Raw genomic sequence first — 71,470 nt, forward strand, 5'->3', positions numbered from 1 at the left:
GCAGATTGGAGGTGTTGCGGGGGGGGGAGGGGGGGAGCTGGCTGTCGGTGGGTGCTAAGCACCCACTAATTTTTTCTGTGGGTGCTCCAGGCCTGGAGCACCCACAGATTCCGCATGTATGCACAGTGGAACAGCTCTGACAGGGGAGATTGAAGGAACCCCACATCAGAGTATCCCAGAGGTGAGGGCACTCACCCAAAAGAGGGGAGACCCCTGTTCAAACCTTTTCTGCCCCTCAGGCAGAGGGGGGAATTAAACCTGGATCACCCATTTCCCAGGTGAGTGCTCTACCCCTGGGCTAGAGGCTTCTGTCAATTCCAGGGCCAGAAGGGACGACTGTGATCATCTAGTCTGACCTCCTGTACAGCACAGGCCAGAGAACTGCCCCAAAACACTCCCTAAAGCAGAGCTTTAAGAGCAACGTCCCACCTGGATTTAAAACTTGCCAGTGATGGAGAATCCACCACAACCCTCGCTAAGCTGTTCCAGTTGTTAACTACTCCCACTGTTAAAATTTTATGTCCGGTCTGAATTTGTCTAGCTTCAACTTCCAGCCATTGGATTGCGTTAGATCTTTCTCTGCTAGATTGAGGAGCCCGTTACTAAATATTTGTAGGTACTTATCGACTGTAATCAAGTCAACCCTTAATCTTCTCTTTCTTAAAATAAGTAGATTGAGCTCCTTGAATTCGTCACTGTGAGGCAAGTTTTCTAATCCTTTGTTCATTCTCTTGGCATTTATCTGTAAATTTTCTGCCAGGTGAAGCCAGCAGCAACCAGTGCTGGGTTAAATATTTAGGGGTTCCTTTTCAACAATACAACACAGAACCGGCTCGAGTCCCCACCCTGTAAGCTGGGAACATTACACACTACCCCCAGGCACCTCTGAGACTCAATATTTCCCCACTTGCAAGCACAGAGTCTAAGTGTAGAAAAGAAACTTTGAATGAAAGGAGGGGAGTCACCCGACATTAATTAGAGAAAATGCCACAAGCAGGATTCATAATCATAAAACTGTGAGCAGGATGCCCACCCTGGAGTCCGTGGGGCAGACTCTTCTGCCTCAAGTTCTTAAGTTCTACAACCAACAGTTCCTTTTCTGGGCCCCTCTCTGCTCCCTCACCATACCCCACTCACACTGGATTGTCCTTGGTCAGTGAGGATCCAGGGTTCAGAGGTGCACCTGTGTGAGTTCACCTCCCACCTGGAGAGAAGGCACCTTGCTTGTTCTGCCATCTGAGCACTTGCTTTGGCTGGGCACCCCACCAGCTACAGTTCCTTGCCACTCGCCGCCTCACCAGCTGCTCATTCACTAGCTGTCAGTCACCTTCTGCTGCCACCTGCCTCTCTGCTGTGACCTCTGCACATCAGTCTCAGTGATTTTCAGCTCTTTGCAGACTGGGCAAAAACACTGCCCCACCACAAGTCCTTTCAGCTCTCATTTGAGCACTTTAACGTAACAAAAGGCTCCTAATGAAGCCTATTTAGCTCTGTCTTTGAACAGTGGGGAGAAACAGGTTAAACCAGACCAGGAACCCTTGGGGAGAGTCCACACCTCCTGGCTGAGATACCTATCCCTACCCCTCTTACTTTCTCAGGGGTCTGGCATTTGAGCCCCTGGCTTAGCGAGTTCCTTTCAGCTGAGGGTGACCCCCTCAATCGGGACAAGCTCAGCACAGTTCTGGTCCCCTTTAGTCATACAATGAAGATAACAACACTTCACTACCCCTGCATTCAAAAATTTTATTAAAGGTAATGTTAAAAAATTATATAATACACAGGTTAAGAAAAGAGTGTCTGTATATCTGGGTATAGTGGTTAGATTATCCACAAATACAAAGTTTGTTTTAAAAGTCATAAGATACAGATAGTACATAATCAGCAATAACCCAAATTTAGGTGAATAAATTTAACAACACAGTTGAGATATTAGCATCCAAGTATTTGGGTACATCACTCACGAAAAGCTGTACAGAGAGTTGGTTGTGGAAAGCAAAATATATCAATGAGTTAAGTCTGTCCCTCAATAATTGAGAATTTAGGGTAGGTTGTCCATTTAGAAAATACAATCCATCAGAGAATTAGTTCAGTTACTTTCCCGACTGCACTTCTCATTGGCTCTCCAGCTCATCTCTCCTGGGATTGACGATGTCTGGTGATGTGTTCTAGATAGACCACCTGATGGCATCCGACATCATGAGTTGCTGCATCAGCCAAGCATAGCATTGACCGATTCTGCATTCCCGCAACACTCTCTCATTACTGGGGTCCCATGTGCCCAGTGCTCTGACAATCAGTGCGTGTGTCTGAACCTGGTAACCCTTAGCTCTCAAGGTTTCAGCCAGAGGGGCGTATTTCTCTACCTTTCGAGCTCGGGCATTCTGAAAGGCTGGGGTCCTGTTCTCAAAGGGCACTGTGACGTTCACCATCATGATCTTCTTCTGATCCTCGTTGGTGATGACGATCTCCGGTCGCAGTTGGCTGTCGGTTCCGGGGATGGCAGAGCTGGGATCTGGATACATGGCAAAGGTTCCTGCTCGGGGATGGAGCAGCAGCCCCAGGGATTCATTCCTAGAGACTTTTTGCCTGCACCTGAGTCCTCAATGACCCCAGTTTCCCTGCTGAGCCACTTTTCTTGAACTCAATGCTTAGCCACTTCCCCAGTGGCTGCTTGGGAGGGGATGACCCAGGCCCACCCACTACTCTGGGTCCCAATCCAGTGACCCTTTAATTAGCAGCCGTGTGCCACATCCATTTAACTAACTGCATCCCTGGGCCACTTCCCTGCAGCCCCAGTCTTACTTGAGTCCCAGCAGCAAGCCAGGAGCACCTTCCTTGCTCCACCAGTCCCTGTCAGCAGACCGAACTCTCTCGCCCTGCAGTTCCTTTCATACGACCAGGGCCTGATTAACTTTTTCTGGGCCTGGCGCCAAACATATTTGTGGACCCCCATTGGGGAAATAGGGCATGTGATCTAATTGCCTTCTATGACAAGATAACTGGCTCTGTGGATATGGGGAAAGCAGTGGATGTGTTATTCCTTGACTTTAGCAAAGCTTTTGACACGGTCTCCCACAGTATTCTTGCCAGCAAGTTAAAGAAGTATGGGCTGGATGAATGGACTATAAGGTGGTGTGACAAAGCAGGACCAACCCCAACTAAATCATCCCAGCCAGGGCTTTGTCAAGCCTGACCTTTAAAACTTCAGAGGAAGTAGATTCCACCTCCTCCCTAGGTAACCCATTCCAGTGCTTCACCACCCTCCTTGTGGTAGGGTTCATTTGGGTGGAGGTCCAGGTGTAGGTGGTTGGGTGGTTGGGGATCAGTGGGGAGGGTGTCTGGGGGGGCTCATCGGGGTGGTACAGATGCAGGGGAGGTGGGGCTTGTCAGGGTGAGGGTTTGATGGGCCTGCTTAACAGGGGAGCCTCAGCTGCTGCTGCCAAGGGGATCCGCATGCTGGGCCCCTGTTCCCCCATCCTCTTCTCTTTCCCATCCCATGCCCCTTCCCCACCACTCCATCTCCTCCCCATCCCACCCACTTCCTTCCCCACCTCCTCTTTCCCCTGCCCCCACTTCCCGCATCCCCTTCTCTTCCTCCACCTTGAGAGTGAGGCTGCACGTATCTGCTCTAGCACCCCCAAATACCCTCAACATTGCCCCTCAAATATCCCCTCCCAGTACACACACACCTTCCAGCACCCCCCAATACCACCTCCCACACACCCCAAATACCTCCTGCCAGTACACACACCCCTCCTGTACCCCAAATACCACCTCACACAAATGGTCTCTTAATACACACCAGAATATAAGCCTTTTTCGCAACTACATCACACTGTTGACTCCTATTCAATGTATGGTCCATTATAACCCCCAATCAGAAGAAAATGATCTTCAGTGTTTATCGATCAATGTTTTAAGACAGGGGTAGTCAATAGGCAGATTGCAGGCCAAATCCTTTGGGTGAGGATGAGGAGTTTGGGGTGCAGGCAGGCTGCCCCAGGACTGGGGCCAGAGGACTCCCCCCAGCCCTCTCCCTGCCAGCAGCAGCTAGCTCCCAGTACTCACACAGCCTCTCATGCCCCCAAATACCACCACCAGCACCCCAAATATCTCCTCCAGCACCCCCCAAATACCACCTCCCACACACCCCAAATGCCCCCTTCTGCACCCCTAAATACCTCTCCCAGTACTCACACACCCCTCCTGCATCCCCAAATATCCCCCCAGACCCCCGACTGGAGCTGTGTGGTGGCAATCGGGGGTTGGGGGAGGGGAGCTGAGAGGGGGACAGTTGGGGGTTAGGGGAGGGCAGCTGACTGGGGACAATCGGGGATTAGGGGAGGGGAGCTGGGTGGGGACAATTGGGGGGGTTAGGGAGGGGAGCTGGGGATAATTGGAGGGGTTGGGGGGTCAGGGAAGGGGAGCTGGGTTGGGGCAATCAGGGGGTTAGGAGAGCGGAGCCGTGGGAAGGGTGACCAGATGTCCCGATTTTACAGGGACAGTCCCGATATTTGGGGCTTTGTGTTATATAGGGGCCTATTACCCCCCACCCCGATCACGATTTTTAAAACTTGCTGTCTGGTCACCCTAGCTGTGGGGCAATTGGGGGTATTGAGGGTTAGGGAAGGGGAGCTGGGTTGGGGCAATCAGGGTATTAGGGGAGGGAAGCTGGGGGGCAATTGGGGGGCTGGGGAGCTTAGGGAAGGGGAACTGGGTTGGGGCAATTGGGGGGTTATACGCTTACAATAATTTTTTTTGACAAAACCAAAGCTCATACTCTTTGTTAACTCAAAACAAATGTAAAAGTTAAAACAGTTGTCTGAAAGTGTCTTAATGCTAATATTTGCATGTATTTAACATTTATCTATGTACTTTCTCAAAGTCTCAAATACAGTTTATTACATTTTTCTTGGAGGTTATTTTTAGGTTATACAGTGGTTTGGTTTCACGTTTCATTCAATTCACTAAAAATAAAAGCAATAGGCCAGTGTTCCTCATTGCAAGACCCGTGAGCCAATGGCGCCTCCCATCGACCCTATGTGCGTCTCCCTAAGTTCCCGCTAAGCAGTGTGGCCGTGCAGCAGGCTATAAATAGCCGTGCAGCAGCTCTAAAGGGCCACGCAGCAGGGACCTGGAGAGGAGAGAGGTACGGGATGGGTGGGAACTGGGGAAGGGAGCAAGTTGGGGCTTGCAGGGCTGCTGTGGGCCTCTCCCCCGGCCCCCGGAGCTCCCTGCTGCCAGGAGGGGGGAGAGCGGGCCCCTTCCCCTGGCTCCGTGCTGCCTGCCGGCAGGAGGGATAAAGGCCCCTTCTCTGGAGCTAGCTGCTGCTGGCAGGGAGAGGGCTGGGGGGAGTCCTCTGGCCCCAGTCCTGGGGCAGCCTGCCTGCACCCCAAACTCCTCATCCTCACCCAAAGGATTTGGCCTGCAATCTGCCTATTGACTACCCCTGTCTTAAAACATTGATCGATAAACACTGAAGATCATTTTCTTCTGATTGGGGGTTATAATGGACCATACATTGAATAGGAGTCAACAGTGTGATGTAGTTGCGAAAAAGGCTTATATTCTGGTGTGTATTAAGAGGACTGACATATGTAAAACACCAGAGGTAATTGTCCCACTCTACTCAACGCTTGTGAGGTCTCAGCTGGAGTACTGAGTCCAGTTCTGGATGCCAGACTTCAGGAACTATGTGGTTAAATTGGAAAGAGTCCAGAGGAGAGCAATAAAAATCATAAGTTTAGAAAACGTGACCTCTGAGGAAATGTTAAAAAAACTGGGCATGTTTAGTCTGGAGAAAAGAAGATCGAGGGGGGACCTGAGAACAGTCTTCAAACGTGATAAGGACTGTTACAAGCAGGACGGGATCAATGGTTCTCCATGTTCACTGAAGGGAGGACAAGAAGTAATGGGTTTAATCTAGAGCAAGGATAGTTAAAGTCTGGAGCAGGCTTCCAAGGGAAATTGTGGAATTCTCGTTATTAGAAGTTTTTAAGGACAGGTTGGGCAAACACCCATCAGGGATGGTCTAGGTTTACTTGGTCCTGCCTAAGCACAGGGGGCTGGACTTGATGACATCTTGAGGTCCCTTCCAGCCCTACATTTCTGTGATTCTGTGTAACACAGCACGCCAACCGTATATGTCACCTCCCACATAACCTGATATACCACTCATCACCTAACACCGTGTAGCAACCCTATGTAACACGGCATGGTGCTCCATATAACAGCATGGCACCCTCAAGCAAAACGGTATGGCAACCCCATGTAACATAGTGCCACCCCCATATATTACAGCATGGCACCCCCATGTAACACAGCATGGCACCCACATATGTCACAGAATGGCACCCCCATGTAACACAGCATGGCACCCACATATGTCACAGAATGGCACCCCCATGTAACACAGCATGGCACCCCTATGTAACACAGCGTGGCATCCCTCCACGTATTTGAGTAGATCATACTCCCGTATAACACCTCTTGGCACCCCGCTACGTACCACACAGCATGGGACCTCCCGACCTGCATCCCCATAGCATGGTGTGGCACCCTTGAGAACCATCCCCACTCTGCGCACTTTGGTGCCTGCTGACCTATGCCTCATCACAATGAGCTCGACACTCCCCAGAATCCCCTCACTGACACGATGCTGCATGGGACCCCCCTTCCAGGGAGCCCCAAGGAGCAGAGGATCCCATGGCATCCCTTTCCCTGCCAGCCTGGCCTGGACTCTGCCAGCCTGCCTTGCCCAGGATGCCATGGAACAGCATGGCACACTCTGCCAAGGCTCTGCCTTCCCCATCCAGTCCTGGGAGCCCCTATCCCCCTCAAAACACTGCAGTGGGGCCGAGGAAAACCCCTTCCCCATCTGTGGCCCCTGCACCCCCTGTCTGTCCTTTCCCAGGTGCTCTCCATTCTGCACCAGGCTCCGTTCGAGGGAGCAATTGGCCTTTCGCTCCGCTTTGGCGAGAGTGCTACCATCTGTGTTTGCGGGAAGGTCGGCTCGGGGTCCTGATTGGCTGCTTTGAATGTGACATGAGCTGAATGGTGTCAGGACAGGAGTGTCCCACAGTCCCGGGAGGGGGAGGGGGCCACGCAGGGCGGTTGGCAGATGGGTCTGCTCTGTGCAGCGTGCCAGAGGAATACAATGTACAGCAGTGAATCCAATCAGGGACGATGTGCACTGAAAGGAGAGACTCTCTGGCAGGGGAGCTACTGGGAGCTCGGGGGCATCTGGCTCAGAGTCACCAAACCGGAGCCGAAGGCAGGGTCATCCATGCAGCCTGGGAGAGCAGAATCCCGTGTGTGCGGTGCTGGCATGTGCCCGTGCACCAGACCCTGCCTGACGGCCCCTGTGCTCCGGCCTCTCAAGCAGCTGAGGCAGCAGCAAGATTCCAGGGGCCTGGCACGAAAGCTGGGGGTGGAAGATGTATCCCCCACCCCACGCCCCGGGTAGCGTCTGTGCAGAAGGATGCAGCTCTGCGCAAGTGTGTACACATGGACAATCAGCCTGCAACAGTGTGTCCGGTGGGCAGGGTGAGACAGAGAGCCACGACACCTGGGTTCTATGTCCAGCTCTGCGAAGGACTCCCTCTGTGTCCTGCAGCCAGTCCTGTCCCCTCTTCACGCCTCAGTTTCCCCCGTAGGTGGAGATGAGGGCCATAAGTGCTCAGTATTAATGTTCTTTGCACTCACCCAGCACTCTTGGTCTGTGGGTTCCAAAAGTGCTTGGCAAAACATAATGCCTTACGCTCCAGACCGTCTCTGCGAGGTAGATCAGAATTACTATTCCAAGGCACAGAGAGGGGAGAGCGACTTGCCTGATGTCCTGCAGACTGTTGGGAATAAAACCCAGGAAACCTGGCCCGCAATGCTCTAAGCACTTGACTCTGTTACCCCCGTCGTTTGTGTGGGGATGAGCATGCAGGTGGGCTCAGTGTATGCGTTTTTTCAGAGAAAATCTTGCTGCTCTTGCCTAGACAAATAGAGGCACTGTCTTTCCATGTGTGTTCTAGCGCCAGTGAGCCAAGAGATGTGCAGTGTTCTAGCGCCAGTGAGCTAAGAGATGTGCAGTGTTCTAGCGCCAGTGAGCCAAGAGATGTGCAGTGTTCTAGCGCCAGTGAGCCAAGAGATGTGCACTGTGTTCTAGCACCAGTGAGCCAAGAGATGTGCAGTGTTCTAGCGCCAGTGAGCCAAGAGATGTGCAGTGTTCTAGCGCCAGTGAGCCAAGAGATGTGCACTGTGTTCTAGCGCCAGTGAGCCAAGAGATGTGCTCTGTGTTCTAGCGCCAGTGAGCCAAGAGATGGGCAGTGTTCTAGCGCCAGTGAGCCAAGAGATGTGCAGTGTTCTAGCGCCAGTGAGCCAAGAGATGTGCACTGTGTTCTAGCGCCAGTGAGCCAAGAGATGTGCAGTGTGTTCTAGCGCCAGTGAACCAAGAGATGTGCAGTGTTCTAGCACCAGTGAGCCAAGAGATGTGCACTGTGTTCTAATGCCAGTGAGCCAAGAGATGTGCAGTGTGTTCTAGCGCCAGTGAACCAAGAGATGTGCAGTGTGTTCTAGCGCCAGTGAACCGAGATGTGCACTGTGTTCTAGCGCCAGTGAACCGAGATGTGCAGTGTGTTCTAGCGCCAGTGAACCAAGAGATGTGCAGTGTTCTAGCACCAGTGAGCCAAGAGATGTGCAGTGTGTTCTAGTGCCAGAGAGCCAAGAGATGTGCAGTGTGTTCTAGCGCCAGTGAACCGAGATGTGCACTGTGTTCTAGCGCCAGTGAGCCAAGAGGTGTGCAGTGTTCTAGCGCCAGTGAGCCAAGAGATGTGCAGTGTGTTCTAGCGCCAGTGAGCCAAGAGATGTGCAGTGTGTTCTAGCGCCAGTGAGCCAAGAGATGTGCAGTGTTCTAGTGCCAGTGAGCCAAGAAATGTGCAGTGTTCTAGCGCCAGTGAGCCAAGAGATGTGCAGTGTTCTAGTGCCAGTGAGCCAAGAAATGTGCAGTGTTCTAGCACCAGTGAGCCAAGAGATGTGCAGTGTTCTAGCACCAGTGAGCCAAGAGATGTGCAGTGTTCTAGCGCCAGTGAGCCAAGAGATGTGCGCTGGCAAACCCTGGGAGAGCCAGGAGAAGCCAGAAAGGAGAGTGAAGTAATACAGAAAGCAGGAGTCCAAGGGTATGTCTACACAGGAAAGAAAAACTCGTGGCTGGCCTGTGCCAGCTGACTCAGGCTAGCTGGCTATGGGGCTATTTCTTGTGTAGACTTTTGGATTTGGGCTGGAGTCAGAGCTCTGGGACCCTCCGATCCCACAGGTTCATAGAGCCCAGGCTTCAGCCCATGCCCGGAAGTACACAGCAATGAAACAGCCCCTAAGCCCAAGCCCCACGAGCCCGAGTCGGCGGCCACAGGCCAGTAGATATACCCAGAGATACTGCACTGATTCTGGTTGTGGGGCTTGCTAAACACATGGATTAAATTGGCCATTATTTGTAATTGTTTTTCTACAGCACCCCAGTATGCTGGGCAGCTCACACCCAGGGAATAAGATCCAGCCCATGTCATGAAGAGCTGACAACCGCCACAGTCAAAAACAGATGGCGGATGGGGGAGAGCAGAATAACAATCAATAAATATTATCATCTTTTTGCTGAGGGCCGTCTCCAGTAGTGGTGTATATTGGTAGAGAGAGGGCAACTGAGTCACAGAAGGGTAATTGCCTCACCCAACATCACAATGAATCAACAGCACAGTCAGGATTCAAACCCAGCTCTCCAGACCCTCAGGCACTAACCATGCCTAGAAAAGAGGCTGCAAAATAAACTGCCCTTGTTCTCCACCGACTTTGGAACAAACTTGCTGGAATGGCTCCCCATGCTGATAGGGCTTCATGCGGCTGCAGCTGATAACAATGAAACTAGACAACCAGGCAGACACCATTGAGAGGGGCGGCATGTGCAGCTCTGGCTCGGGAGTCCACGTACCTGCGCTCTGGTCCTGATTCTGCATTGACCTGCTGTGTGACTGTGGGTAAATAGCTGGCTTCTGTTTCCCCTTCTCAATCTGTCTTGTCTATTTAGGATGTGGGGCAGGAACTGTCTCTCACTCTGTGTGTGTACAGCACCCAGGACAATGGGGCCTGGCCTGAGCGGGGTCTGTGCAGCGCCCAGCATGATGGTGCCATGAGCTCAGTAATGCCTGGCACCACGGTGGCCTGATCTCACTTGGGGCCTCCAGGCTCCACTGTAATAGAAATGCTAATAACACGTGCTCTGCAATTCAATGGCAGAATACAACTGAAATTTGTTTTCGGCCAATAATTGATCTTAAACTGCGCTTTCCTCCAGGCAGAGGCGGATTACGGTTTTGTGGGGCCCTGGGACAGAACAAGTGGGGACCCCTCCCCACTCCTCCCACCTGCAGTTCCCCTCCCCACTCCCCCCAGCACTCCTGCTGGAGATTGGAGTTGGGGCGTGGGGGCTTCCCCCATTACCTGACAGGAACACCAGGTGGGCGGGCAGAGCGGAGCAAGCCCCCGTGCCCTGACCCCACTCCCCGGCAGGAGTGCCGGGTGGGCAGAGCAAGTCAGGGTCTGGGGGCACCCATTTTTCCAGAGCCCCCCGTTGACCCAGTGGCTAACCCACCACTGCCCCCAGGCTCCCAACCAGAACAGTACAAGAGCCTGAACACCTGTGGAAAGCGAATACCAATGGGCCACAGATGCAGCCGCTGCAGGGTTTGAACCAATATCTACAGAAAAATATGCTCTGCTCCAGTCAGCACTGTTGTCCTCAGCCCTCCGGCAGCTCCCTGGATCCCTAGGGTGCAGCTGATGCAGCAGCCGAGGAAAACATTCTCAAAAGCAGCAGTGTCACTTCGGAGCCTGAGTCCCATTTACTTTCAAAGAAATTTAGGCTCTTGAGTGCCTGAGTCACTTTTGAAATGGACCTTAGGGCCCTTTGTCACTGGGGCCCGTAGTTTTAAAGCTCTGTAGGCATTGCTGACACTCAGCTTGACCGAGGTAGGAGCCTAAGGCCGCCGTGCTCCCCGTAGACATTACCTGTGCCGACAGCAGGGGTTCTCCCATCTCTCATCCACCTCCCTGAGAAGCAGCAGCTAGGCTGACAGGAGAATATTCTTCCAGAGACATAGTGCTGCCTATGCCGGGGGCTAGGTCGGCTTCACTCCGTTGCTCAGTGGGGTGGATTTTTCACACAGCTGGCTCACTGTAACTTTTTAGTGTAGACCTGGCCTAAGTCTCATTTTCAGATGGGATTTAGGCCCAGACACACAAAGGCACTCAGGCACTGGGATGCTTAGCGCTGCAGCTCTCACTTTTAGACACCTGGAAAATCACAGAACAACAATGGGACCCACAGAGCTGAGTTAGGCCCCCAGGCTACTGTGCAACGATTGGGGAGAAAAGGGTACCTCAGAATGCGACCCCCCAAAGTCAGCACACCTGGCAAGGAGTCGCCTAAGCCAGCCCATGGGAGATGCTGAAGGAGGGGTGTGTCCTAAGCTCCAGCCCCCACAGACCTAGACACTTAAATCAGGGCTGTCTCTGCTAGCCATTCACAACCAGGAAGCCCTCTTCCAGAGGCCAGTGGCTTAAGCCCCTAAGCTCTTTCTCTGAGCAAGACACGTGCTTTGCTCCACACAAAACAGCCACGAGGAGGTGCTTTTTGGCTGGTTTTAGCCCCGTGGTTAACACGCTAGCGCGGGATGTGGGAGGCCCCGGTACAAGACCCCGGGCTCTGGCAGAGATTTGAGCAGGGATCTGTCTCAGGTAAGTGCTCTAGCCACCGGGGTAGGCAATATTCTGATGTGGGGCTCCCTCAGTCTCTCCTGCTGAGGGTGTTCCACTTTGTACAAGTGATTAACCCTTGGAGTCAGGATCCCAAGTCTCCCAGCTGGCAGGCATGTAGCCTGACTGCCCGGCTAGCATAAGCCCCCTCTCCTTGGCCCCGTGACTTTCATTATTTATCCACAGTGGAACAGCTTGGACAGGAGAGATTGAAGGAGCCCCACATCAGAGTATCCCAGGCGTGAGGGCCCTCTCCCAAGAGAGGGGAGACCTCCGTTCAAAGCTTGTCTGCCACTGAGTTAATTTTCTGCCCAGTTGTTAGTTACTCTCACTGTTAAAAATGTATGCCTTATTTCCAGCCTGAATTTGTCGAGCTTCAGCTTCCAGCCATTGGATCAGGTTATACATTTCTCTGCTAGATTGACGAGCCCATTATCAAATATGTGTTCCTTATGTAAATATTTATAGACTGTAATCAAGTCATGTCTTAACTCTTATAAGGTGGGCACCCACCTCCTCCTCCTCTGGCTGGATTTTGAATGGGGCCTTATCCAGTAGGTAGCTTCTGACCACACCCGCTGGATCAGGGCCCATGGGTGATATAGGTACACTTCTGCCTATTTTCCTCTGGTTTGTGGAACTCCCTGGGGCTGCCCAGCAATATAGGTGCCTAGGGAACTTTTCCCCTGATGACGTAGGCACTGAGTGAGTTTAGGCACCTGTGGGGTTAGGCAGTTGCAGTGAAGCCTAAAACTGGCCTTAGGCACCATGGTCCCTTTGTGGATCCTGGAACTTAGCCACTTAGGAGCACCCAACCCCCACTTTGAAAATGAGAGCTAGGCTCCTAAACTGCAATGCTGAACTCAGCAAGGCCTAAATTGCTTTCAAAATCTGGGCCTGAGGCATTTTTGAAATTGTTCCGTGTTCCCTTTAATTTCCCAGACACTCCTTCACCTCATCTGTGTTGTCCCATTATCGTACGTCTACACAGCAAAAAAAGACCCACTGCAGCAAATCTGAGAGCCCAGGTCAACTGACTCGGGTTTCTATGCGGGACTTGTGCTGTTGGGCTAAAAATAGCGACGTAGGTGTTCAGGGCTGGAGCCCGGGCTGTGAAACCCAGAGAGGGGGGAGGGTCTCAGAGTTCAGCCTCCAGCCTGAGCCTGAACATCAAATTTCAGCCCCAGAGCACGAGCCCAAGTCAGTTGACTCAGGCTCAGAGACTCCCAACCTGGATTTGTGCTGGAAATGGCCCACCTTGATTATCATACACATTGTAAGGAGAGGGATCACTTTAGATAAGCTATTACCAGTAGGAGAGTGGGTTTCGGGGAGAGAAAACCTTTTGTAGTGATAAACACCCATTGTTTCATGTTCTCTACGTATATAAATCTCCCCACTGTATTTTCCACAGTATGCATCCGATGAAGTGAGCTCTAGCTCACAAAAGCTTATGCTCAAATAAATTGGTTAGTCTCTAAGGTGCCACAAGTCCTCCTTCTCCTTAAAATCCCTACTGTGGGTCTGTTTTTGCTGTGTAGATATCAAGGGTTGCCAAGTCCCAGCCCCTACTTTGAAAAACTTCCCTTGAGTAAAAGCTGGCCCAGGACCTTGCCCCCACATTGTCCCCACAGCAAGGTCCAGACTTCCCTTTGGAGAGTAACTGAGCCCCAAAACTGATCTCCCCTGAGCTATGGGGAAATCCGTGTTCATGTACCAACTCTGGCCCTATAACAAACTTTGGAGAGGTTTGCATGTGGATCTGATTCTCTACTCTGGAGGGTGGAGGCAGCACTAGGACATGCCGAGCCCTACCAAAGACTTGCTGGAGTGTGTCTATTACACTCGATGGAACCAAGCTGGGGCAATCTCCCTCTGTGTCACGCTCCATGCTGAGGCCTCTGTTTCAAAGATCTCTGGTGTGTGACCTGTCCTGAAAGGAGGGTCAGCCCCCCCAGTATTATTCATAAGGGGGGAGCAAGGAGGAGCTAGCAATCTGAGCGGAAAGGTGAACATCTTGAGAGAAAGCTCCCAGGGGGCAAGTCCCTCTTAACTCGAACAGATGTAAAGTCTCCTCACAATAGGATTAGTCTGTGGCACGTGGGCTCCTCTGGCTCTGCAATGAAAGGGAGCCTGTCGGCAGACAATGGGCCATGATCTCCCCCGTTAGTTCACTGGGGTCACTCGCACAGACTCAGCCCAGAGGAGGCCAGGCAGACTGCTGCTCATTCTCTGAGACTCAGACGTTTCAGGGGCCGGGGCTGTCCAGAAAAGCAGGGACATTTGCATGTACCACTCCTGCTACCAGATTCATCTCATTGGTGGGCCGCTCTCCCCCTTTGTATATTTCCGAATAGAGGCAGGAGTCCAAACCTGTTGGAACCATCTGCCAGGAAGGGAGAGGGTGATATTCGATACAGAGCTGGGGGGAGTGTGGCAACAGGCAGATTTATTGGCTGCAATCTGTTCCCTGCACACCCTGAGCATCCAAGCCTAGAGGTGGGACCTAAGGCATCAATCCACTAATGAATTAATTAGTATTCCCTGTAATCCCAGGCTCCCAAGGAAATGAGTGTGCACGCCCTAAATTAATGTGAAGTGTCCTCAGTGTTGGCATAGGCAGGAAATCTCCCAAACAAGTGTACTGTGTGCCCAAGCCAAGGACACCAAACAGCCAGACATGGCATCGAGTGTTAACAGTGGTGGCTGTGCATCATTCACATCACCCTCCTCCCAGGGCCCTCATTGACACTGACCTGGAGGATGCGGGGATGCAGGCCTGGCTGAGAGAAAGGCTGGGCACCCACCATTCACAGGGAAGTGCAGAGAGGTTGAGAACACTTGGCGTCCAACTGAAATTGGATCTGGGCCCCATTGTGCCGGGCACTGCACAGACCCTGACTGAGATCAGGGCCCTGTTGTGCCTGGTGCTGCACAGACCCCAACTGAGATCAGGGCCCCGTTGTGCCGGGCGCTGCACAGACCCTGACTGAGATCTGGGCCCCGTTGTACTGGGCACTGCACAGACCCCGACTGAGATCAGGGCCCCGTTGTGCCAGGCGCTGCACAGACACAGTGCAAGAGCAGTGTTACCAACTCTTATGATTCTGTTGCAAGTTGCATGATATTTGGTGCTTTTCTTAAAGTCCCAGCTCCAGGAGTCCAGTGATCACATGAGAATCTCAGCTTTCATTGAATAAGAAGAAAGTTTCTTGCCCTTGTGGTTGAGGATAAAACTCTGGAAATGTGACTGAATCATGAGCAACAGGTTCAAAAAGCAGAAGGCAAATAAAAAGAGCCCTATTTTTATTATTCTTTTAAAACTAACCTCATGCTTATTTTAGACCTGATTCAAGATTTTCGAGTTGGCGATGCTGTATTAAGTGGTCTCTGCCACAGAGAGCTTACACTCTAAATGGGCAAGATAGACAGAGAATGGGTTTAATTAGCTACTGGAACAGACCAAGGGACAGGTGGATTGTCCATCACTTGGAGTCTTTCAGTCAAGAGTGGTTGTCTCTTTCCGTATGATCCATTCTGGCTCAATCAGAAGTCGATCCAGGAGTCATTGCGTGCATTCACTGTGCTATGCAGGAGCTCTGACTGGATGGTCCTTTCTGGCCCTAAAATCTATGAATTATTTGCGTGCTTTTACAGATGGGAACTGAGACACAGAGTGTCCATGTTACTCCCCCAAGGTCCCATGGGGAGTCTGTATCAAAGCCAGGGATTGAACCAAGGTGTCCGGAGCCCCTGCCCATTGCCTTAACCCTAGAGCACCCACACATCTGCCAGGCAGTTTCATTTTGTTTGTGATCAGTTTCTAGTCAACTTCATTTTCCACCTCTCCATGCTCAGCCCCAACACAGCTGAATTTGGATTTCTAACAACACGGGGAAATGTTCCATTTGTTTTTAATCTGCTGTTTTCATGGGCATTTAAAACTGAACTCATGCAATTCTTTGAGCGATCCTACTTTGTTCTTAAACAAAATCTAAAGTTGTTTGAGAACTGCTCTTTGGCTTCCACCTGGGAAGAATTAGCAAATTGAAAATTACTCTTGGATGGTGGGGGAGGAGGGGGGGAAAGAATGTGAGCTACTATCATGATTAATTATAGTATTAATAATAATTACTGGTTATATACAATATTATTGTTGTTGTTATTATTAATAATAATAAGAATAACAATAGAGAGCTGTGTTAATATGGCACATGCTGTAGATAGATAAATCAACAGATTAGCTAGAAGGTCATTGTGATTATAGGCCCTACAATGCAATTTTCAAAAGCGTGGAAGTGACTTAGGAGCCTAGGGCCCATTTTCAAAAGTGACTCAGGCATTTAGGAGCTGGAGTCAGTGGGAAAATCAGTGGCACTTCGGGGCTTGTGAAGATGGTCCCTAGCCTGCTCTGAGGATGCTGGTAGCTGCTAGGAGCCCCAGGCCGGGGCCAGGCGCCGGGTGCCCGGTGCTGTACTAACCCGGCGCATTCTGCCTCCCACGGTGCAACGCCCCGCCTTGGAAAGTCACCGGAGCGCGGCCGCGCCGTGCCCGGGCGGGGCTGCGAGGAGCGCTCGGAGGGGCCGGCCTGCCCGCCAGGAGGAGCCAGCCCCAGGTTACGGCCCCTCGGAAAGGGGAGGAGTCGCCCCGGCGGCGCAGTGGTGCAGAAATTGCACCCGGGGAAGCTTTCAAAACGGCCGCGGCCCGGGCGCCTGGAGCAGAGCCGCGGAGCTGCCCGAGGGGAGCGTGGTCCTGCACGTGGCCGAGGAGCAGCCCAGCCTGGCGGGCTCTGCTCCCGGACCGCTCGGGCCGGGCGGGGCAGGCTGGGCCGGGCGCGTCGGGGAAGCCCCGAGGCCGGCGGGGCGGGAGGAGCTGGCCGGAGCCCTGGTGCTGAACCCGCGGCTCGGGCGGAGCGCACGGCGCTGGCTCGCTGACGGCGGCACCGTCGGGGACTCGCCCGGCGCCGGCGGCAGGTAAGGCTGCGCCCTCGCGGCTCCCCGCGGGCGGGACCGGCCCCGAGCCCGGCCCGCGCCTGCCAGACGGGCGGGACAACCCGAGCGGGGCAAAGGGGGCGACCGCGGCGAGCTGGGACCTCCCCGGGGCGGGCTGCGGCCGGTCCCACCCCTCTCAAGCCGCCAGCGACGGGACCCAGCCCGGCGGAGGCGGCCGCAGGAGCCGGGGCTGCGCCGCCAGACGGGGTGAGCGGGCAGCGGGCTCTCCGGGGCCCCGGCAAGGGCAGGCGGGCACTGCCCGCACCCCGGGCTCGGCGGGGGCCTGCCCCTTGTGCACGGACAGCGGAGACGGCCGGAGCGGAGAAGCCGGCTTGGATAGTACCGGGCTGCCTGCTGGCACATCCCACCGGTCTTCAGCAGGGAAGCAGCCGGGGGTTGAGCCCCGAGCCCCGCTTGTCCCCTGGGGACGCTGGGCACGGGGGGCTGCCCCTCTGCGGAGATGGGCAGACCCAGCTCAGCCCGTTCACCTTAGAGCTCGGCTCCCCTTTCCAAGGGACCGGCCGGGAAAGCTGAAGTTCAGATTGCGGACTGGGAGCCCTGCCCCTGGCCCCCCCCGGGGAGCGGCATGTGCCGGGTGAGTTGCGTCTCCAAAGCGGACCCCTGGCTTTCGGAATAACAGATGCTCTCGGCGAGGTGCTCTGGCGCAAGGCCCAAAGTGGGGCGGCGTCTCGGGACCATTTGGCCACTAAACTCAAGCGATGACCCGCGCCGGAAAGCCTGGGGCTGTTTGTGAGCAGAAAGCAGGGGTGCGACCCTACCAATTAATTATTCCTCCCAAACCGCCCCCCCAGCTCCAGGCCGGTGGTGAGAAACCGCTAGTCCCCAACAGCTGCGGAGCCCTCGGGACACAGGGGCACGTTAGCATTAGAATCCGGTCAGCGGCGGGCAGGGTGATTTGCGGGAGGGTTGCGGTGCTTAGCCAGCCGAGGCTGGAGCGATGGACCTCTGGAGCGACAGGAGCAGAGAGTAGCTGTTCCCAGCTGTGCACTGCACGGGGCTCCTGCTTCTACCAACAATCCCTTAAATGCTTGCCAGGGGGTGAAAGTCGGTGGCTTGGAAATTCTTCCACTCCCACTTCAGACTGGCCGAGCCACCGGCAGATGGAAGTTCCCACTGCGGTTTGTAAAGCAGTGTCGCATGGCAAACCCGCTGCAGGAAGCAAAGCCCGAAACAGATGCATGAATAAGGCATTTCCCCAACATCTCAGCTCTGCCTTTTGTTGGGGCTGCACTGCCGGAAATATTTTCCTGCCATTCGCATATTGGGTTGTCCCACCATTATCCTGCCGTTGGCATATTTTGCTAAGGGAGCTTGGGAGGGGACAGAACCTGTTACAGTCCCCAGATCAGGAGATTCTTTCTTTCTTTCTTTCTTTCTTTCTTTCTTTCTTTCTTTCTTTCTTTCTTTCTTTCTTTCTTTCTTTCTTTCTTTCTTTGTCTCATGTTCCAAGCATTATAGAATTTTAAAAGCTCCAAGTTGTTAACATCACTTCAAAAGTGAATTCCCACCAACCGTGCCCAGTGTAACCTGCCAAGAGCGCCCAGTGTGTTAAGGCACCACATTACCTGTCCTAGTTAAACAGGCCTCTGTGTACTCCAACACAACCCCACCTCCGTCAACTCCCCAAGTCCCTCCCACTTCTGAGAAGTTTGCTAAGTAATAAATAACTACCCCAGTGAGCAAATGAGGGGTAAACAGTGCTGTGGCAGCAGAAATGAACTAGGCAGGAGCTAGCACAGATGCTAGCAAGGGACGTTCAGGGTTAATAGCAAACCATGACATTTGTGGGGCTTGAAAGTGCGCAGGAATCGGGTGAGGAATCTCTGGACCATCACTGGCAAAGACATCGTGCAGCTGAGCTCTGTCCACTGGCTGATGGGAGCATTTGGGGGAATGTATTTCCCTGACCACATCCATCAGCAAAGAATTGCAGAGGCTGCCTTCGGGTCGGCCCACTGCCCAGCTATCCGGCTGTCACTTGGCTGGTTTGAAGTTCTGGTGCCTATGCACTTTTCATCCAAAAGCACTGAATTAACGAGCTGGTAGCCACTGAGATGCACCCACCTCTGGGGCGGAGTACAGTGTCTCCTTAACAGATCACAGCAACACTATACAAGGGCTTAGGGAGGAAGTAAAGCAGAATGCCGTGTGCAGTTGGAGCTGTGGGAGGGATTTAGGTGAGGAGAATGTAATTACCTAGCTTGGGATTTAATCAGGACACTAGAGTTAACCCCCCTGCTCTTGCAAAACACACCACAGGGTCGCTGCCTCTCCTTCTGCAGTACAGCGTCCCCTAGCCCTATGGTGAGAGGAAAGGCCCACCTATTGGATTCCCAGCAGAGCCTGAAATCCTGCAAGTTCTCCTGCCCAGGGTGGGGGCTCTAACTCCAGACTCAAGCCATGTCATCCGCCTTGATCTAGTGACATTTCAGTACAAGGTATGGGCCAAACTACGTCAGCTCTCAATGGGATCTCAGCACTCGGGTGTTGGGGACAACAGAACAGAACCAAACCTTAGGTCCTGTGTGCACTGCATGGTCCCTGCTCCCTGTGACAAATTCCCCCCCCCCCCCCCCCCCCCCCCCCCCCCCAGCCACATGGAGTTGGCCTGAGTAAAGTGTGAGTACCTGGGTAATTATCTGTGCTTTAGGGGGAGGGAAGGGAGAGACTGTGTGTCTGAGGGGCGGGTGTTTAACACAAACCCTACCACCACAAGGGAAGAGAGAATATTTCTGGGCAGGGATCTCCCTGAAGAGAGAGGAGTCAGGGCTGGCTCATGCTCTGATTCATCCCAGATTTTTAAGGGCAAGGGGGGCACTGCTGCAGGGAAGTTGATCAGAGCCAGTCTCAGGTGCCTGCGTAGGGAAATGTCGGACCCTCAGGGGCAGTGGAAGTTACTGTAGCCCCTGCTCCTGTCCCCACTGCACCATGCTGGTAAGTGGTGCTGCCCCAGAATATCCCCTGCGATGTGACGCACCCTAGAGAACTGCTGGCCCCCGGTGACATGTAGAGGGCTGCAACGTGGGAGAGATTAGAAAGGTTTGAAATTTGGGCATGTTCACGGGGAGAGGGATCATTATCCCACCAAAGCAGCAGTCAGAGCTTGCCCTAGCACTTCAATAGCGTTTCCTACAACAGCCCTCTCCTAGGGCCTTGGTTCTCTGGGCCTGTCTCCGCTGCCGCTGGACGTGAGCCTCCCAGCCTGGGTAGACAGACACGCCAGCTCTGCCTGCACTAGCAACCTGAAAATAGCAGGGCGAGTCACCTGAGTTCAAGCCCCTCCAACCCCCTGGGCCCAATCTTGGGCTGCTAGCCCATGCTGCCACATCTGGGGAGCTATTTTTAGCACTAGTGCATGTCTGTCTACTCAAGCTGGGAGGCACACTCCCACCTGCAGTGTGAACATCCCTTCAGGATGAGTTCTCTCTGCTTGAGCTAAAGGAGCAGCTTCTCTAGCTGGCCGCCACGGTAGGCTTTTAATCTCATAGACTGACTAGTCTTTAGAGGGGGGACAAAGACCTGGACTCAGCCAGGGCAGGTCATACACATCATTTGCATCATGAAGTAGTAACACAGAACCTTAAGAGTCTGTGCCCAATGGCATTCTACTTTTCCTTGTCATAGGTTTTGGGTCTCTTGGTTTATCAACTCAGGTACCAACCCAGCCTTCACCCTCAGAGTCTCTGAATATGCTGACCCCTGGGATCGCTGGAACTGACTCTGCAGCTTGGGGGTTCCCTAGATCCCATCCTTTCTCAAGCAATTCACAGATTTCTTCTGGTTTCACTGTTATTTGTATGCTGGTGGCACATCAAAATCAGGGCCCCGTTGTGCTGGGCACACCCACTTCCTGCTCCTGAGGTCAGGGACTCTGTCATACCAGGAGCTGCACAGAACTCCCTCTGCCCTTGACTGGGTACAAAGATGTGGCTGTCTCCCATCCCTTTAACCGACCACACCCACGGTGGCTCTGAGTGCTGCTAGACCACGGGCTTGTCTGGATCCGGAGCCCGGATCAGAGGCTTGGGGTCGCTTGCAGGGGTTGGACAGGGATAATGCTCAGCCCAGTTTTACACAGAGTTACAATGAGTTAAAAGCCACAGAGTAGCCAGGTTTGCTGTGTGTGAGGGAGGGGGAGCCAGGAGGCCAGGCAGAGTGAGGTGGAGGAGCTGGAGCTGACGAGGAAGCTCGTCAGCAGCAGTACTGTTGCGGGAGGGGTTACGCAGAAGTCAGGGTCTGCCTGCCTTCTCCTAGGTGTAAGAGCAGGAGTGATGCCAGTGAAGGCACATGGAACAGTGCGAGGGCCAACCAGCCTTGTCCAAACTGCTGGCACATGGGTAGCGATCGCCAGCAGCCTGACATCCAGCCTGGACCGACTCCCACACAGCGCTTGGCATGCGGGCAGTAAGAGCTGCTGCCAGGGCATCCTGCAGGGCTGGCCTGAGGGCTATGCTAAGGATGCTGTAAGTCCCATGCTGGGGGAGGGGGCAGTGGGAGCGGAAAGCAGGGTGGGGTTGGGCCCTGGAAAGGATATGGGGGCAGGATGCTGTCTGGGAGGCTGGGGTTCTTCTGCCACTTCCCTGTCTCAGGGAATGAGGGGCAAGTTGAACGCAATTCATTTGAGAGCGGCCATGAGATTTGCATGATGGGGACAGGAGCTCAGAGCGCACACAGGACTAGCTTGCCCGGGCACTGCTTCCAGGGGGCTCTGAGATTTCCCCTCGGGCAAGAATAAGTCTCTCTCCCGCTGCTCTACCTAGTGACTCCCCTGCTCAGAGGCGACAATGTCCAGGCCTCATTCAGGAGCTAGCCTGTGACTGTGGGATGGTGCCAAGCGAAGCCTGGGCCAGGCTCCACACTGCAACACTCCCAGGGTGGGCACAATTCATGCCAGGCTGCGCCAGCATAGTCACGCACCCCAGGACATCACCCTGCTGGTCTGCTAGCGTTTCACACCCCTGTGCCCTGGTGCGACTGTGGGAGGGGCAGTGGTGAACTGGGCCTCGTGGGTGCCATTTGTCCCCATGCAACACAAGGTCTATGAGCCATTTAAGAGTCTCCTATAGACTCTGGGCCAGATCCTCTGAGAGGGCCCGATCCTGCTTCCACTGGAGTCAATGCAGTGACTTGAATGGTGCTGGATCTGGCTGCTGGGGTCGGTGAGTTTAGCTCCATTGACATCAAGAGAGTGACTGATTTACACAAGCCAGGTTCTAGGCCCTCGCTCCACCCCACCTGCACTTTCTTTTCAGGTCCTTTTCCAACCCTTTTGCCTCAGTTTCCCAAGGACCATTACTAAATAGGGTCACAGCCAAGCCATTGCCATAGTACTTGCCAGTTGTGATATCAGGTGGGGAGCTGGGTCTGAGCAGTAACCGCTCACTGAAACCTTTATTATTGCCACGTGTGTGTAAATCTGTGTGTGTACGTGTGTGCCGGGTTGTGTGTCTGAATATGCATGTGTGTGTACATGCATGTCTGTGTATGTGTGCACACATATATAGGTGTGTGTGTGTGTGTGTTCGTGTTTACATGCTGTCATAAACATAAAGGGAAGGGTAACCACCTTTCTGTACACCGTGCTATAAAATCCCTCCTGGCCAGAGGCAACATCCTGTTACCTGTAAAGGGTTAAGAAGCTCAGCTAACCTGGCTGGCACCTGAACCAAAGGACCAATAAGGGAACAAGATACTTTCAAATCTGGGGGGGGGGGGGGGAAGGCTTTTGTTTGTGCTCTTTGTTTAAGTGTTTGTTCTCTCTTGGGACTGAGGGAGGCCAGACAGAAATCCATCTTCTCCAACCCATCCTAATCCAAGTCTCCAATATTGCAACCAGTATAGGTAAGCCAGGCAAGGCGGATTAGTTTATCTTTTGTTTTATGTGAATTTTCCCTGTGTTAAGAGGGAGGTTTATTCATGTTTTCTGTAACTTTAAGGTTTTGCCCAGAGGGGGATCCTCTGTGTTTTGAATCTGAATACCCTGTAAAGTATTTTCCATCCTGATTTTACAGAGGTGATTCTTTTACCTTTTCTTTAATTAAAATTCTTCTTTTAAGAACCTGATTGCTTTTTCCTTGTTCTTAAGATCCAAGGGTTTGGGTCTGTGTTCACCTGTACAAATTGGTGAGGATTCTTATCAAGCCTTCCCCAGGAAAGGGGGTGTAGGGCTTGGGGGGATATTTTGGGGGAAGATGTCTCCAAGTGGTCTCTTTCCCTGTTCTTTGTTTAAAATGCTTGGTGGTGGCAGTATGCTGTTCAAGGACAAGGCAAAGTTTGTACTTTGGGGAAGTTTTTAACCTAAGCTGGTAAGAATAAGCTTAGGGGGTCTTTCATGCAGGTCCCCACATCTGTACCCTAGAGTTCAGAGTGGGGAAGGAACCCTGACATGATGACAGAGTGGTGGGATCATTTTGAACCAAAAGCACAGACCTGAAGAGGTTTTTTTTAAGCTGAGAGCAGCTAGAGGGTTTTTTGTCTATTTGCCTGGAGACAGAGGTGTTAGTTTTTTTACAAAGGGTTTTTTCTTTTTGAGCTGGAGTTTTCTCTACCTAAAGGCAGGGTAGTTAACCTCCTGCAGGGAAATTCACAAGTTTTTTTTTTCTTTCCTAACTCTTGGGTATAGCTAGAGTTAAGCACAAGAAAGCAGGAAAATGACTACCAGTGAAGCAGCTAATAAACTAGAGCTGGCCAGATTCGAAGCTGAAGAGAAACAAAAAGAGCATGATAGACAGATAGCCTTAAGGTGCTTGGAGATGGAGGTAGAAAAAGCCAGGGTGGAGGCAGAGGAAGCTTCCCACAAGAGAGCTATGGAGGAGAAAGAAAAAGAGAGGAAGCATGCACTGGAGATGGAGAAGGCAAAGGCTCAGCAGAATAGAAATCCTTCTCCAGGAACCGCTTCCCATCCCAGAAAGTTCCCCACCTACAAGGCAGGCGATGATAACGAGGCCTTCTTAGAAAACTTCAAAAGAGCCTGCCTTGGGTACAGCATCTCTACAGACCAGTACATGATAGAGCTGAGGCCGCAGCTCAGTGGACCCTTAGCGGAGGTGGTGGCTGAAATGCCTAAGGAACACAGGAACAGTTACGAACTTTTAAAAATCCAGGCGAGAGTCAGAAAGGGGCTAACACCCAAGCATTCCCATCGGCAGTTCAGAGCCCTAAGGTGGAAACCAGATGTGTTATTTACCCGACATGCCTACCACATTGTGAAACATTGGGATGCCTGGATATCAGGAGCAAGTGTTAAATCTCCGGAAGAGTTGCCCTTCCTAATGCAAACGGAGCAGTTCTTAGAGGGTGTTTCTGAGGAAATAGAAAGATACATCCTAGATGGGAAGCCCAAAACTGTAATCGAGGTGGGGGAGATTGGAGCCAAATGGGTGGAGGTGGCAGAAAAGAAAAAAAACTAGTCACAGTTGGGGCGAATATCAGAAGGGGCAACCCGAAACAAAAGCCTATCACCGGGGGCAACCCAAGGCCCCACCTACATCCCAAGGAAAACCCAGACACCTTATCGTCCCACCACACCATTCTCCAGCAACCCACCTCGCCCCAGTGACCCAACAGATTACAGCTCATTGCACTGGGGTCACACCAAAGGTCCTCAGGCCCAGATGCCTCCCAGATACCCTTAGAGCGAAGGGAAACTGTGAGTGTGGGAGGGAAGAAGGTTACAGCGTGGAGGGACACTGGAGCACAGGTGTCAGCTATCCATCAATCCTTAGTGGACCCCCACTTAATCAACCCAGAGGCCCAAGTGACGATTCAACCCTTCAAGTTCAACTCTTTCGATTCGCCTATAGCCAAGTTGCCTGTCCAGTACAAGGGCTGGTCAGGAATGTGGACTTTTGCAGTCTATGATGATTATCCCATTCCCATGCTGCTGGGGGAAGACTTGGCCAACCAGGTAAAGCTGGCCAAGATGGTGGGAATGGTCACCCGCAGCCAGACTAAGCAAGCTTCCACGCCTATCCCTGTTCCTGAGCCTTCCACCAGGCCCCCGTCTGTGTTACCAGAGACCCAGAAGGAGGTGGTGGAACCGGATCCCCTGCCAACGACTGCAACGGTCGTAGTGGATCCAGTCCCAGAGACCCAGCCAAAGCCAGTCCCCGAACCGAAACTGGAGAAGCAACCAGCACCAGAACCATTGCCAGCACTGAGTCCAGCGCTTGAAACCCCGTCTACAGCTCCAACACCAGAGGGCACCACCGACCCTGCACTGGCAGCAGCCGATGACCTACACAAGAGGCTCAGCCAGAGCCTGAAATACTCCATAGTGCACCAGCATCAACGGAAACAGCCCCATCCCCTGCATCACTTCCAGAGGGACCAAGCCCAGGTCCACAATCCAGTGAGGAACTGATGTCTCCAGCATCAAGGGAACAGTTCCAGGCTGAACAGGAAGCAGATGAAAGCCTCCAGAGAGCTTGGACGGCGGCACGGAGCAACCCACCGCCTCTCAGCTCTTCTAATCGATCCCGGTTTGTTGTAGACAGAGGACTTTTATACAAGGAAACTCTTTCTGGTGGGCACCAGGAAGACTGGCATCCTCAGAGACAGTTGGTAGTTCCAACTAAGTACCGGGTCAACCTCTTGAGCTTAGCCCACGATCATCCTAGTGGCCGTGCTGGGGTGAACAGAATCAAAGATCATTTGGGGAGGTCATTCCACTGGGAGGGAATGGGCAAGGAGGTTTCTGCCTATGTCCGGTCTTGTGAGGTGTGCCAAAGAGTGGGAAAACCCCACGACCAGGTCAAAGCCCCTTTCCAGCCACTCCCCATCATTGAGGTTCCATTTCAGCGAGTAGCTGTGGATATTCTGGGTCCTTTTCTGAAAAAGACACCCAGACAAAAGTAATACATACTGACTTTCATGGATTTTGCCACCCGATGGCCGGAAGCAGCAGCTCTAAGTAACACGAGGACTAAAAGAGTGTGCCAGGCACTAACGGACATTTTTGCCAGGGTAGGTTGGCCCTCCAACATCCTTACAGATGCAGGAACTAATTTCCTGGCAGGAACTATGGAAAGCCTTTGGGAAGCTCATGGGGTGAATCACTTGGTTGCCACCCCTTACCATCATCAAGCAAATGGCATGGTGGAGAAGTTTAATGGGACTTTGGGGGCCATGATACGTAAATTCGTAAATGAGCACTCCAATGATTGGGACCTAGTGTTGCAGCAGTTGCTCTTTGCCTACAGAGCTGTACCCCATCCCAGTTTAGGGTTTTCCCCATTTGAACTTGTATATGGCCGTGAGGTTAAGGGGCCATTACAGTTGGTGAAGCAGCAATGGGAGGGGCTTACACCTTCTCCAGGAACTAACATTCTGGACTTTGTAACCAACCTACAAAACACCCTCCGAACCTCTTTAGCCCTTGCTAAAGAAAACCTAAAAGATGCTAAAAAAGAGCAAAAAGCCTGGTATGATAAACATGCCAGACAGCGTTCCTTCAAAGTAGGGGACCAGGTCATGGTCTTAAAGGTGCTCCAGGCCCATAAAATGGAAGCACCGTGGGAAGGGCCATTCACGGTCCAGGAGTGCCTGGGAGCTGTTAATTATCTCATAGCATTCCCCACCTCCAACCGAAAGCCTAAGGTGTACCATATTAATTCTTTAAAGCCCTTTTATTCCAGAGAATTAAAGGTTTGTCAGTTTACAGCTCAGGGAGGAGATGACGCTGAGTGGCCTGAAGGTGTCTACTACGAAGGGCAAAGTGCTGGTGGTGTGGAAGAGGTGAACCTCTCCATGACCCTTGGGCGTATGCAGCGACAGCAGATCCAGGAGCTGTGCACTAGCTACGCGCCAACATTCTCAGCCACCCCAGGACTGACTGAACGGGCATACCACTCCATTGACACACGTAATGCTCACCCAATTAAAGTCCAACCTTACTGGGTGTCTCCTCAAGCTAAAACTGCTATAGAACGGAAGATCCAGGATATGTTACAGATGGGTATAATCCGCCGCTCTGGCAGTGCATGGGCATCTCCAGTGGTTCTAATTCCCAAACCAGATGGGGAGATACGTTTTTGCGTCGACTACCGTAACCTAAATGCTGTAACTCGCCCAGACAACTATCCAATACCACACGCAGATGAACTATTAGAGAAACAGGGACAGGCCCAGTTCATCTCTACCTTGGACTTAACCAAGGGGTACTGGCAGGTACCGCTAGATGAATCTGCCAAGGAAAGGTCAGCCTTCACCACCCATGTCGAGCTGTATGAATTTAATGTGCTCCCTTTCGGGCTGCGGAATGCACCTGCCACCTTCCAAAGACTTGTAGATGGTCTCCTAGCGGGATTAGGAGAATATGCAGTCGCCTACCTTGACGATGTGGCCATATTTTTGATTCCTGGGCAGAACACCTGGAACATTTACAAAAAGTCTTCAAGCTGTGATACAGCATGGCCAGAAGGCAGCAGGAGAGTGATATAGGAGAGATATGTAAGTCCGAGGATGAGGAGAAGCCTTATTCCCTGTAGAGGGAAGAAAGGTTTCTATAGATTAATTAAAAGCAGCTGAAGCCAATTAGAGCACCTGAAGTTAGTCACCTGATAAAAACCCCCTGCTTCAATTAGCCAGGGGAAGGAGTTGGAGCAGAGTGCAGTTTGGAGGAGTTGAAGTAGAGGAGAGTTTGGAGAACTGCCATGGCTGGCTAGAAGACCAAGACCCTAGGTAAAGAGACACTTGGCTTGTGCAGAGAGAGAGGGCAGGAAGCCCCACAAGCTGAAGAGCAGGAAAGGGAAGTAGCCCAGGGGAAGGACGCACTAGTTCAAGTGGTTTACCACTATCCCAAGGGCCCCTGGGCTGGGACCCGGAGTAGAGGGTGGGCCCAGGTCTCTCCCTCTCCACTACCCTTCTCTGGGTTACTAGTGGGACAGTAAATACCCTAGTTCAGGGGCAGGAAATTGCGCCCTGAACCCCCCCACAAGAAGAGGAAGGGCGGGACCCATCCTAATTGTACCAGCAATTTGCCACAGAGCGCATAAGGGAGGGAGGACTAACTGTTAAGGCTAAGAAGTATCAAATAGGCCGAAACAGAGTGATTTACCTTGGATACCAGGTGGGTCAAGGAACTATCAACCCCCTACAGGCCAAAGTGGATGCTATCCAAAAGTGGCCTGTCCCAAAGTCAAAGAAACAGGTCCAATCCTTGTTAGGCTTGCCGGATATTACAGGCGATTTGTACCGCAATACAGCCAAATCGCCGCCCCACTGACAGACCTAACCAAAAAGAAACAGCCAAATGCCATTCAGTGGACTGAAGAGTGTCAGAAGGCCTTTAACCAGCTTAAAGCGACACTCATGTCTGACCCTGTGCTAAGGGCCCCAGACTTTGACAAACCGTTCCTAGTAACCACAGATGCGTCCGAGCGTGGTGTGGGAGCAGACTTAATGCAGGAAGGACCGAATCAAGAGTTCCATCCTGTCGTGTTTCTCAGCAAGAAGCTGTTTGAGAGGGAAAGCAACTGGTCAATCAGTGAAAAGGAATGTTACGCCATTGTCTACGCTCTGGAAAAGCTACGCCCATACGTTTGGGGACGGCGTTTCCACCTGCAAACCGACCATACTGCTCTTCGGTGGCTTCATACCGCCACGGGAAATAACAAAAAACGTATTCGGTGGAGTTTAGCTCTCCAAGATTTTGATTTTGACATCCAACACATCTCAGGAGCTTCTAACAAAGTGGCTGATGCACTCTCCTGTGAAAGTTTCCCAGAATCAACTGGTCCAAATCGTCTTTAAGATGTGGAAAATATTGTTAGTCTTTATACAGTTAGTAGTATATTTAGAGATGCATGTGTCTTATTAACTCTGTTTTCTCCTAGAGCTCCAGGAAGAAATCACAGCCAGTGTTTCACCCTATCTGTGATTTGGGGGGCGTGTCATAAATATAAAGGGAAGGGTAACCACCTTTCTGTATACAGTGCTATAAAATCCCTCCTGGCCAGAGGCAACATCCTGTTACCTGTAAAGGGTTAAGAAGCTCAGCTAACCTGGCTGGCACCTGACCCAAAGGACTACTAAGGGAACAAGATACTTTCAAATCTTGCAGGGGGCGGAGTGGGGGGGGGCTTTTGTTTATGCTTTTTGTTTATTTGGTTGTTCTCTCTTGGGACTGAGGGAGGCCAGACAGAAATCCATCTTCTCCAACCCATCCTAATCCAAGTCTCCAATATTGCAACCAGTATAGGTAAGCCAGGCAAGGTGCATATCTGTGTCTGTGCGTAGGTCCATATGTGTATGTGTGGGTGTGCGCATGCATGGGATGGCTGTTGTAGATAAAACCCCAGCTCCTTTCTGGACATGCACATCTCATGTTGTTACAGCAGCAGCTCAGACTGTAATGGTCAGAGCATGGGAAGTGCAAACCCTCCACTCCTATCTGTGCTCTGGCTGCATTTCCAGCAGCTGGTGTCGGATTTGTCGGAGGTGCTGAGCACAGCCAGCCGTGGAGCTGCTGGGCCCTGGCACCAGTGGGAATGGTCTCCGAATTGGGCTGTGGCTGCTTGAAGGGTCCTTCTGCAGGGCAGCTTGCCGGATGGTTTATGAGGGGTTGGGATCATAAAACTACAAAAAGGCTGAGGAGGGACCTGAAGCTAAGTTTATCTTCTTGTCTGACACTGATTCTGATCTCCCTCACCTGGGTGTGACTGCATTGCGGCCAGGGGAGTCGCACTGGTGTAAAACCTGGTGTGAATGGGGAGGGAGCTGGGCCCTACAAGTCTCTCTGGTTGTGTACCTTTCAAGCTGCAGCTTTGGCCTGACAGCCAGGCCCCAGGTGACCCCCACCATCCCTGAGATCCTGGTCTTGGTCATGTGGGTCCTGGTGACTCCGCTCTCAATAGGCTTGGCCCTTTGCCAGGGCAGTGTGTGCCACTGTGGTGTGCAGTGCCCTCCCCAGGCTCTGTAAGCATGGGTACTGTGATAGGGGACCGTCAAAGGGTCAGCGTGGGAACTGGCTGCAGTAAGCCCCAATAGGATTAGGGTACCTTGGTGAATGAGGCCTAGTACATGGGTCCAGGATCTCCAGGGCAGTTCAGTGACTGGTCTGGAACTGAGGGATCCAGTAACCAGGGACTCTCTTTTCTGCTTCTTGGCTCTTGAAAACCTGCCCCAGATCCCCACCACAGAGCAGGCCTGGCTCCAGGGAACCCCCTCTGATGCCCATGTTCCTTCTGCCCCAGCTGTGTGGGGGATGGCTGAGCTCCCTGATTGCTCCAGGCTTCGGCTCCCCAGCCCCATAACAGCTTAAAGGGAGGGGGCAGCAGGAGCCAACAGGGCAGTTTCTGAGTCTCTGACACAGAACTGGCGAGGTGGGCCCCAGAGGGCAATGAAGGGAGCAAACCCACCTGTGAGGGCAGCACCCATCACTGGAACAGCAACAGGGCTACAGGCTAGCTACTGTGGCTAGTAGGCCACACTTGGCCCAGAAACCCCAGCACAGAGGTCAGGAGTGGGGGAGGAGGGCAGATGAGATGTCCCATTTCCAGACTGAAATGGGTTTGGTTCTGATCCAGTTGAAGAGATGGAGGAGGGTTGAAGGAATCCACAGGCCAGATCCTGGCACTGTTGTGGCCTCTTTGGCAACAGACCAGTGAGGTGTGTGTGAGCAGAACACATGCATGCACCAGTGCAAATCGAAGCTGCCAGCTGCCTATTCCTCTGGAAAGTGCCCTGTGATATTTAGTGACCATGGATGCTGGGAGCATGGCTTTGTATTGGTCCCGAAAGATGGTGCTTGCAGCAGCACAGTGCCCCCTAGTGCCTCACTGGGGCACTGGGCATGGATTTGTAGATTCCAAGGCCAGAAGGGCCTGACCTGGTGTATAGCACAGGCCAGAGAGACCTGTCCCGAGTAACTCCTAGAGCAGAGCTTTTAGAAAAACTTCCAATCTGAACTCAAAAATTGTCAGTGATGGAAGATCCACCTGGGTAAGTTTTTCCAGTGGTTAATTACACTCAATGTTAAATATTTATGCCTTATTTTCAGTCTGAATTTGTCTAGCATCAACTTCCAGCCATTGAATCATGTTAGACCTTTCTCTGCTAGACTGAAGAGCCCGTTATTAAATATTTGTTCCCCATGTAGGTACTTTTAGTCTCTGACCAAGTCACCCCTTGACCTTCTCTTTCTTAAGCTAAATAGACTGAGCTCCTGGAGTATGTCAGTATAAGGCAGGTTTTCTAATCTTTAATCATTCTCATGGTTCTTCTCTGAATCCTCTTCAGTTTATCAACATTCTTTGTGAATTGTGGGCACAGCATTCCAGCGGCACTTGTACCAGGGCCATATACAGATGTGCTCTGCTCATACATGAAATTCCCCTGTTTATTCATCGCAGGATCACATTAGCTCTTTCAGCCACAGTGTACATTGGGAGCTCATGTTCAGCTGATTATCCACCACAACCCCTAAATCTTTTTTCAGAGTCTCTGCTTCCCAGGATAGAGCCCCTGCCCCCATCCTGTAAGCAGGGCCTACATTCTTTGTTCCTAGCTGTGTACATTCAGTTAGCTGTATTCAAATATATATTGTTTGCTTGCGCCCAGTTTATCAAACAATCTAGATTGCTCTGAATCAGTGACCTGTCCTCTTCATTGTTAACCACTCCTCCAATTTTTGTGCCATTTGCAAACTTTATCATCGATGATTTTATGTTTTCTTCCAAGTCATTGATAAAGATGTTAAACAGCGTAGAGCCAAGAGCCAATCCCTGCGGGACCCCACTGGAAACAGGCCTATGTGATGACGATTTCCCATGTACAGTTACATTTTGAGACCTATCAGTTAGCCAGCTTTTAATCCATTTAATGTGTGCCATGTACATTCTATATTGTTCTAGTTCTTTAATCAAAATGTCTGCAGCACCAAGTCAAATGCCTTACAGAAGCCTAAGTATATTTTACATCAACACTGTTACCTTTATCAACCAAACTTGCAATCTCATCAAAAAAAGCTATCAAGTTAGTTTTCCAGGATCTATTTTCCATAAACCCATTTTGACTGACATTAATGACATCACCCTCCTTTAGTTCATTATTAATCCAGTCCCATATCACCCACTCCGTTATCCTGCCCAGGATCGATGTTGGGCTGACAGGCCTATAATTCCCTGTGCCATCCCATTTACCCTTTTTTAAAACTGGCACAGCATTAGCTTTCTTCCAGTCTTCTGGAACTTCCCCAGTGCTCGCAGGCTCCCGTCCCTGGCTTGCCACTGCTCCCCCCTGTGACCTTTCTCACATCACTTAGACTCTCTGGCCCTTTGTTCCCCATCGGCTCTGTCTCACAGGTGGTTCAAGGATCAATACAGTAAAGACTGTGAAGTGCCTAGACCCCAGGGCGGTGGGGGACAGAGGACCAGCACCCTTGCTATGGAAGTATTGTGTACACCTCTGCCCCTGCATAAACTTGTGCACGGTGGGGATTGGGAGAGAGGTGAGAGTAGGACACAGGATTGGGACCAGGAGGAGCAGGTGGGAACCTTGGGGTGTCTCCTTTCCAGCCTGGAGCTGCCTATGTTGCCCTCCCCTCCTCAGTACCTCCCTCCCTGCCCCTCAGACCACCTGCCAGGCAGTATAGGGTGGGAGATATATAGTACCTAGGCCTGAATCCCCCAGGAAGACTAGCTTGGAAATCAGTGTAATCACCAAAACAGGCTTCTTCTGACCAGACCTGGGGAATGCCTTTAACTCTCCAGTTTAAAAAGAAATGTACTAATTTTTCCAGTGAAAACACATTCAGGGCCATTAGGGGATGAGCCCAAGGGAGCATCTCATCCAGATTTGGAATTCCTTCTGGGGTAATGCTCAGATTTTATGTCCCAAGAAGCTCAGTCAAGCTTGTATTGACAAATGCTGGCTTTCCTTCTCCTTTAGTAGGGGGCTTACAGGTAGAAGAAGGATGGGCCTATGATGAACGCACAGGGCTGGGGCTTAAGAGACTTGGATTCAAATCCAACTCTGCCAGTGACTCCCTGAAAGACCCTGGCCAAGTCATTGCAATGCTCTGGGCCTCAGTTTCCATCTGCAAAATGGGTATAATGACTCAACTTTTTCTCCCAACCTGTGTTTGTGCAGCCTTGAGTCCTTCAGGGCAGGGGCTGTCTCTTGCTCTGAGTCTGTGCACTGCCTTCAAGGCACAACATGGCCCTGGTGTGCACTTCTGCTGCCTACCACCACAATTGAAACAATGATACTAACGGCTCTGGGAGCCATTGGGGAATGACATGCATGCTCTGGAGACCCCAACAGTTCTGAAATACCCATCACAGTGTCAGTACCTGCCAGGGGTCCACAGTGTTTGTCTGGGAGGCCCAATTTGCCTGGTTCTGGAGAATATGTGTGTGTGTGTGGGGGGGGGGGGGGTTGAATATTCTGTTCCCAAAGGCACTGGCCCACCCATCATGTGCTGGGTGTTTAGTGCCAAGTGCCAGCCTAAAGGAAATGCAAGGCGAGAAGCAGAGGCATTGTCAGAGCAGGGATCCATCTAGCCTGGTCTTAGACAGTGCCCAGAGCCCCCTCTCAGACAATGCCAGCTACCAGCTGTTTTGGAGGACGGAACCCCCATAGCGAAGCACGAGCAAGGAACCATGGGTAGAGCCCAGTCTAATGTTTGCTAATGCAGCTAGAGAGGGAGAGGGGGGTGACTCAATACAGTCCTTTGATGGAGAACTGCTCAGTAGCTCCAGTGACTCCCACATGGTAGAAACAGGACACCCGCAGCAGGACACCTGCATTCAGTGCGATGAGTGATCTGGTAGGGGACGCTGCTCACTGTAAGGCAGCACAATAAGAAGGAATTTTTAAAGAATATTAGGAACAAAAGGAACCCCGCCAATGGCATCAGTACATTGCTAGATGGAAATGGTAAAGTTCTCAATAGCAATACAGAAAAAGCAGTAGTGTTCCATAAATATTTCTGTTCTGTATTTGGGAAAAAAACAGATAATGCAGTCTTATCTTATGATCATGATAACATTTCCCCCTTCCACTAGTATATCAGGAGAATGTAAAACTACTAAATTAAACATTTTTAAATCAGCAGGTCCAGCTTATGTGCATCCAAGAGTTTTAAAAGAGTTGGCTGAGGATCTCGCTGGACTGTTAATGTTGATTTTCAATAAGTCTTGGAACATCCAGAGAACTGGAAGAAAGCTTATGTTGTGCAAGTATATTTTAAAAGGGTAAACCGGGTGACCTGGGTAATTATAGGCCTATTAATCTGATATTGAGCTGAGACAAGAAAAGAGAGCAGCTGATACAGAACTCAGTTAATAAAGAATTAAAGGAGGGTAATATAATTAATGCCAATCAACATGGGTTTATAGAAAATAGATTCTGTTCAAACTAACTTGATAGCGTTTTTTCTTTTCAAGATTACAAGTTTGGGTGATAAAGGAAATAGTGTTGATGTAATAGACTGGGACTTCTGTAAGGTTTTGTCTTCATACTGCATAACATTTTGATTAAGCAGTGACTGAAAATGGGCAATCAGCTGAATATGAGCTCCCAGTGCAATGCTGTGGCCAAAAGGGCTAATGCGATTCTTGGATGCATGAACAGGGGAATCTCAAGTAGGAGCAGAGACGTCATTTTACCTCTGTATTTAGCACTGATGTGACCACTGCTGGAATACGGTGTCCAGTTCTGATGTATGCCATTCAGAAAGGATGTTGATATATTGGAGAGGGGTCAGAGAAGAGCCATGAGAATGAACAAAGGATCAGAAAACCTGAAGTTGAAGCTAGACAAATCCAGACTGGAAAGAAGGTGTGAATTTTTCCCCGGGCACATAATTAACCGTTGGAACAATTTGCCGAGGGTTGTGGTGGACGCTTCATCAATGACACTTTTAACATCAAGATTGGATGTGTATCTAAAAGCTCTGCTCTAGAAGTTACTGGGGGCAGGTCTCTCAGGCCTGTGCTATACACCAGGTCAGGCCCTTCTCACCTTGGAATCTATGAATCTACAAATCCATGCCCAGTGCCCCCAGTCGCTGGCCTGTGCAATACAGGAGGACAGACTAGACAATCACAATGGTCCCTTCTGGGCTTGGAATCTATGAAGAACCCAGGTGTCCCAAGTCCCAGGCTAATACCATGACCAGTGGATCCCCCTTCTTTATGCCTGAGCCTCACTGTGGCTTCCTGGGTTGTGATGTTCCTGTTGCAGGCCCTGTCCATTGGTTTCTTTCCCCTCTGCAGCACCGTCAGAAGAGTTGAGTAGTTCGACATTATTTTGCGAAAAAGCTTTTTGTCGAAATATGATTTTTCACAGAAAATGAGTTTTTTGGAAAAAAAAATTAGTTTTCAATGAAATTTTTCATTTTGCAAAAAAATGTGGAATGAAAAATGTTCAGAATGAAAATTGTTGAAAAAATATTGATTTTTAAATATGTTTTTTTTTGAAATAAGGGGAAATTCTCTCAGTGTGTTATTTTCCAACCCCCTTTTTCTCACTGGAAAAAGCAGGGCCTCATACTTTTAAACGTTTCTTCGCTGGAAAAATGTGAACAGAGTTTTGCAAAAGAAAGTCTTACTTCAACTCCCATTTTAAACTCTTTACCCCCTTTGCCTCCCACTTTTCCATTGAAAATAAAAGGGAGAAATGTAAAAAAGTGAGAGAAAGGGGAAAAAATCCCTGAAAATTCAAACCAAAATTATTAAAAATGAAACAAAAATTTTCATTTCATTTTGAAAAAAAATTCACTTGGAATATTTCACTGAAAATGGGGAAAAATGTAAAAGGTCCAATGAACAAAACCTGTTTGTTTTCTGTCTTTTTCATGACCCCCCTGCAAATCTGAGCTGCCCAGGTAACAGCTGGTACCAAGATCCTGCAGCTCAGTGATAAACTCGGTTGAGTTTGGCTGTGTGAGGCCAACAAAGAGCACATGGGTGTCCCCGGGACTGGTGCTGTTTATTCCCTTCTCTCTAATGGGCCATATCCCTGGCCCTCCTGCTGAGTAGCTCCGGACTCCCACCATTAGTCACACTGAGCTTGCTCACATCTATGTGACTTAGCAGTGGGTGGCAGAATCAAGTCCTGAGTCCTGAGCCCAAGCCTCGTCTGATTCCAGGGGACCCCGTGCTCTGAGAGGTGGCTTCTTTGGGATGGGGGGAGAACAGAGGCGCTGGCCATTTGTAGTCTTAAAAAAAAGAACAGAACACTTTTTTTCAGCAGCTGGGGTGTCCTGCCTCATATCCTGCTCAAACTCCAGCTCAGGAAACTGGTCACATTCTTCCTGCATTGTCAGCTGGATAAGGGAATCTTCTTTCCTTACCCAATGTAGATTGTTGGGTAGTGTCGCTGTGCACCATTTTATAGCCTCTGCATGGCCATCTTAGAGGTGTCTGCATTTCAGTGGAGAATAAACTGAGCCCAATGCAGATTTTCTTTTCGCTTGCTCTGTTTTTGAAGGGCTTTGAGACCGTTCCTCCTTCAGCCTGAACATTGCTGTATGAATGGGTATCTTCCTGTGATGGAGCACTACATGCCAGTGTCCTGAGCCTTTGGGGGCTGGACATTACTACTGGATTTCATCCTCTCTCTCTCACAAACACATGCACGCTGCGGATACTGGAAATGGCACTCCGGGGCATTCCCTCCCCTCCCTCAGGACACCCTGCAGCTGTGGGTTCCTAGCACTGCCCTGATCCTCCCCTTATCTGCACTGTTCACTTTATTGCATTCCTGTCAAACTGGTCAATGCTGGCAGGTTAGTCATTCTCACTCGTGGATTCTGAGATCTCCCATTAAAATCAAGGTGAGACCGGCCACTAAATCCCACTTTGCCTTTTGCATTCCTAGATTATTGATAAAGGTGAGAAGGGACCCTGTGGCCATGTAGCCTACCCTGTAACATGGGCCAGAGACCTGCCCCGCCTTCATTCCTGGTTGAACTTGAGCAGATCTTTTAGAAGAACAGCCACTCTCGATTTCAAAGTAGGCAGCGATGGCGAACTCCCCCAGTCAGTGCTAGCCCTGCGCTCAGTACCAGAGCATGGAAGTTTGGAGTTGCAGTTTCTGCCCTTGCTGGTGGGTTGACAGTCTCCCCAGTCTGAAGAGCGAATGCAGCAGTTCTTCAGCTCATGATGCAAAGGGTCTGGAAAGCTGCCCCAAGTGGTCATCTTGCATAGGGATGTGCTGTGGCTGGGCTGCTTTGCTTTCTGGCCACCCAAGGGCAGTGGACCAGCCCATAGGGGGCCATTGCAATATAGATTAGAGCAGCCCAGAACCTGGCTTTCCTTATGCCAGAGAATGGATCAGTCCCTGGCTGCTCCCTAGCACAGAGGAGAGCAATGAAATCTCTAGGACATACCCCCTCATGGCTTGGCTGCATCCAAAGATATGGCCCCAGAATGTTTCCTGTCATATTTGCCCACATTGCCCTGGCTGGGATGATTTAGTTGGGGATTGGTCCTGCTTTGAGCAGGGGGTTGGACTAGAACCTCCTGAGGTCCCTGCCAACCCTGAGATTCTCTGATTCTGTGATTCTATGATTGATTTAATAGGGAAAATATCATGTGACTACTTCCTATTACTGTTGCTAATTAGTGCCCACCTGGTGCTTCTGGGATGCGACCCGTGTTTGCAACAATTAACAACCTAATCCACCGCACAAGCCCCACGATGCATATTAAATGTGGGATTTTCCACATTGGATGGGATGGTGGCCAGTTGACCCATTGCTTGGACGGCACACTTTCAATAAAGCTGCTTACACTTTAAGCTTTATTAAATGAGTCAGTCAAGCTGGCGGGATTTGGGGGGCTGATTAACATGAAACCGAGGCTGTTTTGTGCAGTGTGACTGTATTAATTATGCAGCGGAGGTAAACGAAGTTCCAGGCAAACAAGCTCAGGTTACAAGAGCTAATGCAGAAAAATGAAAACCAGAGCAGTTCACAGAGGGCTCTGCCCCTGTCTCCTACCGAGATCAGGTTTTCATGCTACCTGGTATTTGCCCTTTAGAAGAGGAGCCTTAAATGACCTGTAAGGACTGAAACAACTCAGTACATGGAAGACGTTATATCTACCAGAACTCAGATGGCAAGTTGGAGCCCATTATGAGAGATCCAGGGACAATATATGTCTAAAAGGTTCTTGCTGAGATTTAACCCACCCATCAGAGCCACTTGATTTTACATGTTTACTTATGATGCAGTAGCACTTAAATGCCCCAGTCATGTCAAGCCTGCACTGTGCTGGGCACTGCACAGATCCATGGGGAGCAGTGGACCTTCTCCAGGGAGCTTACAACCTGTCCAGACAAGACACAAAGGCAGGGTTATTGTCCCTGTTTTCCAGGTGGGGGAACTGAGGCACAGACAGATGAAGTGACTTGCCTGAGGTCACTCAGCGAGTCTGTGGCAGAGCCAGGAATTGACCACAACTCTCCTGAGTTCCAGGCCAGTGTCTGATCTACCGGGCCTTCCTTCCTCTCATCCATCAGCATGGCCCTTTCTTTTCATTGCTTGTCTCTGGCACTGTCTGTATGTAGCAAACATTGGTTTCACATCTACAGAATCCAGAGTAAGTACCAGCCCCTGATCTAACCATGTACTGTAACAGATAGACAGACAGACAACCCCCCCCCCCCGCACCACCATGGCTACATTTTCAGGAGAAATCCTCTGCAAGAGACTTCCTCACTGACGCCCCAGGCTCTGTTCCATTGTGGCCAAACTTCCTGCAAAAGAAGCTTGGATAGCACCTTCTTCAGAGCGATGATGCACCCAATTGTCTTGCAGGGTCTTTGCACTGCTAGATAAGGGGCTTGCACAGCATGTCAACACCCTCACTGTGAGGCCCTGGGACTAGCATTACGAAGATAAGAACATAAGAATGGCCATAGTGGGTCAGACCAAAGGTCCCTCTAGCCCAGAATCCTGTCTTCTGACAGTGGCAATGCCAGGTGCTCCAGAGGGAATGAACAGAACAGGTAATCTGCAAGTGATCCATCCCCTGTCGCCCATTCCCAGCTTCTGGCAAAGAGAGGCTAGGGACACCATCCCTGCCCATCCTGGCTAATAGCCATTGATGGATCTCTTCTCCATTAATTTATCTAGTTCTTTTCTGAACCCTGTTAAAGTCTTGGCCTTCACAACATCCTGTGGCAAGGAGTTCCACAGGTTGACTGTGCGTTGTGTGAAGAAATACTTCCTTTTGTTTATCAGATGGGTAGCCTTGTTAGTCTGTATCCACAAAAACAATGAGGAGTCCGGTGGCACCTTAAAGACGACCAGATTTATTTGGGCATAAGCTTTCGTGGGTAAAAATCCCACTTCTTCAGATGCATGGAGTAAAAATTACAGATACAAGCATAAATATATATTGGCACATGAAGAGAAGCGAGTTACCTTACAGTATTTATGCCTGTATCTGTAATTTTCACTCCATGCATCTGAAGAAGTGGGTTTTTTACCCATGAAAGCTTATGCCCAAATCAATCTGGTTGTCTTTAAGGTGCCACCGGACTCCTCGTTGTTTCCTTTTATTTGTTTTAAACCTGCTGGCTATTAATTTCATTTGGGGACCCCTAATTCTTTGTTATGAGGAGTAAATAACAGTTCCTTATTTACTTTCTCCACCCCAGTCATGATTTTATAGACCTCTATCATATCCCCCCTTAGTCGTCTCTTTTCCAAGCTGAAAAGTCCCAGTCTTATTAATCTCTCCTCATACAGAAGCTGTTCCACACCCCTTATAATTTTTGTTGCCCTTTTCTGAACCTTGTCCAATTCCAATATATCTTTTTTTGAGATGGGGCGACCACATCTGCACGCAGTATTCAAGATGTGAGTGTACCATTGATTTATAAAGAGGCAATATGATATTTTCTGTCTTATTATCTATCCCTTTCGTAATGATTCTCAACATTCTGCTCGCTTTTTTTGGCTGCCGCTGCACATTGAGTGGATGTTTTCAGAGAGCTATCCACAATGACTCCAAGATCTCTTTCTTGAGTGGTAAAAGCTAATGTACACCCCATCATTTTCTATATACAGGTGGAATTACTGTTTTCCATTGTGCCTTACTTTGCATTTATCAACATTGAATTTCATTTGCCATTTTGTTGCCCAGTCACCCAGTTTTGTGAGATCCCTTTGTAGCTCTTCGCAGTCAGCTGGGGACTTAACTATCTTGAGTAGTTTTGTATCAACTGCAAATTTTGCCACCTCACTGTTCACCCCCTTTTCGAGATCATTTATGAATATGTTGAATAGTACTGGTCCCTGGAGAACACCACTATTTACCTCTCTCCATTCTGAAAACAGGACATTAATTCCTACCCTTTATTTCCTATCCTTTAATCGGTTACAGATCCATGAGAGGACCTTCCCTCTTATCCCATGACAGTTTACTTTGCTTAGGAGTCTTTGGTGAGGGACTTTGTCAAAGGCTTTCTGAAAATCCAAGTATATTATATCCACTGAATCCCCACTGTCCACATGCTTGTTGACTCCCTAAAGAGTAGTAGATTCTAGTAGATTGGTGAGTGATGATTTGATTCTTCCCCCAACAAATTATGTTCATCTATGTGTTTGACAATTTTGTTCTTTACTATAGGTTTAACCACTTAGCCTGGTACTGAAGTCAGGCTTACTGACCTGAAATTGCTGGGATCGCTTCTGGAGCCCTTTTTAAAAATTGGCGTCACATTAGCTATCCTCCAGTCATGTGGTACAGAAGCTGATTTAAATGATAGGTTATAAACCACAGTTAGTAATTCTGCAATTTCACATTTGAGTTTCTTCAGAACTCTTGGGTGAATGCCATCTGGTCCTGGTGACTTATTACTGTTTAGTTTATCAGTTTGTTCCCAAATCTCCTCTACTGACACTTCAATCTGGGACAGTTCCTCAGTTTTGTCACCTAAAAAGAATGGCTCAGGGTTTGGGAATCTCCCTCACATCCTTTGCCATGAAGACCGATGCAAGGATGGCATTTAATTTCTCCGCAATGGCCTATCGTCCTTGAGTGCTCCTTTAGCATCTCGATCGTCCAGTGGCCCCACTAGTTGTTTAGCAAGCTTCCTGCTTCTGATGTACTTAAATTTTTTTTTGCTATTGCTTTTTCAACATTTGAACCTGCTTTACTGTGTGTTGAGGTGGAGCTCAAACTCCAGGTCCTGGATCACAGCTTATTCCTGCATAGGGATGCCCTGTCCATAAGCCTAGCTTCCAGAGCTCTGGAGACTGACAGTCCCATCCACAGTCAGTGGGAGCCGCACGAGCTCAGCACCTCTGAAAAAGAGGGCATGAGAGTCCTGAACACAGAGATGCTAAGCCAAGCTAGCACAGAGGCACCCATGTTCCAAACAGCAACACAATTCCACAACCAGGCAGAAAGAATGCACATATGCTCACACACACACGCACGCGCACCCCCCCCCACACACACTTTACAAGAGTAAACCTTAGCCTTTCCTTAGGTCAGTAATTCTCAACCTTTGCTATGATGGGAGCCCTCTCCCAGCTAGCCAGGACCGCTATACCCCCAAGTCAGCTGCATTAAAAAGTTTGAGGGCCCCATGCTCCAGCTCATCAGTCACAGGACATGGTGGATTGGGAAGATGGTGGAGCAGGGAATATGCTACCCCCTCTCCAGAGGGGCTGACCTAGCATTGCTGTGTCTGCCCTGGGGACTTTCAGGATGAGGTCTGCCTGGTTCAACCCAAATTGCTCTGTGGAAATCTGTCCCTCTCCCGCCTCCTGCATATCTCCAGCGCACAGAGTAGGATCGTTCCCTTTATTTTTATTTTCCAACCAGCCATGAAGCAATCAGACAAATCCATCCCTGTTCCATGCTGTGCAGAGTGGAGCCCCAGCATGGCCAGGCAGGTCATGAGCCTCATGGAGCCAGACTGAATTTTGAAATACTCACAGTGAAATTTAAAGGAGTAAAAAAAATCCATAAAACTCCGTCACTGGAACCCATGAGACCCTGAATGGAAGATCTGCACAGCATCAGCATGAGACTTTAGGGTTCTTCTCCTCCAGTACTGCAGAGGTGACAAACAAACTCTCACTGAGTTCTAATGCTATCCAGCAGGGGCAGTGGATCCACAACTAGCTGGTCTGTCCATGCTCCCCCTCTTAGGCAAAATGAACGCTTAACATCCAGGGGTAAGAGGGGATTGAATCCAGAGGCTGGGCACACAACCATGCATAATAAGGACCACTGTGCTCACCGGTAAATCCCATCCATGCAGTATGGAAGGGGGATGGAGGGGATGGACAGAACTTGTGGTCTACTGCTCCCAAAATACAGCTCCTTAACTAGGGAGTGCCGGAGATTCCTCTGCCTTCTGCTCTTGGGAGAAGCTCATCCCAGCTGGCAGGAGTCAACGCCACTGAAATCTATGCACATGATGACCAGATACCACAGTGATAGGCATGGAATAAAAACATAGATAGATTAGATTAGATACTGTAGGCACATAGGCGGAGAGACAGCCAGATAGATGCAGAGCTAGGTACTGCCTGTCATTCATAGATTTGTTCTATATCATTAACATTATTGGAAGGTGATCTTGCATTCAATTTCTGATGCATGTGAAGTGATGAGTGAGTCCCTGGCCTGGGCCTTATTAACACCCACTGTTTTCTTTGTTGCAGACATCAGAGATGACCAAGACATATGCCAAACCCAAAGAGATGTCAGAGCTTGTCAGCTCCCAGTCATGGATGGATGAAGCCCTGAGCTCCCAAGATGAAATGAAGGAAGAAGACAGCAGACAAGCCCCCTATGGAATGATGGCTGGCTTGAACGAAGAACATGACAGCATTGAGGAGGAAGACGAGGAGGAGGAGGATGGAGAAAAGCCTAAGAGAAGAGGACCAAAGAAGAAAAAAATGACCAAGGCACGTCTGGAGCGGTTCAGAGCCCGGCGGGTCAAGGCCAATGCCAGGGAGCGCACTCGGATGCATGGTCTCAATGATGCTCTGGATAATCTGAGGAGGGTGATGCCTTGTTACTCCAAGACTCAGAAGCTGTCCAAGATTGAGACTCTGAGGCTTGCAAGGAATTACATATGGGCTCTGTCTGAGGTGCTGGAGACTGGGCAGACCCCAGAAGGGAAGGGCTTTGTGGAGATGCTTTGCAAAGGTCTGTCACAGCCAACCAGTAACCTAGTTGCCGGCTGTCTGCAGCTGGGGCCTCAGTCCCTCTTCCTTGAGAAGCATGAAGAGAAGTCCCCAGTGTGTGACTCTGCCATACCCAGCCATACCTTCAACTACCAATCCCCGGGACTGCCGAGCCCCCCCTATGGGAACATGGAAACTCACCTCTTACATCTAAAGCCTCCCACCTTCAAAAGTTTGGTGGATCCTTCCTTTGGGAGCCACCACCCAGACTGCACCACTCCACCGTATGAAGGGCCCCTGACGCCTCCCCTGAGCATCAGTGGGAACTTCTCCTTGAAGCAGGATGGGTCTCCAGACCTGGACAAGTCCTACACGTTCATGGCCCACTACCCTTCGGTGAGCCTGGCCGGAGCTCATGGACACACGTCTCATTTCCAAAGCACAGTGCCCCGCTACGAGCTCCCCATAGACATGAACTACGAGTCCTACCCACACCATGTGGTTGGGCCCCAGCTCAACGCCATATTTAATGAATAATGAGAAAGATGACAGTTCGACATGAACATATGAGAATCAAGAGAAATGCAGCCAGGCGGCGTAGATGTTTCTGGAGTGAACACGACTGGGACAGGGATATCACTGCTCCAAAGCTGTATGAAAGATCTCTGGACTGGTCTCATTGAGACACTTCTATGAAAATCTCTGCTAGCCCTTTTCACACTGTCTTGACAATTGTTTAGTTGTGCTATTTTGCTGGTTTTCACGTTTGCCCCCAGAGACTCCGTGACTGTCTCCTTCTTTGTTTATTGACAGCCAAGCACACACAGGGATGATCACTTTGGCTCTAAAATGAACATCCAATGCCCCCTTCTGCAGACACCCTGAGAGATACAGTGGTGGGGGTAGGAGCCTGCAGAGTATTTCAAGATATCTGCACCATTCAGGGCTCTGCACTGGTTCCAGATGCATCCAGGATCGGAACGGAACAGCTACTCCTCACCATGCTTCTGCCGCAAGCAACAGAATCCAACACACTGATCCATCCAGGGGAAACCTGGTTGCTGAATTCTGGAATTTGGAACTGATAAAAGCAACAGCCATTAACAGAAGAAATTGAGTCAACTGAGTCATAACCACCTCCCAAAGGAGCTTGAATCAAGAAAGAGAGACAAACACAAGACAGCTAGACTGGAACCTGAAAACGATACCGCAGAAAACTCCATCCCTGCCAGGGGGCGAAGAAGGATCAGTGCAGTAGCCACTGGACAAACCTTCTCTTTGTCTGTTGCCAATCAAATAGGTCTCCCTTTAGCTCCTTCTTTGGGGTGTCTTGGCACCAGAACCTTGCCTTTGCACCCAGACTTCATCCTGAGGAATCCCACCAAACACAACTTAGACGCAAGATACTCCCAGAGTGTGGATGCATCTCAGCCACATGATTAATAACCACTGTTCTGAGGGCAGCATGCAGGGTTTTTTCGTTCTGAATGATCAGCATAACATGGACTATGCTCCTGGGAAAGGCAGCTCAGCTTTTCCCTAGTGGTCTCTCAAGTCCAGCCGTGGCTTTATTGGCTGGGGAAGGTGGCGATTATCGGAACCAGATACAGACAGCACTAAAATAAATGTGCAAAAAGACATGTTGTGGTGAGTTCTCCCAGCCAGCTCTTCGATGCGTTTGATATCCTCCCAGCTCCCAAACATTCCCTGTCCTCCAAGCAGGAACAAAATTATTATTCCCTCCTGAAGTGTCTAACTCCATGGAGACAAGAAGCTTGAAACCCTGGACACTTTGCCTTCACTGTCCCCTTCTCAATCAGGCACTAGAAGATCGGCCCAGGTTCAAAGCTTCAAGGAAATCGCCTCCTACATCTACGCCTGTCCTGAGGCTGCCGATCTCCCTCCAGTGAAATCCTGTCCTTCAGCACTTTTTGTGCTGCTCAAAACCAGCATGAGATTATCAGAGCATGAAACCCTTTTTTCAGTCCATGTCAGAGACCATGTGCAGAAGCATGTGGTGCAGTTACATGTAACCTGCGGAGAAACCGAAGACTCCAAACCGTAAGACTCTTCACCTTGCAGAAGCACAAATATCTGTCACGTAAAACTTGGACGTAATAATTAAAAAAGTGTTTAGAACTAAACCACAGACACGTACATGGCCAGGGCAAATGTGTCATTATGGTTTGTATTATATTTATCACACCCTGTGTTTCGAAAACAGATCCTGCCAAAATAAGTGTGTCTTAAGTTCCTCTCTTATTTATTATTTAACTGGGTCTAATTTATTTTTTTTCCATTTTACAGAAAATGTGGAACGTGCTAAATAACCTGCTTGTTTCCCAATCAACTTCAAAGTGTCTAGCTGGAGTTTAGCTTTGTGGGGAAATGCATGTAGGTTTTTGCCGTGCTGTTGCTCCATGATTATTTATTAGAACATTATTTATTTAATTTATTCTCCCTCTGCTGCTTCTGTGCCCATCTTCTGGTTATTAAACCAAGTATTTAACCAAGGAATTGCATATTTAATGTTGCCCTTTTTCATTTTTTCGAAGCTCTTTGTAGGACCTGGCCTATCAGTTCCTGACTCCGTCCCTAAACACTTTTATACGAGCAATAACTTTTAAAGAAAAGCCAGGCCACTATTTTTGGAATCCCACGCTATGACTGTTGGCCCAGAGAGCCCTTTATTGGGGAATCCTCACTATTTTGCAGAGGACATTTGTATAGAGTTTGGAATTTTGTAATGTCTCGAACTCCAAAGGAACCTGTTTGTACAGCCCCTAGCATTATTATTATTGGTTCATTTTGTTTTGTATTAAGAGCAAACGTTCTATCCTTTTGTAAAGAAAGCAAAATCGGCTTGTTGGCGCAAATAAAGCTGTGACTCTTGTTTTAAATGGTCTTGCTCAGGGCTGTGGACTGTTTTCCTGTTTTCTCTTTTTCTGCTCTTGCTGAATCCAAGGCAAATGAGCAGTTGGCTGGCCTCCCACCACGCATGTTGCACAGACTCTCACTCCAGCTGTAACGGTATTGGTGTCAGGGCCTGGGCCACCTCCAATGAAAGCAAGGAGAGCGATTCCCATTGACATCACTAGGAGCTGGATTGGGCCCTACCTGTCTCAGAACAGGGTGTAATGTGTGCGGGGATGGGGTGTGTCACAGAGTCCCCGGGCGATGCTCTGGAACTGCTCCCTACGAAGCCAAGCAGGACTCTGGGGAAGTCTCCTGACTGTGAGCAGACTGTCTTCAGGACACACAGCTCACACAACTTCCACCTTCCTGGGTCTGACCTCGGAGCATTCAGCATCCTCTGCCCCTCCGTGCGCTTCCCACAGCGAGTCCGCCCAGGCGGGCTCCTGGGGAAGCCAGAGGGCCCTGCAGCCCAACTCTGCAGTCAGACGTGACTCTCAGCCAGCCAGTAAAACAGAAGGTTTATTAGATGACAGGAACATGGTCTAAAACAGAGCTTGTAGGTACAGAGAACAGGACCCCTCAGCCGGGTCCATTTTGAGGGGCAGTGAGCCAGACAACCACGTCTGCACTTCACTCCATGTCCCCAGCCAGCCCCAAACTGAAACTCTCTCCAGCCCCTCCTCTTCTGGGGTTTGTCCCTTTCCCGGGCCAGGAGGTCACCTGATCTCTTTGTCTTCAGCCCTTTAGCTCTCACCTTGCAGGGGGGAAGGGCCCAGGCCATCAGTCACCAGGAAACAGGGTGTCGGCCATTCTCTGTGTCCAGACCCCTTCACACACCTGCCCTCTAGGGCTCTGGAACGATCACACACCCTTATCCCACCACCTAGATACTTAAGAACTGCATAGGGGAAACTGAGGCACCCCCACACTATTCAGAGGAAACATTAAGAATAGTCCCGCTTCATCACAGGGTGAACCACACATTCAGAATGATTGGGGGGTCACATGGCCATGCACCCACCCCAGACCAGTCTCCATATAGTCGGTCACACAATTGACTTAGCTCCATATTACCCATGCGACAGCAGAGAGGTCCATGTACCAGCACTGAAGAAACCTGGGTTCTGGTCCCTTCTCCTCTCTGTGGCTCAGGTTTGCCATCTCTGTTACTATGCACTTTATAGGCACACCTAGAGGCCTCAGGGCTCTAGCAGCACCGCCCAGAGCCATGGCAAGCTTAATAGACATTAAGGCTAGAAGGGACGGTTCTACTCATCCAATCGGAGCTCCTGCAAAGCACCACCCAGAGCCCAGCAAGTCTGGTCGAGCAAGAGCAGATCTTTATGGGTACGTCCACACTGCAACAACAGACCCAGCACACAATCTCAGCTGGCCCAGGTCAGTTGACTTGGGATCGCAGGGCTGGGGCTGTGGGGCTAAAAATTGCAGTGGAGATGTTTAGGCTGGGGCTGGAGCCCAGGGTCTGAACCCCATGAGGAGGTGGGTCAGAGAGCCCAGGCTCCAGCTCGAGCTTGAACGTCTACACTGCTATTTTTAGCTCCACAACCCAAGCTCCACGAGTCTGAGTCAATTGATCCGGGCTCTGAGACTTGGTGCCACGGGTTTGCAGTTGCAGCGTAGCTGTGCCCTTAGAAAGAGACACCCAGGCTTGACTCAATGCTTGCAAGTGATGGAGAGCCCTCCTCACCCTCAGCAGAACAGCCACATGCCAAGCACTTACCCGTCTCTCGCGCATTCCTGCACCACTGGTGAAAAGGCACGGATTTGGGGAGACACCCTCCCCCACCCAGCACCCATGGGGAAGGGCACTGAGCATTCCCCCAGGCAGCTTTCTTCTCCCCAGCCAGCCCCAGAGATGGGCAACGACTCATTGGAGAAAGCCACATCGGGAACCAGCGATTGCAAGGGGTGTGGGCTCTGGGCCCTTTCCACTAAGAACTCACTGACCAGACACACTGCTCACTCCAAACCGGCCAGTGGAGAGCCACAGAGGGAGCTGCGCCGGTGCCCTGGGGATGGGAAGCTCCACGTTCTATTCCCTGGCTCCTGAGGGGGATTAGCTAGGCTCATTATTCAGTGTGGGGAGATCACAGAGAAAACCCATGTGCTGCTCATGCCACTTGACATCTTGAGTCAGTGAGATCAATCCACATGGCAAACTGGCCCCTCCATGGCTCTGTCCACTGGACAGCTCAGAGCAATCACCCTCCAGCCATGTTAACACAATCGCCCTGGGCAGGTCAGTAACACCGACCATTCTAGAGAGGAGGAAATGGAAGCTCAAAGCAGGGAAGTGTCCTGCCCAAGCCCCACACAGAGTCAGTGACAGGGCTAGCAACAGAATCCAGGAGTCCTGACTTCCAGCACTCCCTGCTCTAACCACGAGACACCACTCCTCTCACAAAGGCAGGTAAAGAACCCAGGAGTCCTGATTCCCAGTCCTTTGCTCTAACCACTCGAATGAGGGATTGCTATTGACTAGCCCCTTTCTCTAACCACTGTACCGCGCTCCCTCGCACCACTGGGGATGGAACCCAGAATATTAATATCACTGTTATTATAGACCAGTGTTAATCGATCATCCTCCCCCTCCCCATGGCACATGACGTGGCGAGAGGGCCAAAGCTCACAGCTCCCTTTGCAGCATGGGACCTGCCCAGCACCAGCTGATCCTTATGTAGGAGGACTCTTGTCCTCTTACTAAAACTCAGTGGGGAGGGTTGGCTGGCTAGCTCCCAGTCCCAAAGGAAGGGGAAGGGTCGATGGGAAACCAGGGCCCTGAGACTGACAGTCCCCAGACTGACAGTCCCCAGGGGAAGGGTCGATGGGAAAACAGGGCCCTGAGACTGACAGTCCCCAATGAGGAGAGGCCAACGCTGCAGGTCAGCCTGACTGACAGGGCGGGCAGGCTAATGAGGGAGTCAGGAGGCCAGGGGGGGTCCCATCCTCTGTGTGAGCTGGAATTGCCTGGGCCAGAGCGGGTGGAGCTAAGACAAGAGCAGGGGCCCGAGCTGATCTGGGGAGCAGGGCTGCGCCAGCCAGACAGAACCAGAGAAGAGGCCCAGGGAGCAGGACAGCGCTGGGAGCAGAGCTGCAGCAACCAGAGCCAGAAAAGCAGCCCAGGGAGCTGGAGGCAGAGCAGCAGCTGGAGCTGGAGCTGGAGCTGGAGCTGGGGCTGGAGCTGGAGCTGGGGCTGGAGCAGTCCGGAGCACAGCCAGGGCCATGTGCGGGACGGACTGTGATCTGCCCTGGCATTCCAGAGATGCTGGTTGTGGTGTCCCTGGGCCACAGAGCAGGGTGACGTGTTTGCCTCTAACCGGTTCCCTTTTTCTCCTTATTTTTTAAAACTGATTGCTGTTTAATAACTGTGTGTGATGATCAGTGGGTCAGGGACGCGTCCAGAGCAGAGAGAGCACCCCGGAGTGGGGACACCCGAGCCCTTGCCCTAAGTGACCACGACCAGGTTGGGGGTCGAGCCCCCCCAGGAATCCTGGGCCCAGCCTTGTTGGGGTTACAAGGACTTTGCCACAGGAGAGTGGAAGGGGAGCCCTCGAGGTCAGGCAGGCCTCTGGGTAAAGGGAGTGGGAGCGAGGACTCAGATCCTTTTGCCAGGCCATTCCACCGGGGTCATGTATAAGCCAGGAAAGTTCCCCACAATAGTGGGACCATTCCCCTGCTTACACTTACAGCTCAGTCCTGGCTGCAACAAGAATCTCTGACCTTGGGGCTCCCCCTGCCTGGTCTACTCCCTGGTCTAATGCCATGTGGCCTTCCCCAGCAGGCCCCGGAGCGCCACAGATACACGCTTCATCAGCACATGTGTCCTGTACAGCTCAGTGCCTTGCTGCTCCCCAGCCCTGTGCATCACGAAGCCTGCTGCTGCCAGCAGCCCCTGTCTGCCACGTGCCGGGCCCAGTGGGAGCCACCAAAGTTATCTAATCCCTGCAAGACATGGGGCAGGCTGTTCCTCGCCCCTGGTGCAGAGTGAGGGGGGAGGCGTAGGGGCGGGGGCCCTCTGGAGGGATGGGCAGCTGCAGCCTAGCTGCGAGGGGAGGAGAGAAGGTAACAAGCAGCAGCAATGAACAGGGGATGGCCGTGCTGGAGGAGTAAGGCTCCCACGTCAGCCACATGGCTCCCCTGGCCAGGCAGGCCAAAGCCACCTCGCTCGGCTGCTCCCACTGCTTCTGCTCCATCACGTCCAGCTGGAGAGCAGAGCTGGAAACTCACCAGCTGGGGGCAGGGTGCCACGGCCACGTCACTGCTTGCCCAGCCTGAAGGGGACGGGACAACCGGGGTACTCCCAGGAGGTAGGGGTGGGACTATGTGCAGGGTCAGTGAGAGCCCTGGAGGCAGGGGGAGACTCACCCCAAGGACAGGACAGGCACTGATATTGCTCCTGCCTCCCTCTGGACTACAGAGGGGAAGTGTGCTGACCCTCTGGCCCCCTCTTGTCCCCCGCTGCCCTTGCTACACTGGTCCCTAGCCAGCCCCACACATGGGGTCAGGAAGTATCATGCGCCTAAATGTTATAGCTGGGGAAACCGAGGCACAGTGGAAGGATCATCCTGGGGTGCTTCTAGCTCACCACAGCCCTTGCACTAGGTCATGCTGCCCCAGTATAATTGACCAGCATGCTCTGCCCAGCTAGAGTGAGAGCTGCTAGCACACCCAGACTGAGGCCCTGTCCTCCTGGCTCAGCCTTGGGAAAGGCTGGGTCTGAGCCCTTGAGCAAGGCCAGGCCTGGACCACCAGGCAACAGGGCTGCCAACATCCCTTATGTAAATAAAACAATGCCTGTCCTGTCTAAATCAGGCCAGGATGCCTTTTATCCCGTGTTTCAAGCACTTTGCACTTCAGTTTGCAAAGTGCCACTGGGTGGCAGCCAGACCTGGTGCACGAGGACCAGGTTCCTTCCATCTCCAGACTCCCGCTGACATTGCTCCTCCCAAATGGTGTTCCTGCTGGCTGCAGAGAAGCCTCCACCACTGCTGCCTTCCTCCAGTCCACTCCCCTTCTTCCAGCCCCCACCCAGCGGTGCACAGTACAGCAGCAGGCTAGAGAAAGCAACTGCAACCTCCCACGCAGCTCCGGGCACCTGCAAGGAACTGGAACAGGGGCTGCAGTGGCTGCCTGGCCCAGCACCCAGGGCCCTGGGTCTACAGCAGTGCCTGGAGCTGGAGAAAGAACCCTAGAAGGATGGAGGAAGAGAAGGGCTTCGCTCCCAGGGGCTCAAGTCAAAACTTGGCACACCTGTGGTCTGCCCCAAATTTCTGAAATGCATTGACTGCCCTACTGGGAAAGGCGGCCCTGTAAGCTCCGGAGGCATGGGGTGGCAGGAATCGAGGTGGGGGTGGGGTGGCTGCATTGGGATGAGGGGCTCAGTACTAGCCTGCATGGCCTGGTTCCAGCCCTCCTTCTCCTTTACACCCTGCAGCTTCCTCCTCACCTGGTGAAGGAGGGTATTTGGGTCCTTCCTAGAGGATCAGGAATGGCTCTAAACCATGGATCGCTGAGCAGCAGAGCTGGACAAATCCTGCAAGCCCCCCGCCCACCACACACACACACTGCCCTCCCCACCCACATGCATGTGGACATGGGCGCACACAGCTGCACACACACACAGATATACACACACGGATGCATATGCACACAACTGCACACACACAGACACACACATACATGGACCCACACATGCACACAACTGCACACAAACGGATGCACCCATACACGGGCCCACACATATGCACACAGCTGCATACACACAGTCTCAGATACACACACACGTGGACACACACACACACACACAACCGCACACACACGCACACATGGGCACACACACATGCACACAGCTACACACAAACAGACACATGCTTGCCACACGCACCCCAGTCTCAACCCGCTCAAGCTGAACACTGCTGTGCTAGCCGTACACAACCGCGGCAGGACTGTGCCTGGCCGTTTCTAGCCGGATGCCTGGCCCCCCCCCCCCGTCTGGCTTGCAGGAAGCAGTTTAGTTTGAAGGGGTAGAGTTCCCGGTCCGAGTGCACACATGCCGGGGCCATGCAGCTGATCATGGGGGGGGCATTGCTGGCAGCCCCCTCTTAGAGTAGTGGCAGCAGGCCAGCCAGGGCAGGCCCGTCTCTGGGTAGCAGGCGGATCTGGGGCACAGCTGGACTCTGGGTACAGTTAGTTTTATATTAGCCAAGTAGAAGCAGCAATTGACAACGTGCCCAATTCCCAGCGTTCGGTGTGAGCTCCCCGGCCCAGCGCTGAACGGGGCTGCTTTGGGAGCTCAGCCGCAGCTGCCGGCCAGGACCCAGCTTGCAGCTGTTCAGAAGCCTTCTTTCCCAGAAGATCTATGGAGGGGGAAGAACTGAGCAGTAACCACACAATGTGTGTGTGTGAGGGTGTGCTCACCCCTTGTGTGCATGTGTTTGCAAATTGTTTCTGTATTCTCTCTCTCTCTCTCTGTGTGTGTGTGTGAGGGGTGTGTGTATGTGCATACATGTATCTGATGTGTATGTTTGTATTCAATGTTTGTGTATCCAATGTGTGTGTGTGTGTGTCTGCGAGCACACTCATTGTGCCTATCTACATCCAGTCTGTGTGACTGCGTATCCAGCTCATCAGAGGGATCCCACAGCAGGGGGGAAGGGAAGACACTCCAGTAAAGGGGGTGCAGCTCAATGAGGGCTGGGTGAGACACTTCCCAGGGTACCCAGGCTGTGAGGCACCTTGGTACTCCATCCCGTAGTGTCTGTGCCTGCTCAGCTCCCTGACCCCACCAGCAACCCAAGCATCCCTCTCATAGAACCCTAGAATATCAGGGTTGGAAGAGACCTCAGGAGGTCATCTAGTCCAACCCCCCTGCTCCAAGCAGGACCAACACCAACTAAATCATCCCAGCCAGGGCTTTGTCAAGATGGGCCTTAAAAACCTCTGAGGATGGAGATTCCACCACCTCCCTAGGTAACCCATTCCAGTGCTTCACCACCCTCCTAGTGAAATAGTGTTTCCTAATATCCAACCTAGACCTCCCCACTGCAACTTGAGACGATTGCTCATTGTTTTGTCATCTGCTACCACTTAGAACAGCCTAGATCCATCCTCTTTGGAACCCCCTTTCAGTTAGTTGAAAGCAGCTATCAAATCCCCCCTCAGTCTTCTCTTCTGCAGACTAAATAAGCCCAGTTCCCTCAGCCTCTCCTCATAAGTCATGTGCTCCAGCCCCCTAATCATTTTCATTGCCCTCCGCTGGACTCTCTCTAATTTGGCCACATCCTTTCTGTAGTTGGGGGACCAAAACTGGATGCAATACTTCCGGTGTGAGTACCCATCTTTAAAAAAGGGAAGAAGGAGAACCCAGGGAACTACAGACAGGTCAGCCTCCCCTCAGTCCCCAGAAAAATCTTGGAGCAGGTTCTCAAGGAATCCATTTTGAAGCACTTGGAGGAGAGGAAGGTGATCAGGAACAGTCAACATGGATTCACCAAGGGCAAGTCATGCCTGACCAACCTGAGTGCCTTCTATGATGAGATAACTGGCTCTGTGGATATGGGGAAAGCGGTGGTTGTGATATATCATGACTTTAGCAAAGCTTTTGACATGGTCTCCCACAGTATCCTTGCCAGCAAGTTAAAGAAGTATGGGCTGGATGAATGGACTATAGGGTGGATAGAAAACTGGCTAGATTGTCGGGCTCAACAGGTAGTGATCAATGGCTCCATGTCTAGTTGGTAGCCGGTATCAAGTGGAGTGCCCCAAGGGTTGGTCCTGGGGATGGTTTTGTTCAATATCTTCATTAATGATCTGGAGGATGGTGTGGATTGCACCCTCAGCAAGTTTGCAGATGACACTAAACTGGGAAGAGTGGTAGATACACTGGAGGGTAGGGATAGGATACAGAGGGACCTAGACAAATTAGAGGATTGGGCCAAAAGAAATCTGATGAGGTTCAACAAAGACAAGTGCAGAGTCCTGCACTTAGGACGGAAGAATACCATGCACCGCTACAGACTACGGACCGAGTGGCTAGGCAGCAGTTCTGTAGAAAGGGACCTAGGGGTTACAGTGGACGAGAAGCTGGATATGAGTCAGCAGCGTGCCCTTGTTGCCAAGAAGGCCAACGGCATATTGGGCTGTATTAGGAGAAACATTGCCAGCAGATCAAGGGAAGTGATTATTCCCCTCTATTCGACATTGGTGAGGCCTCATCTGGAGTACTGTGTCCAGTTTTGGGCCCCGTACTACAAGAAGGATGTGGAAAAATTGGAAAGAGTCCAGCGGAGGGCAACAAAAATGGTTAGGGGCTGGAGCACATGACTTATGAGGAGAGGCTGAGGGAACTGGGATTGTTTATTCTGTGGAAGAGAAGACTGAGGGGGGATTTGATAGCTGCTTTCAACTACCTGAAAGGGGGTTCCAAAGAGGATGGAGCTAGGCTGTTCTCAGTGGTAGCAGATGAGAGAACGAGGAGTAATGGTCTCAAGTTGCAGTGCGGGAGGTTTATGTTGGATATTAGGAAAATCTTTTTTACTAGGAGGGTGGTGAAGCACTGGAATGGGTTACCTAGGGATGTGGTGGAATCTCCTTCCTTAGAGGTTTTTAAGGTCAGGCTTGACAAAGCCCTGGCTGGGATGATTTAGTTGGGGATTGGTTGTGCTTTGAGCAGGGGGTTGGACTAGATGACCTCCTGAGGTCCCTTCCAACCCTGATATTCTGTGATTCTATGATTCTATGACTATAGGGCGAAGGAAAAAGGCACGACAAAGGAGTTGGAGAGGGAGACGCACCAGGACACAATTGGGCTTCTGCGGCAGCAAGCACAGATGCTGCATATTCTTGTGTAGCTGCAGGTTCAGTAGTCCTGGGCTCACCCTCCTTTGCAGTCCACGGAAAACTCCATTACAACACCTCCCTTCCCCTCTCTTCTCCTCCCCGCCACCCTCAACACTGCACATGGCTTCAGGGACTGCATCCCCACCCTGACGACTCCAAACCGGGGGACAGTCAGAACAATCACAGTTTCACATACACTCATATGCGAGAGCCACGGCTGCTGCATGTGTAGCTACAATGGACATGAATGTTCCTTCCCCTTCTCTAAGCTCCATTCCATACATTTCTTAAGGTTTTAATGAATTTGTGTTTAACTTGCATAGAATTTTTTTGCAGTGTTTTTGTTACTCAATAAAACTCTGCTGTTTGGAAAATAACTCTTCTTTATGGGTTCCCAACATACTCTGCAGAATGCCCGGCGGTAGTGAAAGCACCCACTTAGTTGTTATTGCACACTGTGACACAACTCATAGGATCAGTGACACAAGCACTCTGTGACAATCATAAATATACAGCAAGCACCACAAAATTCAGAGGTGCATGGTCAGTGTTATATCCATAGATATGCACCAAGTACCCCACAATTCCTTACAGGCCCCCAGACGCCACCAACAATCTTGAATTGGTTCTCTCTATTTCCCACAGGCTCTGCAAATTCCCATGGATTCCTGTGCTTGCAACGTTCATGACAATAGTGCAGAGCTGTGCAGGCTTTATGCTGCTGTCAGAGATAGCATTACGGGGTAGAGAAAGCTGCATGATGGAAATTTGACCCCACAGTCCCAGTCACCCCTGAGTGACTCATTTCTGCCCCAGCACGCATTGCCAAAACTTCCAAAAAGACAGTACCCTGGATGGTGGCCAGTTGCACACTGGGATACCTACCCATGGTGCACCGCACTGTGCATTGGAACAAACACTGCTGATGCGTAGGAGCAGCGCTGATGCAAGGATCCAAGTATGCACACACACCAGCAATATAATAACTGCGGCAGCTGCATGTCGATGTAATTCGCATCACCAAAAGTTTGTAGTGTAGACATGGCCTTAGATAAGTGAGATGTCTTCTAGTCAGCCATCTTAGAATACTTAAGGAACTGGCTGTAGAGATCTTTGAGCCATTAGCAATTATCTTTAAGAACTCATGGAGGATGGGAGAGGTACCCGAGGACTGGAAAAGAGCAAACATAGTGCCTATCTATAAAAAGGGGAATAAGGATAATCCAAGGAATTATGGACCAGTCAGTTTAACTTCGGTACCTGGAAAGATAATGGAGCAAATAATCAAACAATCAACTTGTAAGCAGCCAGAAGATAATAAGGTCAAGAACAAATCATGTCATACTAACCTAATATCCTTCATGACAGGATAAGATGCCTTGTGGATGGGGCAAGCAGTAGATGTGACATATCTCAACGTTAGTAAAGCTTTTGATACAGTCTCACAGGACCTTCTCATAAGCAAACTATGGAACTATACCTAGATCAATGTTTCTCAAAGGGGGTCCCCGAGGGTACTCCAGGGGGTCCGTGGACCCCGCTGCTCAACTCCTCCCCCTCCCTCCCTTAACTCCTCCCCTCCATCTATCTCCCAGAAGCTACTGAAGCCAAACTGAGAGATTTTAGGCGCTAAAAGTCTGGAGGCGCAGCGGGGCTAAGGCAGGCTCCCTACCTGCCCTGGCTCTGCGCCACTCCCAGAAACGGCCATAATGTCCCTGCAGCCTCTGGGCGGACAGGGGGGTCTGTGCGCGCTGCCCCCACTCCGAGTGCCAACTCTGCAGCTCCCATTGGCCTGGAACTGTGGCCAATGGGAGCTGTGGGGGCGGTGCCTGCGGGCAGGGGGAGCATATGGAGACCTCCCACCCCCCTGCCTAGGAGCCACTGCCAGAGAGATGTGCCGGTCTCTTTTGGGAACCTCCTGAGGTAAGTGCCACCTGGCCGGAGCCCGCACCCCAACTCCCTGCCCCAGCCCAGAGCCTGCACCCTGCACCCAAACTCCCTCCCAGAGCCCACAAGCCTCACCTCCTCCTGCATCCAAACTCCCTGCCCCAGCCTGGTGAAAGTGAGAGAGGGTGGGGGAGAGCGAGTGACAGAGGGAGGGGGAATGGAGTAAGTGGGTGGTGGGAAGAGGTAAGGCATGGATGGGGCTTTGGGGGAAGCACTGGAGTGGGGGAAGGGCCTGGGGCTGAGCCGGAGGGATGGTTTGGGGATCCTGAAAATTTTAAAATCAAAATGGGGGTGCTTGGGTTGCTAGAGTTTAGGTGCCCAACTGGTTGAAAAACTGTACTCAGAGAGTAGATCTCAATGGTTCACAGTCAAGCTAGAAGGGCCTATCAAGTGGAGTCCTACAGGGATCTGTCCAGTGGGTCCAGTTCCATTCAATATCTTCATCAATGATTTAGAGAATGGCATACAGAATACACTTATAAAGTCTGTGGGCAATACCAAGCTGGGAGGGGTTGCAAGCACTTTGGAGAACAGGATTATAATTCAAAATGATCTTGGGAAACTGGAGAAACAGTCTGAAATAACTCGGATGAAATTTAATAAGGACAAACATAAAGTCCTACACTTAGGAGGGAATAATGTACTGCACAAACACAAACTGGGAAGTGACTGCCTAGGAAGGAGGAAAGGATCTGTGGGTCATAGGGGACCACAAACTAAATATAAGTCAACAATGTAATACTATTGCAAAAAAAAAAAAAAGAAAAGAAAAAAAGAGGAGACATCATTCTGGGATGTATTAGCAGGAATATTATAAGCAAGACACGAGAAATAATACTCAGCACTGGCATGGCCTCAAATGGAATACTGTGTTCAGTTTCCACTCCGGGAAAGATGTGAACAAACTGGAGACAGTCCGGAGGAGAGCAACAAAAAGGATTAAAGGTCTAGAAAACATGAACTATGAGGAAGGATTGAAAAAGTTGGGTTTGTTTAGTCTAGAGAAGAGAACACTGCGGGTGCCGGGGAACATGATAACAGTATTCAAGTATGTCAAAGTTTGTAATAAAGAGGAGGGTGATAAATTGTTCTCCTTATCCATTGAGGACAGGACAAGAAGCAATGGGCTTAAATTGCAGCAAGGGAGATTTAGGTTGGACATTAGGAAAAGCTTCCTAACTGTCAGGGTGGTTAAGCACTGGCAAAAATTACCTAGGGAGGCTGTGGAATCTCTGTCATGGGCAGTTTTAAAGAGCAGGTTAGACAAACACCTGTCAGGGATGGTTTAGATCATACTTAGCGCTGCCTCAGTGCAGGGGACTGGACTAGGTGACCTCTCGAGGTCTCTTCCAGTTAGCCTGGAGAAGCCAGAAGCATGGCTTTCCTGGCAATGATAACTTATTGATCATGTTCCTGCCCTTCCCCAACAGCAGCTCCCCAGCGCCCTGGTTTCCTTTGCAGGGTGGGAGTGCACAAAGCAGTATAATTGCTAAGCCTTTTTAAACCCAGACTTAACGGCTGTAATTCTGTTGTATGTAATCTGATAACTCCATGAGCCACTGAGCTCCTGATGTGCCCAGTGCGGGAAGCCATAAGGATTTCTCCACTAAGCTGAAATTTCAGACTGTTGATTCGTGAGTTAATCGTCTTTTCCCATTGGGAACATCAGATTTTGGCAACTAACTTTGCTGCTGATTAGTGTGGGCTGGCACTGGCAGAGAGCGGGGCAGTGGAGGGCTTTCCCATGCTGGCATGAGCAGAAGTCGCATCCCCAACAAATGTGCTGCACAGCCAGAACCTGCTGCGGGAACAGCTGCAATGTGTATGTGAAACTAACCTGGACAGTACTAATGCACTGGGCTGTGTTCCCCCTCCCGCCCCGCCCCGCCCACACACATACACACATTCCATAGGGCTAAATAGAGTGGCACCTCACCGGCTGCCATTGCACTAAGACAGAGTGTGAAGCCCATGCTCTGAGCATGGACTTGCTGAACCCCACCAAAGAAGCATCACTGAGCACACTGGCAGCAGTGGGTGCCTGGTAATATGAGCTGGCTCCACAATCAGGCCTCAAACTTGGGTCAATCAGGGGTCACAGAGTTGGGAATGGAGTCTCCTGTCCCCAGGACCCAGAGTGTGCAGTTCCTATTGGGGATCAGGTGAACAATCGGGAAATATCTGGGAATGAACGTGGCAGGGCATGTTTTGGGGATGAACTCCACTGGGATGGGAACTCCCATTTGAACTCCACAAAAATGGCTGGGAAACATCTGAGGATGAATGTGGCTGGGTAACTTTGGGGGTGAACGTGGCTGGGTAACATCTGGAGGTGAGCATGGTTGGGTAACGTCTTGGGTGAATGTCTGGGCATGAATGTCTCTGGGTAACACCTCAGGATGAATGTGGCTGGGAAATGCTTTGTGGGAGAAAAAAATAAAGGGGGAAAATTTTGCAGAAAAGGTCAATGATGTAAAAAGGGGCATTTTCTATCAAGAGGATATTTCACTAGACACCCCAGAGCCATTGTCCCTCATGCCCAGTGCTGGCTGAAAGCTCTTCGGGACTCTCCTGGGGCAGTTCCATGGGTCTCTATGTACCTAGAGCAAGAATGTCAAGATGGTGACATCAGTTAATATTACTGCTGCCCATTCCAGCTCACCGGGTCAGTGTTATGTTGAGAGAGTCACTCGGGTGGAACATCTCTGCTGAAACTGATTTAGGTTAATGAGGGACAGGTAATGGCTGCTGCTTAACTGAGAGCAGTCACATAAATATAACTGGCACCAAACAGTAGAGTGATTGAACCTGGGCTGAGAATCTGGGACCTGACCTTTCAATACACAAATGGAGCATTATGGCTGTGAGGAACCCACAGAAACCAGTAGGCTTCTCACACCGCGGGCCCTGCACAAGTCTATTCAGGACTGGGGTATTGGAATGCGTGTAGCACTTAAACCAACGGGACCCTGCATGGCACCTTCTGGTGCAGATGAAGTTCTTGGAGACCTGGGCTGACAGTTGCTCTCAAAGGCCAAAGGGTTAGTTCTCACCGGTCTTCTCCCCAGACTCAATCCCCCGGATACTGCAGGGTTCTGCTGAGTTTAGTTCCATATGGCTTGGTGCCAGGGGCTGCTGGCTCTCAGGGCTCTGCACTCCCTGTTTGTGCCTGGAACCAAGGGGGAAGCAGCCCAAAAACCTGGCCTCTCTGCAGGCCCTGGTAACACATAGCTGGGGACTTGCATTTCTAACCACACAGTGACCTCATGCCCCATGCAGTGTCCTGGCTCCAGCAGGGAATCCCGTAATAACCTGACATGAATGTCCCACGGCAGCGACATGGGGTTGGTGGAGGGAAGCAGGCCTGTGAGTTTGTTCTTCAGAGAAACTTCTGCTCCTGCACAGCCAAGTTCTGTGACAGTACGGGGGAGATGTGTTATGCAAATTATTTAATGAGACAATTTACGTATTTGTAAATAATTCAAAGAGAAACTTCAACTGCAGCTTTGCAGAGCTGTGGGGGTTTATGCTTGTAAGAGGCAGTGGCTGCTCCAACCTCTCATTGGCACAGAGACGGACATGGACAGCCCTAGCCACTGAGACCACATTCCCCAACCCTCAGAAAGCGGAGGAGACAGAAAGAAACCAGGATCAACAGATTAGCTGGTCAGACCCAATCTGCAGGGCTAAGGATGGGGCTGGAATGATGAAGGGAACCAGTACGGGACTCAAGCTGGGAATCTTAGGCTATGTCTATACTACCGTGGTAAGTTAATCTATGCTACACAACTCCAGCTACATGAATAACGTAGCCGGAGTCCATGTACCTTAGGTCAAGTTACCATGGGGTCTATACTGCAGGGGGGTCAACAGAGAAAATCTCCCGTCGACTTACCTTACTCTTCCCGTCGGGGGTAGAGTACAGGGGTCGACTGGAGAGCGATCTGCAGTTGATTTGGTGGGTCTTTACTAGACCTGCTAAATCAACCACTGGTGGATCGATCTCACAGCATCGATCCCGACTGTAGTGTAGACCTGCCCCCAGACAGAGCCTGTGGCATCGAGAACATGTCCAGCAAGTTGATTGATGAGGCCCAGAGGAATTTGCCCAGATGCGAGTAAGTGAAGGCAAGGGACATAAATTCTGGAGAAGGGACTAGAAACCACAACTGCATCAAAGAGGCAAGAAGAAAAGCAACAAGGCAGTCGGCAAAATATGTTTGATGCCTGTATACCAATGCAAGGAGTATGGAAACAAGCAGTATGAACTAGAAGTCATGGTATGTGAAGAAAATTATGACTTAATTGGCATTACAGAGACGTGGTAGGACAACCCCCATGACTGGAGTACCAGCATTGAGGGATATAGCTTGTTCTGGAAGGATGGGTATGGGGGAAAAGGAGGAGGCATTGTGCTGTATGTCCAGAATGCATCCACTTGCTCCGAGGTACAAGAGGAAGCGAGTGGCAGACCTCCTGAGAGTCTCTGGGTGAGGAAAAAATGGGGAAAGAACAAGTAGTAATGTTATGGTGCGGGTCTATTACAGACCACCAAATCAAGAAGAGGACGTGGATCCGGCATTCCACAAGGGGGGAGGGATAGCTCAGTGGTTTGAGCATTGGCCTGCTAAACCCAGGGTTGTGAGTTCAATCCTTGAGGGGGCCATTTAGGGATCTGGGGCAAAAACTGGGGCTTGGTCCTGCTTTGAGCAGGGGGGTTGGACTAGATGATCTCCTGAGGTCCCTTCCAACCCTGATATTCTATGGTTCTATGATTAAGCAGCTAACGCACGTGAGCTAGTATTAATGTGGGATTTTAACTTCCCTGATATCTGGTGGAAGACTATTATAGAAAAGTGTAATGTGTCCTGCAAGTTCCTACAAGGAAACAACTAGGGGGTCATCCATTTTGGATCTGGTGTTGACAACGAGGGATGAATTAGTTGCGAATATAAAGGTGGTCAGGAACTTGAGAGGAAGTGATCATGATCTGACTGAATTCAAGATCCTTAGGAAAGGAGGAAACTAGAACAGCAAAACAAGGACACGACTTCAGAAAGGCAGATTTCAACCAACCCAGAGAAATAGTAGGCAAGGTCCTGTGGCGAGACCAATTAGGAAGCCAAGGAGTCAAAGGGGGCTGGCAGTTCCCAAAAGATGTAATACATGAGGCTCAGCATCAAGCTATTCCAACCCAGTGGAAAATGAGGAAGAGCCACAGGAGATCAATGTGGCTGCAGAAGGAACTTTTTAGCTATCTAAAACCCCAAAGGGATAAACACAGGAAATGGTAGGAGGGGCATGTCACCAAGGAAATATATATGGTAATAGTGTGAGCATGCAGGGACAAAATCAGGAAAGCCAAGGCAAAGAATGAGTTACAGCCGGCAAGGAATGTTAGCGACAAGAAGGGGTTCTACAAATGTGTCAAGACAAAAAAGAAAGGTCAGGGATGGTGTGGGCTGGCTGCTCAATGGACAATGTGAAGCCGGTAACAGAAGATGCTTTGCTTCAGTCATCTCACAAAAAAATAATGTGATCAGATGACTAGCAAAGTTACAATAGACAATAAAGGGGAAGGGATGCAGATCAAGATAAGTAAAGAACATGTCAGAGATCTTCTGACTCATTTGAATGAATTCAAATCAGTGGGGCCAGATGCTATTCACCTGAGGGTGCTCAAGGAATTAGCTGAAGAAATTTCAGAGCCACTGGCAACAATATTTGCAAACTCATGGAGGACAGGAGAGGTCCCGGAAGACTGGAGAAGGGTTAATGTAGTGCCCATCTTTAAAAAGGGGAAAAAGGAAGAGCTGAAGAACTTTAGACGAGTCAGCCTCACCTCGATACCTGTGAAGCTATTAGAGCAATGTATAAAACATTCAATCTGCGAATACCTGGAGGATGAAGGGGCAATCACTTCACTTCAATGAAGCTGGAGCACGTGACTTATGAGGAGAGGCTGAGGGAACTGGGCTTATTTAGTCTGAAGGAGAGAAGACTGAGGGGGGATTTGATAGCTGCTTTCAACTACCTGAGAGGTGGTTCCAGAGAGGATGGTTCTAGACTATTCTCAGTGGTAGAAGAGGACAGGACAAGAAGTAATGGTCTCAAGATGCAGTGGGGGAGGTTTAGGTTGGATATTAGGAAAAACTATTTCACTAGGAGGGTGGTGAAGCACTGGAATGCGTTACCTAGGGAGGTGATGGAATCGCCATTCTTAGAAGTTTTTAAGGCCCAGCTTGACAAAGCCCTGGCTGGGATGATTTAGTTGGGATTGGTCCTGCTTGGAGGAGGGGGTTGGATTAGATGACCTCCTGAGGTCCCTTCCAACCCTGATTTTCTATGATTCTATGATCACTAGCAGCCTGAGTGCCAGAGGATTGCTGGGCTCTCCATGCTGGGCGCTGAGCACCTCACCCTCTGCCCCTTCCTCAGGGGTGCCGGGCACCTGCAGCTCCTATGCAAGTTGGTGGGAGCCGCAGCTGCTGAGCACCTCAGAAAATCAGGCCCTAAGCAGGACATTCCCTGGGGCTCTGTGGACCCAGCTGTCCTGAGTCCCTGTCTGGGGCCTTAATCTCAGCGTGCTCTGGCTTTGGCAGGTCCTTGGGCCAGTCCCAGTGAGCAGGGTTGTGACCTGCACTCCATAATTGGTCACCCTGGTGCAGAGGTCACATGTCCCCTGTGCTGAGTGGGACCCTCAGGCCGAACCCCCAGACCGGGCTGGTGCTGTGGGAAGGGGTGGCTAGAGGAAATAACAGCCCCAGTGTATGTGCATCATCCCAGTGTTCTTTCTGCTCCAGGGCCTTGTCCCAGCAAACTGCCCCAATTCTTCAGTGCCCGGGGCACAAAGCTGTGCCCATCTCAGCAGGTCCAGCTGCCAGAGCGGCCCCCGAGCATTGGGGGAAGTGCAGAACCCCTGTGTCAGTTCCTATCTCACCTGCTCATGGGGCCCTGGCGGGGGAAGGGGGGCCTGGCCAGGTCTCCCTGCTCATCCCCAGCCACAGCCATGAATTAGAGATGACTCCAGGTGGCTCTAACATGCACCAGGGGCTGGACCCAGGAACGGGTGTGAGGGGAGGGGCATGGCTTTGCCTCTGCCATCCCTATATTCATGCTCAGGGATCCTCAGCTGGGTTAATCAGAATCAAGACTGAAGTACTGGTGTGTAGGGGTGGCCCACTCTGTCCAAGAAGCTCATCTGCATCAGCCCAGTGAGGCCTGCTCCCCCTCAGCATCTCCACCTCTGCAGCATGTGGCCTGCTGTCCAGCTGCAGGGAGCGGATGGATTGTCAGGGCTAAGCCATGGCAAATTGCTTTTAATCTTCTGGACTGAGATTTCCCAGTCAAGGCAGAGCCTTGCCCTGCTCAGGGATTCGTCTCAGGAGCGGATGGGGCTGCAGAGCGAGTGGAGTTCATGCAGGCTGGTATCCCTGGGCACTGTTCACAAGATGGGCATTGCCCTGCACTCAGACTGCAGGAAACCCTGTGGCTTGCATGGTCCAATACAGACCTCTCAATCCAGCCCCTGGCTATGCATGCAAGAGCCCTGGGGCAGGTCCCCCTGCCCAAAAGAGAGGGCACAAGGCTAGGAGGCTGCTTAGTGTGTCACCCTTTGCTAGTCCAGAGTCCAGCTCCCAGCCTGCTACCATTCAGCGTAGAGCGGGAGGACAGTGCATAGGACCCCCATCCCAGGGCTTTCCTGGTGTGGCTCCAGGTGTGTGGGAAGGATGCCAGCCCCTGGTCCCTCAGGCACCTGGTAAGCACCCAGCCCAGGCTGGCTTTCCCCCCTTCCCCAGATCTGGTAGTGGGGTTGGGACCTGTCTGCAATGGATGCAGTAGCTAGGGGTGACAGTGGAGCTGTGGGGTGTTCCCAGGAGCTCAGGGGCACCTCAAAAGTTCCCACTCTCAGGCTGAGGTTGGGGTTCAATTTCAAGCAGAACCACTGAGCATCCTCTGGTCTCTGGCAGAGCCACCCACATGCCACAGCTCAGCGCAAAGGTGCTCATGAATGACCCAGAAGGGCTGGCACAGTGCCAGACAGGCCTCTGAGCAGGGAGACTGGGGGTGCTGTTGTGCCCAACTCTACCTGCCTGCAGCATTGCCCTCAGTGGCCAGAGCAGCCAGTGTCAGTCAGCCAAGCCCTAGGGCAGTGCTGAGCCGGGGTTGAGATAGGGCTGGGGGAAGGGTGCCTCACCCCTTTCCCCTGACAGCAGCTCTGAGCAGAGCTCTGGCCCAGAGTGTCCCGGCCCCGGCACAAGCTCCTGGAGACGCTGTTGCCTGGAGTGCAGTGGTGGGGAACGCAGCCAGGTCAGGACACTGGTGATGGGCCCTGTTCAGCTCCTGGAGATACTGTTGCCAGGTCCCGCCTTGGGCTGCAGCCCAGCTCTGTACACAACCTGTACATACATCATACTAGGATATTCATGACTGGCCTGTTGCCAGTTTCCATATGCTAACTTACAGGACACTGTTTGGATACATATACACTGTTTGGGTGCTGTGAGCAGTGAGTTGGTCAGACCTGCTAGGATTTGCTGTTACATAACAGGGTGCCATTTGCCAGTTGGCATCAAGAGGCTCTCAGAGTCCTAGAAGCCCCTCCTGTCTTGTGCTGTCTCCCTCCCCCCATCCTCTCCCTCACCCTCCTACCCTACCTGCCTCTCCCCCTCACTGCACGCATCATGGAAACCTAACACCTCATCAGATGATGAAATCCGGGTGCTGGGCAGGGTAGGGGTGGGCACAGGGTGCAGATGGTGAAGGAGGTGGGGCAGATGGGGGGCAGCAGCTGGGAGTTATGTGGGGCAGGGAGCTTGAGCATCAGCCTGGCTGGCAGGGGATGGTTAGCCATTGGCCATTGTCTTTGAAAACTCATGGCAATCTGGGGAGGTCCAAGATGACTGGAAAAAGGCTAGTGTAGTGCCCATCTTTAAAAAAGGGAAGAAGGAGGATCCGGGAAACTACAGGCCAGTCAGCCTCACCTCAGTCCCTGGAAAAATCATGGAGCAGGTCCTCAAGGAATCAATTTTGAAGCACTTTGAGGAGAGGAAAGTGATCAGGAACAGTCAGCATGGATTCAGCAAGGGCAAGTCATGCCTGACTAATCTAATTGCCTTCTATGATGAGATAACTGGCTCTGTGGATGAGGGGAAAGCAGTGGACATGTTATTCCTTGACTTTAGCAAAGCTTTTGATAGGGTCTCCCACAGTATTCTTGCCAGCAAGTTAAAGAAGTATGGGATGGATGAATGGACTATAAGGTGGACAGAAAGCTGGCTAGATTGTTGGGCTCAACGGGTAGTGATCAACGGCTCCATGTCTATTTGGCAGCGGTATCAAATGGAGTGCCCCAAGGATCGATCCTGGGGCCAGTTTTGTTCAATAACTTCATTAATGATCTGGAGGATGGTGTGGATTGCACCTCAGCAAGTTTGCAGATGACACTAAACTGGGAGGAGTGGTAGATACACTGGAGGGTAGGGATAGGATACAGAGGGACCCAGACAAATTAGAGGACTGGGCCAAAAGAAATCTGATGAGGTTCAACAAGGACAAGTGCAGAGTCCTGCACTTAGGACGGAAGAATACCATGCACCGCTGCAGGCTGGGAACGGAATGGCTTGGTAGCAGTTCTGTAGAAAAGGACCTAGGGGTTACAGTGGACGAGAAGCTGGATATGAATCAGCACTGTGCCCTTGTTGCCAAGAAGGCCAACGGCGTATTGGGCTGTATTAGGAGAAGCATTGCCAGCAGATCAAGGGATGTGATCGTTCCCCTCTATTCGACATTGGTGAGGCCTCATCTGGAGTACTGTGTCCAGTTTTGGGCCCCACACTACGAGAAGGATGTGGAAAAATTGGAAAACGCCCAGCGGAGGGCAACAAAAATGATTAGGGGGCTGGAGCACATGACTTATGAGGAGAGGCTGAGGGAACTGGGATTGTTTATTTTGTGGAAGAGAAGACTGAGGGGGGATTTGATAGCTGCTTTCAACTACCTGAAAGGGGGTTCCAAAGAGGATGGAGCTAGGCTGTTCTCAGTGGTAGCAGATGATAGAACAAGGAGTAATGGTCTCAAGCTGCAGCGGGGGAGGTTTATGTTAGATATTAGGAAAAACTTTTTTACTAGGAGGGTGGTGAAGCACTGGAATGGGTTACCTAGGGATGTGGTGGAATCTCCTTCCTTAGAGATTTTTAAGGTCAGGCTTGACAAAGCCCTGGCTGGGATGATTAAGTTGGGGATTGGTCGTGCTTTGAGCAGGGGGTTGGACTAGATGACCTCCTGAGGTCCCTTCCAACCCTGATATTCTATTCTATGGTTGAATGGACTGGAAGCTGGAGTTGGAGAATGGGAGTGGGTGGAACTGAAGCTGGGAGGAAACAGGGCTCAGTGTTGGGGCTGGGTATGTAAGTGCCTAGTGAACAGGGTGGAAGCAGGGGTCAAGAAGGGATTGGCCGGGCCTCTGCATTGGGGAGCAGGGAGAGGTTTGGAGGGGCAGCAGCAGGAGCAGGCAGCTCTCTGGTCTGAGGGACAGATCGCAGTTCCTGGGAGCTTGGTGCAGGGATCACTTGGCTGGGACAGGTAGGGCTCCTGCCGGGTGGTTCCCCGGCTCCCTGGGAAGAGCTCACACCTGGGCTGTTTGTCTTGACAACCTGCTCAGCCCACAGACACAGGCTTAGCCAAGGGCATGCAGTGCTGGCACCGACACCCAAACCCGACAGGCTGGTGCTGGTGGCCATGGGCCACAGGTTGGTTCCAGGGGCATCTTTGGGGTCTCCCTTTCCATGTTGTAGGGCATTCCTTGTCCTGAGCTAGTGATGTGAAATACGTACCCTGTCCTTCCCCCCTTGCCTCTTCCTACCCCATACCTCTCCTCACCCTGTGCCTCTCCCCACCTTATGCCCCTACCCCCTGCCTCCTCTCATGTGTGCCTCTCCCCACCCCATGCCCTTCCCCCTTTCCTCTCCTCACCCTGGGCCTCTACCTACCCCATGCCCCTCCACCATGCCTCTCCCCACAACATGCCCCTCCCCCATTCCAATCTTCATACTGTGCCTCCCACACCTCAGGCTCCTCTCCCATGCCTCTCGCTACCCCGTCTCCCTGCCCCATGCCTCTCTCCACTCTCTGCCTCTCCCCACCCCATGCCCCTCCCCTCACCCTGTGCCTCGCCACACCCCATTCCCCTCCCCATGCCTTTCCTCTCCCTGTGCCTCTTCCCACCCCATGTCCCTTTCCAATGCAGCTTCTCACCCTGAGCCTCTCCCTACCCTATGCCTCATACCTCTCCTCATGGTGTGCCTCTCCCCACCCCATGCCGCTCTCCACCCTGTGCCTCTCCCCACCCCATACCCCTGCCCCATCCCTCTCGCCACCCCGTGCCCTTCGCCATCCCTCTCCCTACCCTGTGCCTCCTCCAACCCCATACCCCTCCTCCATGCCTCTCCCCACCCCATATCCCCCCTCCATGCCTTTCCCCACCTGTGCCTCTCCCCGCCCCATGCCCCTGCCCCATCCCTCTCGCCACCCCGTGCCCTTCGCCATCCCTCTCCCTACCCTGTGCCTCCTCCAACCCCATACCCCTCCTCCATGCCTCTCCCCACCCCATATCCCCCCTCCATGCCTTTCCCCACCTGTGCCTCTCCCCGCCCCATGCCCCTGCCCCATCCCTCTCGCCACCCCGTGCCCTTCGCCATCCCTCTCCCTACCCTGTGCCTCCTCCAACCCCATACCCCTCCTCCATGCCTCTTCCCACCTGTGCCTCTCCCCGCCCCATCTCCCTCCCCCTTCCTCTCCCCAGACTATGCCTCTCCCCACTTATTACCCTTCCCCACCCTGTGCCTCTCCCCACCCCATGCCGCTCTCCCTTGCCTCTCCCCACCCTATGCTTCTCCCCATCCCATGTATTCCCGCACCCTGTGCCTCTCCCCACCCCGTGCACCTCCGCCACCCCTCTCCCTTCCCCATACCTCTCCTCACCCTGTGCCTCTCCCCCACCACGCCCTCATGCCTCACCACACCGTGCCCTTGTCCCCACACCATGCCCCTCCCCCACGCCTCTCCTGTCCTCACCTCATGCCCCTCGCCATGCTTCTCCCCATCATGTGACTCTTCCCCACCCCATACCCCTCCCCATGCCTCCCCTCAGCCTGTGCCTCTCCCCCGCCATGCTGCTCCCCTCATGCCTCTGTGTGCCTCTTCCCACCTCGTGTCCATCCCTCATGCCTCTCCCCACCCTCTGCCTCCCCCCAACCCGTGCCCTTCCCCCATGCCTCTCCTCACCCTGGCCCCTCCCCACTCAATGCCCCTCTCCCCTGCACCCGCGTGATCAGTGCTGCAGTGGTGCTCTCTTCCCGGGGGCTCTAAAACTGCTTCCAGAGCATAGCTGATAATTCGCATCAATCAGCCTTTGCTCAGCAACCCCCCACTAAGCTCTCTGCCTCTCGCCAGGTCAGCGAGTGTTTCAATCTGTTTGCAAAGCTGTCCAGAATGTTTACTCAGTGGTGGCTGGGGCTAGGGGATTAGGAGGGTGCCCCCTCAGCATCTGCTCATCAGAGCCACATATGTGACTGTCTGGGTTTGAATCTCATAGGCCCCTGCATGAGTCCCCTCACCTAGGGGAGCACAGGGTGTGGGGCCAGTCATTCTCTCTGGGGCATCTGAGCTAATTGCTCCCAAAGGCACCAGGTGCAGGAACTAGGAGCCACATTCCAGGTAAAGCCCCCAGGAGGCACCTTCGAGGTAAACCTGCTAGGAGACACATTCCAGGCAAACATTTTGGAGGCACATTCCAGGTGTACCCATGCCACAGATCCACAGGTTCTGTGCTATGCCCTGGCATTAAAACAGTTCCTTGGAGATACCTTTTCAGTGTGCCAAACCTCAAGGGCTCCTGATCTTCCTTAAGACTAGGCCATGTGGCCTCCAAAACTGAGTGTCTAGGCTCCAGCACTCCTGCTTCTCACCATGAGCTCTGCCCAGTGAGTCCAACCGAGATAGATCTTGGTCAGGGACTTTCACTCTCTCCAGGGACCAATGCGACTCAGCAAGTATTTGCAGTGAGACAAGGCAGCCTTTACAAAGCAGAGCAGAGTTATTAGTCAACTGGAACATGAAATGGATGATTTAGTTGGGGATCGGTCCTGCTTTGAGCAGGGGGTTGGACTAGATGACCTCCTGAGGTCCCTTCCAACCCTGATATTCTATGATTCTGTGACATCAGGAGTTGTTAGGTTAGCACAGAGAAGCAAAGGTTAAGATGTAGTCCAGACTGGCCAACAGCAAGGCATCCTAGAGCCATGCTGCTGTAGGAACCATTTTGGCTCTCCCTTCTTTGTCCCTTTGTCTGACAGTCCCAAGTCAGAGCTCTTGTGTCTCTAAGTTCATCTGTTCACACCAACACCTAGAATCATAGAATCATAGAATATCAGGGTTGGAAGGGACCCCAGAAGGTCATCTAGTCCAACCCCCTGCTCGAAGCAGGACCAATTCCCAGTTAAATCATCCCAGCCAGGGCTTTGTCAAGCCTGACCTTAAAAACCTCTAAGGAAGGAGATTCTATCACCTCCCTAGGTAACGCATTCCAGTGTTTCACCACCCTCTTAGTGAAAAAGTTTTTCCTAATATCCAATCTAAACCTCCCCCATTGCAACTTGACCCCTTTTAAGCCACTGTCTTCTTCCTGCAGAGCCATGTGTTGAGTTCACATCTTCCACCCTTCCAGAGCCTCCTGCAATGGGGTGTCAGTCATTGAGTTCCCGTTGTCTTTCCAAATGCTCCACTGATATGGCTGGTTCTAGCCAGTCCTGAATGACCCATTTTTATCACTCCAGTATGAACTGCCCCTCTGCTCTTGGAGAGTTTTTGCCTGCGTTTGTTTTAAGCCATGAGGACACATTTTCAGCCTTATAACTATATACATGAAATTACAACCTATAACATAACATCACTATAACAACAATGCTCAGTGCATCATGAGCCTTCCGAAGACACCCGACATGACAAACTTTGCATTGGATTCCACACAGTCATATTATAAAGATGAGCATGGGGGTGCAGGGTATTCCCTCGAGGTACAGAGCATCACACCCAGACAGCGATATTTCAGGTCTTCCACTCTGTCCAGGAACGCACTTTAACCCTTCAGAGTGATGCAGAGAGGTCATAAAAATACTACAGAAAATTCTCACATTCATCACAACCTGCTAGGGTACATGTTCCAGGTACCACTGCTAAGAGGCATGTTTCATAAGAACATAAGAACAGCCATAATAGGTCAGACCAGTGGGTCCATCTAGCCCAGTATCTCTGTCTTCCAGCAGTAGCCAGTGCCAGATGCTTCAGAGGGAATGAACAGAACAGGGCATTTTATCAAGTGATGCATGACCTGAAGTCCAGTCCCAGGTTTGGGCAGTCAGAGGGTTAGGGACACCCAGAGCATGGGGTTGTGTCCCTACCCATCTGGGCTAATAGCCATTGTTGAATCTATCATGAATTTACCACATTCATTTTTTAATCCAGTCATATTTTTGGCCTTCACAACATCCTCTGGCAATGAGTTCCACAGGTTGACTGTGTGTTGTGTGAAGAAGTACTTCCTTATGTTTCTTTAAAACCTTCTGCCTATTAATTTAATTGGGTGACCCCTGGTTCTTGTGTTATGTGAAGGGGTAAATAACACTTCCCTGTTCTCTTTCTCCACACCCGTCATGATTTTATAGATCTCTATCATATCCCCCATTACTCATCTCTTTTCTAAGCTGAACTGTCCCAGTCTTTTTAATCTCTCCTCATATGGAAGCTGTTCCATCCCCTAATCATGTTTATTGCCTTT

General features: G+C 51.2%; 1 protein-coding gene across 1 annotated transcript; it reads left to right on the plus strand.

Moving 5' to 3' along the window:
• Positions 1–16,637: 16,637 nt before the first annotated feature.
• On the plus strand, positions 16,638–45,871 carry NEUROD4 (neuronal differentiation 4). Its single transcript, XM_043532787.1, has 2 exons — positions 16,638–16,769; positions 42,445–45,871. Exon 2 carries the CDS (start codon positions 42,454–42,456, stop codon positions 43,447–43,449), a length of 996 nt encoding a protein of 331 aa, XP_043388722.1. The 5' UTR covers positions 16,638–16,769; positions 42,445–42,453; the 3' UTR covers positions 43,450–45,871.
• The last annotated feature ends 25,599 nt before the right edge of the window (positions 45,872–71,470 follow it).

The sequence above is a fragment of the Chelonia mydas genome, chromosome 20 (assembly GCF_015237465.2).
Source record: "Chelonia mydas isolate rCheMyd1 chromosome 20, rCheMyd1.pri.v2, whole genome shotgun sequence".
Lineage (NCBI taxonomy): Eukaryota > Metazoa > Chordata > Testudines > Cheloniidae > Chelonia > Chelonia mydas.

Excerpts from the sequence above, each read along its gene's own strand:
- NEUROD4 (XM_043532787.1), top strand. The coding sequence starts at position 42,454 with ATGACCAAGACATATGCCAAACCCAAAGAGATGTCAGAGCTTGTCAGC.